This window comes from Bidens hawaiensis, unplaced genomic scaffold, assembly GCF_021521415.1.
Source record: "Bidens hawaiensis isolate Kalapana, Puna unplaced genomic scaffold, B.hawaiensis_p1.1 tig00008253_1, whole genome shotgun sequence".
NCBI classification, from domain to species: domain Eukaryota; kingdom Viridiplantae; phylum Streptophyta; class Magnoliopsida; order Asterales; family Asteraceae; genus Bidens; species Bidens hawaiensis.
In genome coordinates, this window is record NW_027491587.1 from 672029 (window position 1) to 744117 (window position 72089).

The following is a 72089-nucleotide window of genomic DNA, read 5'->3' on the forward strand; positions in this document are numbered from 1 at the left end:
TATGAGTCTATTTGTGCTAATCTATTTCTAACAGTTAAACAATCAAACAGTTCATATCACCATACACTCCTATCCCTAGCAATTAAGCTAGCATTCATATATTATTCTATTTTACACGTGAAATCAATCACATGCTTTTCCTTCACTTAGCTTGCCTAAGCGACACATGGCATCTTCTTTCTTTTCTTACTTAAATCCCATTCTCTGTTCGAGTCTAAACATGTAGGATGCTTAAATCTCTCAAACTTTGCTCTGATACCAACTTGTAAGGCCCCGTTACCGGTGCCTCACATTTGGACGTTGGATTTACTCATCAACATAGTTCAATTCATCAGAGTTAATAAAAACATACGCGGAATACAAAATCTTTCATAAAACATACATTAATCCATAACTTGTCTTAGAATAAACACCATGTCTTTCAAAATATCATAATATTAAACATAAACGTCTTCCGATGCCAGCCTCTTATTCAATGCCACGTGTTCCCCTCAAGCGAACTGTCTCATTCTACTCACCTGCGTGCATACTAAAAGTCAGCTACGCTGAGTGAGTTCTAGTTAATAACATAACATACTTTACATACATACATACATACATACATACATACATACATACATACATACGTACTTTCATTCATACTTTCATAAATCAAATTCTACTTTACTCTATTCTATTCTGCCTCGGATATTATTAGGGTTTGGTCCCTTTTTCTTCCTTGTATATTATTAGAGTCGAGTCCCTTTTCTGCCTCGAGATTAATAAGGGGCACGGTCCCTTTTCTGCCTTGGATATTATTAGGGTCCAGTCCCTTTTCTGCCTCGAAAGTTATCAGGGTCCGGTCCCATTTCTGCCTCGAGATTATTAAAGGGCTCGGTCCCTTTTCTGCCTTGGATATTATAAGGGTCCAGTCCCTTTTCTACCTTTCTATCTCTTACATTCATTCATAAAATGCATGCGTATCATTCAAAGTTCATACATAACATTCATAAACATAATCATAACTTGGCAGTACGTGCAATATCTGAAGATCGTTCACGTACCAACAAGCGATCATTCATACATTATACATAGCATTCATAATCATAACTATAACTTGACAGTACGTGCAATATCGGAAGATCGTTCATGTATCGAGAAGCAATCATTCAAAACGTTCACATATATCCCATAAGGCATACATTTATCACTTAGGTTAAGTGCATTAACAATCATATTGAGTATGCACACAGCCCCAAAAACATAACAAGGAAATGGGGCTAGAAACTCACCTGGATCCTGTTGCGCTCGCCGTTAATCGTAATACCCTTCTTTAATTGAGCACGGCTAACTGTTAAATATAATTTTTTTAATTAACCGTTTACTTGATTTAATTGGTATTATAGTTAACCATTGCATTTTCTAAATTTGGGCTTGCTTAGTTTAGATGGGTTATGGGCATAGGCCAGGCCCAACTGCCCATTAGAGCACATAGGCCCAACTAGGGTCAGGCCCAAATAGAAACTGGGTACTGGCTGAGAACTCTTCGGCAGAGAACTCTTGGCTGAGAACACTGGGTTGGCCGAGAACCTTGGTTGACTGAGATCACCATGGCCGAGAACCACAAGGTTTGACCAAGAACTCGGGTTTTGATCGAGAACCCATTCTGGCCGAAAACTCCTTGCAACCGAGATCTCGGGTTGGCCGAGAACTCCATAAGGTGGCCGAGAACACCCAGTTCAACTCATTTTTCTATCTTAAGATTCTGCCTTGCCCAGATTACTTGTTTCATGGTCCAAACCATGAACATTAACCCTTTATCAACATCAATCATACCCGATTACACCCATTACTATCATGGCTTCAAGATATATCCCGTTTTAGGCATAAAGCTTAGACCTTTATGGGTTTAAAACATTCTAGGCTAGATCTAGGGTTCATCTTTGAGCCGTATACCATCATAAGGCCATTAGGTTCATTTTAATCATCAAGTTTGTATTTTTATGAGGCATCTAGGTCCAATCTACTCTAGGGTTAAGTTTCATGGAAAACGTTAATAAAAATGTAACCTTTAAGCTTAAAACGTACCTTTATAATTCTCTTCGAACGTGTTTAGCTTGGTATGCGATCTAGGACTTGTTAGCTTGCTTGCATGATCGAAGACTCAATATTACAAAGCTTGGTTTTGGGTTCGGATGGTGGCCGGCGGTTAAGGGAGGGGTATTAGGCTTAAGTGTGTGTTTTTAAGGTGTAGAGAGAATAAGATGGATAATATGGATGGAAATGGAAAGATTTAAGGTTTAAGGGGTATTTATACTCCATTAAGCGAATGGACCTAAGGCCCATATTTCCCTTTTAGTCCATGATTAATTCTCTCTAATTAGCCTACTTCTCTTTCCCTCTTTTATTATTTTGTTTATTAATCCAAGCAAACTTTTCGGTTAAAAATAATATAAAATATTATTATTCGAAATTCGGGATGTTACATTAATTTACGTCCTAAACTTGGAATTGATATTAGGAGATCGTTCCTACATCTATTAGGATCACACCGACACGTTTAATTTGGATTATACAATCTGTATGATCTCGTTTACATATTAGCGAAACCCGTCATAGGAAAAATTGGGATTATGCTATAACCGTTCATGATAATTCAATTAAGCTTGCATACACCATCATCAGAAACCTTATGACCAAAGGCCTTGAAGGAATTGGACGATACAACCTATAGATACCCGAAGTGCTAGAGCCGTTTGTTCATTGTCCGATTAAGCCTTTCTTTCGTAACTGTTTCTGGTAATTTGATTATGCTTTATGATCGATATAACATGTTTAACAATAACCCTAACGTAATTACAACAAACGATTTTACATATTTATCAATAGAAAATTCTAGGGTTCTTAATCTATTTGGGTATTTTAGTATCTGCGTATAAATATTTATTTTGCTATGTAAACTAACTGACAAACCAGCGCGCATGGCTGGTGTGTGTGTGTTCAAGTATTGGGAGCCGACCACCACCCGGGTTCGAGTCCCATTATACCCAGTTGGGTTCGAGTCCCATTATACCCAGTTTGGGTTTTATTTATTTTTTTCTCAAATCATAATTTGTAATATCTAATCATTACTAATCAATATTAATAATAAATAAATATTATTTATTGAACCCGACACTTCACTATCGACGTTTCTTGTCATTTAACAACTTTATATATATATATATATTCATGTATTTGTTATTAAATAAAAAAGTGTAATAAATAATATTAATAAACATGTTATATATTTACCACTTGTAATTAATAGATTTTTGTTAAAAATTCAAAATAAATATTAATTTAAAATATTACATATTACATTTATATATTTATTTATCTCCACTATATTTATTTAAACATTATTATTACATTTATCTATTTAAGTGTTTATATATTTGTATTGTATTCATAAATACACAAAAACAATTAAATCTATTGTAACATCACGAAAGTATCGGGTAAAAATACCAAGTTCAAAAGATAAAGGACAAAAAATGACAAGTTTTTTAAACTTAAAAATCAAAAATGTAAAAAATATGTCACCAGGCCTGATCGCGATATGCGACGGCCATAAACCAAACGTCATCGCGTATCGTGATGATGAGGTCTGACAGGGTGACACGTGTCCTGCCACGTGTCACAACGTGGCATAAAGCTCTCCACGTGGCACCGCGTCCGCCACGTGGCAAACCTACCTGTGACTCATGATAGCTACGTCGTGATACGCGACAGCTATGTCTGGGCCCATCGCGTATCGCGACGGGTCCCGAATCCAACCTATAAATATGGGCTTTCACCCATTCATTTTTCACACCATTTTTCACACACACTTTCTCTCTCTAACATCTCTCTAAAATACCTCATTAAACGTGTACCGACCACCTCATTTTCTATGACCATAAAACGCCGACATCTTATCTCGTAATCCGTGCCATAAACCGACGATACCCCAAAGTACTGACAACAATACCTCGAAGTACGTGCCAACCCGAGATGACCTGACGTTCCGCCTCAAAGTACGTGCCGACCCGAGACAACCCGACGACCCGCCTCTAAGTGCGTGCCGACAAGACTTGAAGACCGGCGTACCTCGATTTGCGTGCCAAGGAGGTGTTGATCAAGATTCTCGATATACGTGCCAACGTCGAAGTGTTGCCCGTGGATTTAAAAAATAATAAGCCGAACAAGGTAGGCATAATGCTCAAATAAAATATTAATAAAATAATAAAGGCTTAGTCCCTAGTCAAGGGTGTAGTTAATACCTCGAAAATAATCAAAAGAAAAGCAAAGAAATTATATAAAGAGAAAGATATAAATATAACTAATGGTTATAGATAAAGAGAAATTATTATTTTAATGATCTTAAATAATAATAAAAGAAAAAGAATAAAGAAATAAATAAAAGAATCTTTATTATTAAATAAAGATAAAATTACTATTTAAAATTATTTTAAATAGATGAATATATATATATATATATATATATATATATTGTTTATATTATTAATATAAACTATATGATATATATATAAGTATACATTGTTGGAAAACATGGTATAGAAAAAGAAAATCATATCGGACTAAAGGTCCGTAAGTATGAGAATAAAGGATATATGATTTGAACTATAGGTTCAAACATACTATAAAAGAAAAGGAAAAGATAAAGTAGAAAATACTTATAATTGATAATATTATTTAAGTTACTATTCTTAAGTAATAAGAAAAGAAAAAAATGTGTTTCTTAATGAAGAAGAAATGTAGAGTTTAAGAAAAAGATAAACAACTTAAACTAGAGGTTTATCTTGTAAAAGAAATGAAAATTATATAAGTTAAAAGAAAGAGTTTTAACTTGAAAAAGAAAAGAAATAAATAATATTTTAAACTAAAGGTTTAAAATAAAGAAAATATGTTTTGAACTAAAGGTTCATAAAGAAATTAAAATCGAGATAAAGATTTTACAAAAGAGACTAGAGGTCTTAAGCCGGATTGTATATCCGACTAACAAAAAGTTATACTCGTACTATAGGTGCGAGATAACAAAGAAGAGGGAAAGACCCTCGGACAGTGTACTATAGGTGCGAGATAGCCACGGGAAAAACCCTCGGACAGTGTATTGAAGCCGATCCAAATCAAAAAGGTGAATACGCCCCAAACTTTACAACTTGTTTTCAAACGAGTCAAACGTGTTAAATGAAAAGGTTTACATGAGACTAAGTGTCTCCAAAACATTTATAAAAAAGGGTATAAACACTGGCCTCAGGCTTTCGTGTGCGTTTGTTTGGATCCTTACATATGTGATGGGCACATCACACCTGGTCACAATTACGCTGCCTGCGGGGAGTATGACCTTGTGTATACGCATAGGCACTCAACTAGTCGAACGCTGCGATGTTTGATGGGGGGTCCGAGTGTAGAGACTTGAGTTTATGAATTGTGTTGTTTTAACTTGGTTATTCATAAACCATGATGGGCCGAGACCTACGTAGTCTCGAGGGGTAACCAAGTAAAGAAAATATTTTTAGCGTCAGCGTGTTCACCAGCATATTGCTGACGTGTTTTTTTTAACATTTCAGGAAATTAAAGTATCAAGAATTGGAGCCATTCATGAAGTGGATGTTCGCAAGATAGATATGGCTGATTGTTTTAAATTGTTAAAACAACAAGATTAAACAAAGATTTATAAAACAAATATTTGGGTATTTATTACCCGATAAGCTTTTTCAAACAAAATAAATTATATGTTATTAATAATGGTTTCAAAAGTATATAATTATTTTTAAAAAAAGTCTTCCGCTAAAATAAAATCTGATATATTTACAAAATCGGTACCAACTGTTGGTCACACGTCTAGGCCGTAAGTCGGGGTGTGACATCTATCACAAATTATTAAATTGTTTTATATGAATAAGAGTAATTAATTGTTTAATTTATTACTAAATGCACTAATTATTACTCATATTCGTATGTGAACGTTAAATGAGTTGACCTGCAACACGACCCGAATTTAAATGGGTTGTCACGACACGACACAAATTTGAATCGGTCGGCACAACACAAATATGTATATGAGTTAGGTTAGGGTTGAAGAATCTCAACACGCTAATCCGAAACCCATCAACTCGCCAACCCAACAATATTGACACCCTTGTATTACAACCACTAGACACCCGCCATATTACTAACATGGCTGTTTAACTTTCGTAGAATAAGTGGGACTCAAATGCTTGCTTACTTGTTGTGTGGAGTCAAGCTGAGTTGTATAAATTTTTAGTCAGGTAAGCTCACTCGTTGACCCACCCGATGCACATTTTTGCGTTGGATTGAGTGTATGACTTTTATTATTCACACATCTATTTATGTGTCCCTTTAACACCTGACTTTTCATGCTAAAAACAAAAAGTCATTGTGTGTCTTTTAATCACTAGCCATTATGTAACATTAATTAAAAAACACATCTTATTATGTTATTTATTTATTATTATGTTTTTATTTTATTATATTTTACGCCCACAATAACTACGTGAAATAATGTGATAAAAGTACTTGAAACTTTGATTTTTTTGTTTTTGTTTTTATAAATATTAGATTAGATAATAAAGAATGCTAATGATTAATTAAACAATTTTTGTTGTTAATTTGTTTAGGCTCAAACATTTTGGGCCAAGAATTGCAATGTGTTGAGTTAAAATTTAAACCCAACTGTGTTTTAACCGCTAACAAAGACAAAAGGCTGCCACCGGCAACTGACCTAACCTCAGTATGATCTAATTGGGTTTGGTTTATTATTATACTGATGATGATGATGATGATGATGATGAATATTGAAGAAGAAAAACAATCGGGGTAGCAGCGGCGGCGCAAAGGGTAAACACGACTTGGTCTTTATTTATTTCATCATCAATTTGTTTCTGCAAAATACCAACCGAATAATACTGTAATAAATCTCTAACCCTAACTCTAACTAAGTATTATTATTATTTAATTTGTTGCAGAGTAGTATATTATTAATTAATTAATGGATCAAAAGAAGGCACTGTATCGCGCTAAATTGAAAGCACAAAAACAGCAGGACAAATGTATTGATTCTCCTCTCATAAGGTAATCATTTTACTTGATAGTAATAACATCAGATGTCTTGTAATTTAGTTTTCATGTTTCTTTACTTAGATAACAACACTTATAATAGCCCAAATGACTAATAAATACTTTTGACTTCCACTTAACTTAACTTAACTATGCTTTGTTTATATTAACATAAGAAAGAAATGTTGTTCTTCGTCCACATTTCTCTATTTCTAGGTATAATGAATCTGACCTCCCCGTCTGTAAAGTTTGTGATGTTGTTTTAAATCCGACTCTGCCTGGACTGCACACCAAATTTCTTCAAAGCATCGTCAGGTACCATTTCGAACTACATATATTCATCAAATATAAAAATTACGACGCTTAATTAGTATTCACCTATTGATCCTTAAGTAATAGATGTTGATTTTCCACCAAATGTGTTTGTGTTATCAGCGTTTTCATTTGCATGTGTGTGTGTGTCTACATATATGAATGATTGCTCTATTTTTTATTGCTCTTTTAATTCTCTTCCCTCTTAACTTAATAATAATAAAATTGTTGATTTTGACAGGCGATTAAAAACGTAAAAGAAAATGCCGTTGCAACTACTCCAGTTGACAATGTGAAATCCGCAGATTCTATAGAACATAATAAAGCTAAACCAGAGCATCCTGCTGAGTCATATCAAAGTCAAACCAGACCACCTCAAGCTCAGTCAACATCTGCACTCCCTTCCGACTTCTTTGATAATCCAGGGAAAAAAATAAAACAAAATTGTCTGGCCCCTCGATTTCAGCTGGATCTTAATTAATCATGTCATAACTCACACAGATTAATGTGTTGACAAGAGAGTTAATGACGGGTTGCTATATTTAGAAAGATATCCGTTTGTTAAAGGTGGAATCAATAACAAACATATGGTTGCAAAGAATAATCAAAGGTAGAAAGCACACACAGGATTCACTCAAAAGATTTCCATCTATATAATTTTCATCATACAAAGTGGATAATCGATTTAGGGTTTTAGGAATCCTAGGACAGCCGTCACTTTCAAGAAATATTCTTTCTTATCCGAAAAGTGTAAAGGCTCAAAATCCGTGTCCTCTCTCTCTTGGCGGCATGCCCTAATAATTCTATTTATAGGCCTGCCAACCTAGGACAGCTGTCATTCCTTCTAGAAACCCTAAATACAATTGTACATATTCAAATTACAGATTCAAAATAAACTAAGGGTAAATCAACTCTTCCGGGTAGGCTTTGCATCAATCTTGTCTTTCCGAGTATGCTCGGCCATCCTTCATAACTTGGTAACAGAGAAGTGTGCTCGGGATCAGTTTCCGGGTAGACTTTTTCTTGAAGAGAATTTTACCAAGTAAAATACTCACCGAGTAGACTTCAGTCTTCTTGACTTTGCCAGACTTTGCTCGACAACTCCTTACGAGCAACCTTGTTCTTCAATGATCCATTTCAGCTCTTTGCTATAAAATAACTTATTAGCAAAGTGTACTCGGGAGTACTGTTCCTTGCTTGAGCTGAACCTTGCCCGATATTACTTAGAGATATTCCTTTAGATTATCAAGCATACTTGGATCATACTTATTAATGAATACCTTGCCCGGTCATCCAATCACTTGGCTTCTTGGACTTGGTCAACCAAACCTTACTCGGAAGAGTAAAATACTTGGTTCTGAAGAACAGACTTGCTTGATAAAGTGAACCTTGCCCTGATTTACATAAACTAGTGTACCTTACCCGGCAATGCACTAATTTGCAAACCCTGCTCGGATATCCACTAAAGAAGACTACTTGAAGTAAACCTTGCCCGGTAGGAAAAATATCGTACTCGGCTAAGTAAAGGCTTGCTCGGATGTCTAAGGTGTGCTCGGATCCATTACTTAGCGACATCAGAGGAGGTTGAGAAGATTCCAATATTCCATGTACTTCATTTAGGTCAAATCTTTGACTCAACAATCTCCCCCTTAGGTAAATTTCTTGACTCAACAATCTCCCCCTAGAATGGAACACCTCAGTTGACCCAAAACATTTCTATGGTTACTTACACTTAGCAAAAATACACATCAAATCAAAAATCAATATTACATATCCAAATAACATAAGCAAATTACATAATCAGAAAGTTGTCCGAAGACTTTTCCATGCATTGTAGGCTACTTGCTTTCATTTTACATAACAAAGCCTAATCTAGGAATTCTGTCTTTTCCATGCATTGTAGGCTACTTGCTTTCTGTTGTTTATGACTGGTGCAGCTTTCATTTTAAAGATGTTAAGGGCTCGGTAGTGAGTGTGACTTTCTGGTATCACCAAGTCCCTTATATCCATTAGATCTTCATCATGCAGGCAGTTTAAGTCTTCATCCTTCTTGATAATCCCCAGTATTTTGCCATCAGAGTTCCTCAGCAAATAATGGTCATTACTTTCTTTGGATTCAACTTCTGTAATAACACCATTTCTTTGCACTGTATAATTGGGGCGTGTCATCCTTCACCAAGACTTATACAAGTATTCAGATTTGACAATGGATTCTTGTCTTTGACCTTCATTGAATAATCTCTTTCAGCAATGTCCATTCTTCCTAGCTTTCCAGTCCTCTTTGACCTGTGAAATTGGACTTTTCTCCAGGTTCTCTTTTCTTTTAGGAACTTGAATCCATTCTTAGCTTCTGTTAGCAGAAATTTTGTCAAATTGTTCATCTGCCTTCCAGCAGTCCTGAATCTGTCTCTGTAATCATACAAATTAAGATTAACCATCCGTTCCAGTTGCTCTTGAGTGTACTCATAGAAGTCACTCCTCACAACTAACTCTCTCAATTGCCTACTTTCCATGATTACTCTCAAACATTCACAAATAGAATCATAGTATAGTTCTCTTGGAAGATCCACATTTGATTGTGGTCTTGTTGTTCTTTGTTGTGCTGAACTACTAGATTCACCTCTTCCACCTTCACCTCTTCCACTTCTTGGATATCTTCTTGGATTAGGAGATCTGAAGGGAACAGACTTCTTGGGCTTTTGAGGTCCCAAGTTGAAAACTTTTACATAGATAGCCTCTACCATTTCAGTAGGAAGGTTGGCTAATTCAACAACATCATGTCCTGCTGCTTTAAGTTCTCTTAACATCTTTTCCATTCCAGGAGTTCTTGCCAATCCAGCAGGTACAAACCTACCATCAGCGTAGTATCTTGGGTTCTCTCCTTCTCTTAAAGCCTTTTCCCATTCAGCCTTTTGTATATAAAAGAGGTATTTCAGATCCTCTTTTTCCAAGACATTGAAGTCTACTTCACTCATTCCCCTTTGGTTTATCATTATGTTCCTTAGTATGTTTATCATTTCTTCATTTTCCCATGGAACAAATGTTTCATCCTCAGGTTCATGTTTCACATCTTGAGGAGTAGGGGTTTCAACTGATCTGATTTGTTCTTTTTCCTTCTCTCTCAAGGTCTGAATTCTTCTTTTCTTAGCTTGTGGTTCATCAGTTGGTTCAGCCTGTTTGGTAGAGCTCTCAGTTTGGACCCTTTTCAATTTTTCTTTTCTTTTCAACTTGTTGTATTGGTCCAGCACTGATTCTCTTGATAAATATTCAACAATCTCAGGCTTCATACCTCTTTCCAGCAGGTATCCACACATTTCTCCAAACTTTTTCTTCAAATTTTCCATCTTTTCAAGTTTCTCATTTTCTTTTACACACTTCTCAATCACCTTCTCTCTCTCTCTGTTATACAGATCTTGTAGTTTGTCAAAGTTTAGGTTAGATAGATCTTTTTCTGAATGATTGTGCCTTCTGAGATATTCCCTGAATTTCTGACTTTCCCTATTTTTCTTTTCCATCTTTTCCTTCAGGGCATCTCTCTCTTTGTCAAGTCTCATCTGCGACTGATCATCATCAAGATCAGCCAGTGAATCAAAACTTATGCCATATGTTCTCAGTTTTACAACCAAAGGATTTTTCCTTTTAGCCTCCCTCATACTCAACTCAATGTTTGTCCTTTGTTCCTCAGTCATTGTGACTTGAGGGGACACAACATTAGTAGCTTTCACATTCATTTCCTTTTCATTCTCAGGGTCATCATCATCATCAGAGTCTTCAGACTCATCCTCACCTTCAGTTAGATCATTCATTGCATCAATCTGTGGTTCATCAGAAAGTGGATTCTCAGGGATTGATACATTTGGCACTCCTTGCACATGTTCATCTGGCCTTAAAGTCTGCAAAGGAATTGCCCTTATGGGACTTGCTTCATCATCAGGGGTTTCTACAAAGTAGTTGTTCTTATCATCCCATCTCCCTTTCTTTACAGACTCAGTACCTTCATCTGACATGAATGTTTCTGGTCGATCCCTTTTCCTTGAATACTTCTTTCCATACTTGGGATCATCCACATACTCCCATTCATCAGGATTTTGTCTAATATCATCTTTAATCTGTTGAGCCCATTTCTGTGCAGCCGTTGAGGCCATGGACTCACCAATTTCTTCTTCAGCCATCATATCAGTATTCAAATTTACTGGTTCAGCAGTCTCATTTGACTTTGTTTCTTGTTGACTTTCAGTTTGAAACATGCTGACCACCAAAGCTAGGGAGTTATCAACTTCCTCATCTCTTCTCAACTCAATCAAGGCCTCTATTACTTCTTGATCAGCCACTTCTTCAATGAATTCCCTTGCAAATTTGGCTTGATTGATCAAGTTTTCCTGCTCTGCCAACTCTACAGGGTCCATAGTTTGGGCCAGTATTTCTATGTCCCTTGTTTCTCTCAAAATGTTTACTTGTTCCCTTAGAGCAGCAGCAGCAGTTTCATCATCTTCTCTAAACAATACATCCTTTTTCAGGATATGCCATAACAGGCTCTTCTTCTGTAACTTTGGCTTTTCCCTTTTCCAGCCTTTTCTTTAAATCTTCTTCACTTTCTGTAACTGATGTCTTGGAGCATTCTGCTTGTTCATTTTCTGGTTCAGTGAGCACAATCTCCTCAGTGGCAGTATCTTCATCATTCATTACTTCAGTTTCTAGTTCTGTAAGTATGTCATTAAGACATCAGTAGCAATGTCAGTAGGAATATCAGTAGCCATATCAGTGATAGCCATATTCTCTTCTGTATTTATCTCCTCAATCCTTTCCTCTGTCTCATCCTGCTCTTCAGCATTTATCTTTTCAATTTCATTTACTTTCTCAACAGTCTCTTCATCACTTCTTTCATTAATGTAATCATAGTCTTGTTCTGCACCCTCAGACATATCTCCTTCATACTCATCATCATCAATCCTCCTTTCATCACTGCTTTCCTCTCCATCATCATACATACTCATAATCAGCTTTAAACTGTCTGCAGTCTCAACAACTGCTACAGTCTCTTCAACATTCACATTTGAGACAGTTGGCCTAGATTCATTCTCTCCCTGTTTTGGAGCAGCTGAGGTCTTCTCAACCTCCTGCTCCAGGGTTTGAATTCTCAAATTTGCTTCTACTAGTCTCTTCATCAACATAACATTTTCCTCAGTTACTTCCTCATTCCTTCTTCTCAGTTCAACATTTTCTTTTAATAAGGTCAGAAGGTCACTATCAGTTGGTGGTGTTGTAGGTGGTGATGTGGTGAAATGTTCATAATCAGGTTGGTCTTGGTTTGAAGTGTGGGATTGAAATATGGATGTTGGTGTTTGTGGTGGTGGGGATGTATGTGTAGATGTTTCTGGTTGGCTTAAGGTTAGGATTTGTGGTTGTGTGTGAGTGATCTGGTGTGGTGGAGTTTGTGGTGGTGATGGAATAATTGGTTGTTCAATGTGCTCAAGTTGCTCCCCCTGAATAGGTGCAACAACTTCAATATTCACTTCGTCTCCTCCTTCATCTCCATTACCATCTCCATCATCAGAGTTTCCATCATCATCACTATCATCCTTTCCTCCTTCCTCCTCTGAGCTTAACTCAGGTACTGGCATCACTTGCAAGTCATGGTCCAATAACCATGGCAATATCTCAAATGGAACATTTGAGTTGTATGTATTTGAGACACCTGGATTTTTGATTCTTCTATATGTATCAGGGTCTTGCAGTTGGTGTGTAGTTCCAACAGTGGGTAGATCTTGAAGCTCACTATTGAAGATTATCTGTAGGAATCTTGGATATTGTAAAAATCTTTTTCTTTCAGGTTTCTTCAGATTTCCTACTAATCCTTCAAATATCATCTTAGAGAAATTGAAGGGCATATCATATATAATCCCAACTGTGGCATTTGCCAAGTCGTGACTCATCAAGGTCCACGATCCCTTCCTTGAAGCAAATCCATGTATAAAATGATGAATAAGAAATCTGTATAGCATAGGAAACATGCCCTTCTGAAACTGTCCATCATGAACATTTCCTTGATAACCCATTGTCTCTTCAAATATTTTCATTAGCTGGAGTGTGCTGAAGTTTATTGAGTTGTGATCACCATCATTCAACCGGAGACATCTTCTTATCATTCTCTCCGTAATATGTATCTCTTGTCTAGCCACGGTTGCCTCGATTCTTTTACCATTTATGTCCTCAATCAGTTCAGCAGATCTCCAGAAATCCAAAGAATGATTTCTGTATATGACAGGGCTTTCGGTGAACGCAAAACTGACGTTGGACGGAGCCATCCAAGTTATCATCCTAGCCATCGGCTCATTGTCAGGTGTCACTTGTAGAAGTGCACACATATTATGTTTTGGTTCGATGACATACTTGGGTTCATCGTCTGCCATATCTGAATCACATAAACAAACATATTCAAAGTGAAATTAGTCATAAGTTCAGTACTTTAGATAATTTCAGGTATAAAAAAATGAAGAAGAAAGAAAAGAGAGAAAATCATCAAGAACCTGTTCTTCGACAAATTTATAACCTACACACATAAACAAAGTATTAGTAATCAGATACATAATCAAAGCTCATTATAGTCTAATTGTCGTCGGAAAACACATTAATGTTGCTTACCGAGTCGGAATTAGAAGGTTAATTCAAGTTAGGGTTAGGAATAATAGAATGTGATAAGTCGGTTTGGGTTTCTTTGAGAGTAAGCAGTTTGCAGTGGAAGGAGAGAGATTGAAAAAATAATGTTAAAAATTTTGCCTAACTCCCTCTTATATACCTTTTGAAAGTGGCTTTTAAATGCTCTTTGTCTTTTTGTGAATTATTAGCTGTCATACAGTAACATTATCCATTTGATATTAAAAACAATATTTATCTTTTAAGTTAATAAAACCTTACTCGGAATTATTCTTTTCAAAGTCTACTCGGTATACATCCACTTACAAAGCTTACCCGGTCAAACTTTGCTTGGAAAATTTTCATTTTTTGAATATACAAAGTTTTCCCGAATACTTCTGTTTATAAACCTTGCTTGATCAAGCAAATTAATTTAAAGTTAAGACACAATGAAGAAAGCTTACCTGAAATACTAGATTTCTTGAGAAATTAATCACAAGGCAAATAATCAAGTATAAACATCAAATAAACATCCTTACTAGGAATCAATCAAGACACCCATATAGATTTCTCAATCTCAAATTAAAACTTATCTAGCATAAACCCTAATAAGAATCATAATCAATTTTATCATACTAAATACCATATTCAATCAAGCATACTTGAAAACATAGTGTTCCCGAGCAACCATTCAAGAGAATAGTGTGCCCGAACACCTTTCTAATGCAAAGTATACCCGAATAACCTTCATATAGTACAAAGTGTGCCCGGAAAAGGAATTCTAGCAGACAGTGTACTCGGAAAGTTAAGTTTTGAAATTACCAAGTATATTGAGGGAACAAAAGTGTACCCGAAATATAAAGTGTGCCCGGAAAAGAAAGTTTGCCTGAAAACACTTGTAATTTCAAAGAAATCATAAACACACATATCACAAAGCATGCTCGGAATGAAATTAAAACACATAAACATTTAAGTGTGCTATAGTCTAAAATTTCATAGAGCTTGCCCGAAAATCCTATGTTAGCACTAAGCTTGCTAGGATAAACACATTCAATCATCAGGTATGCCCTTACCCGAGGGATTTCAACATGCCAAACCATACCCGAAAAATGACAAACTTAAATAGTAATATCTAAGCACGCCCGGAAAGATTAACAAACCTTTCCTAACAACATATTCACACAAAACACAAAGCTTACTTGATGTACTTGACTAAGTTAATAAAGTTTGCTTGGAATCACAATCAACATATAACATGCATAGCTTGCCCGAAACAAGAATTTCTTGTTAAAAGCTAGCTATAACAACACATAATTATCTCAAGACTTCAAGCTTGCTCGGGAAATGAGTACAACAGTGTACTCTACCCGGAAAGTGTAAACACTTCAAAGCATGCCCAAAAATCATAAAGTTAGTCAAAAATGACTAAGCTTACTCGGAAAGGTTGAAAAATATCAAACCTTACCCGAAACAACATATTCACACATAATCAACTGTTTTGTACCCGGAAAGGTTTTAAATCATTAAACCATACCCGAAAAACATACTCAAACAGTTTGTTCCCGGGAAGGTTATAAGGCATCAAACCTTACCCGAACTTACATATTCAACCTATTTTAGGCAAAATGCAACACTTTTTGACTTAAACCACTTTGTCAAAATATATTTTTCTTTTCAGATCATAGTTTAAGAGCAAATGGTGCATTTAGAGATCAAATTTCAGATATATTTCTCTTCAAAACAGTTTCTTCCATTTTCTAGAAAAGATCTCAAGAATGGGATCATATTGACTAAGTAGCTTTCTCAATACTTCATTCTCAGCATTATTATGACAACATAGATAGGTTAACAGCAGGTATAAACTTAGCATGAATTTCATCTCTTTGGTGATATGATTTAGGTTCATTTAAAGCTTAATGCATTAATGGTCAACACTGTGCTATGATGCCTCATATCTCTTCTCAAAGCTTATTTGGCTTTCCCCAGATTACCCCAATTTGACTCCAACCTCCTGTATTTGGTCAAAAATTGTTTTTGTATGACAGAACTTATTGTATTTTTGTATTTTTAGTCAAACATATATAGAGGTTGAACGTTGGACTTACAGTTAATAACTTGCCTTTCATTCAAGATGAGACAGATTTTGTCAACATCTTTGTAGTTCTTGTTGTAACCCTCTTGTTTGATAAAATATTTAAAACACTTATCAACTTTTGGTTGATTTATTCATTCTTCCCCTTGTTTTTGATATTTTCTTAAATTTTCTTAAAGCATGTTCTTTGTCATATTTGAAGATGTTTCATTTTTGGTTGACCAAATAACAACAGGCTCGTGTATGATTGGTGTTGGTGCATTTTGTGACCGTCGCTATGCATTTATGTTCAGCAGAAACGATGTACGAAGTTAAAACAACTTCGCCATAGGCGAAGTTGTAACAACTTCACCATAGGCGAAGTTGTAACAACTTCTGCCATAGGCGAAGTTGTAACAACTTCGCCTTAGGCGAAGTTATAACAACTTCGCCTACAGGACCAAGCCCAAGCCCGCGAAGTTGTTTTGTCTATATATATGTGTGTCTTGTTTAGGTTTGTGAATCCAAAAAGTTAGAGTGTTTTGTGATCAGTTTAATTGTCTAGAGAGAAACCGAGAGGGAGAGTCGTGTGGGACGGCCCAAGGTAGAGCTCACCTCGGGTCGGCCGTCATTTGTTTTCGTGTTTGGTATGTAATGTGTTTCGGTTATTATATAAAATATCTGCAGATTTGTTTATCCCATTCGTGTGTTTGTTCGTGTGTTTGTTTGTGTGTAATCGTGTTCTTCGTCTTCTATACCATAAACGAGTCTAGGAGGATTCCGCACTCCTAGACCTCGTGCGGATCTCGTATCGATCAGCTACCCCCGCGAGGGGGACCTACAAGTGGTATCAGAGCCTTAGGCTCTTATGCTATGGTTCGAGATCTACGTTTTGGTGTTTCTGGCACGTTTCTGATGCGTTTTTGGCCGAACAGCCGCCGCAGGCGAAGTTATGGGGTTCAGGCGAAGTTGTCGCTTAAATTTTAAGGTTTAGGCGAAGTTATGGACAGGTGAAGTTATGGACAGGCGAAGTTATGGAGGGGCAAAGTTGACTTTTAGGCGAAGTTGACTTTAGGCGAAGTTAAAAAAAAAAAAAAAAAAAAATTGTTTGGAGTTTTCGTCTGTATGGCCAGGTGTACACGATTATTGTGAGACCTAAGACGTTGTTCCGTCAACGAGTGAAACTTATTATCTCTTGGTCTTACGTGTGAACAAATAATTGTCAACTCTGGATTTGGAGTTGAGGTTGTGAATGGGATATTGATTGAAACTGGATATTGACACATATTTGGGTGTTTGTGGGCAATGAAATAGTTGTTGTTCGAGGTTGATCAACTGAAGAAAGTCAAATTGAACTGAAGGTTTTTGTCATTACTGGATTGCGGTCAGAGCATATTATTTATGTTATTTTCAAGGCGTTCAAGAATTGGATCCTGAAACGTGATGCTTATTTATTAAAGTGAAAATTCTGGAACAAGTTGGATTTAATTGGGAATTAAAGTGTTTATGTTCTTGATCGTTATCCCTGGTGATTGAAGATGCTTCGAATTAATTGATGGTCATGTGTGTTAGATTCTGTCAAGGTGGTTTTGTGATGAAATTGATCACTTGATGTTTAGTAGTTGAAGATTAAACCATATCGTATGCCGACGTGTTGGTGAAGTTGTGGAGGGAGCCCAACTTCACGTGTTGGTGAAGTTAGAAGAACTTCACGTGTTGGTGAAGTCAGAAGGACTCACGTGATTGGTTGAGATGATCAATTAGGCACGGGGATGCATGCATTTCAAAGACCTCAATCTATATAGTTCGAGAAGCTTACACTGAAGGGAAGATCTGATATGGAAGACGCTGGGTGATTGGTAGATTTGTGAAGCTACAAGACAGTTTCAGACACGGCTGGTTGAAGAGCAAACAGAAGATCATCAGTTAAGAGGGAGTCTGTTGGTGCATGTTTTGTAACAGATGATCTTTTGTGTTTGTTAGAATTGAGAGCAACGGTCAAAGGGGAGTCTGTTGGTGCATTTTGTGACCGTCGCTATGCATTTCTGTTCAGCAGAAACGATGTACGAAGTTAGAACAACTTCGCCATAGGCGAAGTTATAACAACTTCGCCATAGGTGAAGTTGTAACAACTTCTGCCATAGGCGAAGTTAGAACAACTTCGCCTTTGGCGAAGTTATAACAACTTCGCCTACAGGACCAAGCCCAAGCCCGCGAAGTTTTTTTGTCTATATATATGTGTGTCTTGTTTAGGTTTGTGAATCCAAAAAGTTAGAGTGTTTTGTGATCAGTTTAATTGTCTAGAAAGAAACCGAGAGGGAGAGTCATGTGGGACGGCCCGAGGTAGAGCTCACCTCGGGTCGGCCGTCATTTGTTTTCGTGTTTGGTATGTAATGTGTTTCGGTTATTATATAAAAGATCTGCAGATGTGTTTATCCCATTCGTGTGTTTGTTCGTGTGTTTGTTTGTGTGTAATCGTGTTCTTCGTTTTCTACACCATAAACGAGTCTAGGAGGATTTCGCAATCCTAGACCTCGTGCGGATCTCGTATCGATCAGCGACGCCCCGCGGGGGGACCTACTACTGGGTAATCACTTTTCTGCCTATCATTCGGAGAGATTTATCTTGAGACATGCAAAGACAACTATGTATCTCCACATAAAGATTAGCATATTCATTATGTTTATATCACCTTAGATTTTACATCATCATGGGAAAGCAACCATACATGTTAGTGACTATACTAAGGTCTTTTTAGCCTATTAATTCCATATGATCAGCTAAGTAGTCAATGTACTATCATTTCCCAATAATCACAGTTTAATATTCAATCACCCCAATATCTCTTCATTGTCCTGTTAATGGCTATCCTGTTTGACCAAAAGTGGTCAACAGGACCAAACATACATGTGAATATATGTCCTTTCAAAGTCAGAGCTATTGACATAGTTTTAAGTGAAGGAGTAAGAAACAAGTTATTATTGCCCTAAATGCATTCAGTTTTCAGGTCAATGGCTATCCTTTGAATCTGTAGAGATTTAAGGAACAAACATACACAAGTGCATGTCCTTCCAACTGGACAAAGGACATAATTTTCAGCAAAAACAACTACTTGAGATTTTTCCAAAAAAAAAATCCTTCTTTTAAGCTTCTTTTAAAGCTTGAACTGAATAATCTTATCATATCTCTACACCATTAATCAACTTGCTCATGTTTTGAACAAAATAAAGTATTTATGCAAAAATTCATTAGAAAATTCATTTTATCATTTTATTTTGACATAAAACTTATTTTGACACAAACAGTTGTAACACAATCAAATTTTAATCAAACATAACATCATCAAGACAAGCAGACAATACTAACATTCAAGGTCTAACCTATCTTAATAACATCACATGATCAGATAATACACATATTCAAGCATTCAAGCAGTGATGTCAAATAAGCTTACTCTAACAAGTAAATCACAACACAGGCACTTATTTTAACATCACACATGCACATCAACAGATAATCATGCAAACCTATCAATCAGATCAAACATGTCAATGTTTGCATACATACACAGTTAAAGCACATAACAGTTAACATATTCAGTAGCATATTCAAATATCATACTTAAGTAACATAATCAAGCATATTCACTAAATATTCAATATGTGTAATCTCTAACAAAATAATCAGTTATCACAGAGAGACACACAACCAGGCACACATCCTTAATCATATTTCATCAGAGTTGATCATTCCCAGGGCTTTCAGAAGAAAGTTGAACCTGGTTCTATCAAGTGGTTTGGTGAATAGGTCAGCCAAATTGTCACTTGTATCAACCCTTTGCATTTCAATCAAACCTTTTTCACTGCAGTCTCTGATGAAATGATGTCTGATTTCAATGTGCTTAGTTTTGGAATGTTGAACTGGATTTTTTAACAGTAAAATATGCAGCAGTAATATCAATAAGAATAGGGGTGTTCAAGAAATTCAAACCATTGTCCAGCATCTGATTTTGAATCCATAGAACTTGTGCACAGCAGGCGGATGCAACAACATATTCAGCTTCTGCAGTAGAGATTGAGACTGTAGTCTGCTTTTTACATTGCCATAACACTAGCCTTTCACCCAAAAATTGACATCCTCCTGAGGTTGACTTTCTACTCTTGTTACAGCAATCATAATCACTGTCTGTATATGCAATCAGATCAAAAGCTTGGTTCTTTGGATACCAAATCCCTAAGTCTGGTCTTCCCTTCAAATATCTGAATATTCTTTTAACAGCATTCATGTGGGAGACTTTTGGACTTGATTGGAATCTTGCACACACACATACAGCAAACATGATATCTGGTCTTGTTGCAGTAAGATACATCAGAGATCCAATTTTGGCTCTATATTCATGTTCATCTATAGGCTCCCCCTTTTCATCTGTAATCATCTTTTCTTTGGTGTCCATTGGAGTTGAAGCAGTCTTGTACTCTTGACAGTTGAACTTGTTCAAAATGTCCTGCACATATTTGTTTTGATGAATGTAAATCCCCTCAACCTTCTGTTGAACTTGCAATCCTAAAAAGTTCATTTCTCCCATACAACTCATGCTTTATTTGGACTTCATTACCCCTTCAAACTCCATACACATTTGTTCATTTGTAGAACCAAAGATGATGTCATCCACATACACTTGTAACAGAAGCAAGTCTGATCCCTTTCTTTTGTAGAAGAGTGTCTTGTCAATGGCTCCTCTTTTGAAACCATTTTCAAGAAGATGATTTGACAGCTCATCATACCATGCTCTAGGAGCCTGATGCAATCCATAAAGGGCTTTGTTTAACTTATACACCCTGTTTGGATACATTGGATCCTCAAAACCTAGAGGTTGAGCAACATACACCTCTTCATCAATCTTTCCGTTTAGAAATGTATACTTAACATCAAGCTGGAACACTTTAATGTTCTTTGAGGCAGCATATGCAAGAAAAATCCTGATAGCTTCAAGTCTTGCAACCGGTGCAAAGACTTCCTCAAAGTCTATTCCTTCTTCTTGAAGACAACTCAGTGCTACAAGTCTAGCTTTATTCTTAATCACCAAACCCCTTTCATCCCTTTTGTTTCTAAAAACCCATTTGGTTCCAATTGCATATCTGTCAAATGGCTTATCAACAAGATCCCACACATGCAGGTCTCTAAATTGTGCCAATTCCTCTTGCATTGCTTCCACCCAATTATTATCTTTTAATGCTTGTGCTATGTTCTTTGGTTCTATTTGGGACAGAAAACAAGAGTAAAGACAAATGTTTGCAATTTCGGAATGACTTCTTGTAACTCTTTCATGCAAATCACCAATGATGTTTTCAGAAGGATGATTCTTTTCTATATAAGGAGTTTGTACAATCATATATGTAGACAAATTTGTGTCAAGATTTGTTTCATTGAACTCTGGTTCTTCAATGATTAAATCAGCTTCTGCATCATGAAACTCTGGTGCTTCATCATTATGTTGTCCTGAAGTAGATGCACCATTGTTTTCTATGTTCAATCTTTGAAATAGTTCTTGAAATCTTGCTGTAGATGCAGCTTCTTCTCCACTTGCTTGGTTGCGTGTGTCACCCTCATTCTGAATTTGATCATCCTGTACATCTTGATTGTCTTGATTGTTCTTAGTATGATCATGTTCAGAATTGTGATTATTTTCTCGATCATGTTGACCATTTTCATATGAGGGATTCTTCACAAAAGTATACTCCTTTTCTTTTCTTGCAACTTTCTTCCATAATTCTTCCAAGTCCAATGATTTCTTCTTTTTCTCTTCAATTTCACTGGTCTTGTAGAAAGATTCATCAAAGTCTTCAGTATAAATCTTGAAAGACCTTATTAACTTCTCATGATCAAATAGCCATGCTGCACCATTAACTGTATTGAATTGATTCTCATTAAAAATGATGCCAGAGATTCTATAACACTCAAGTGATCTTTCACATAAACTCTGTAGGCTTTTGAGTGTGTAGAATATCCAACAAAGAAGCAATCCAGGGATTTTGTTTGAAACTTGTTCAAATAGTCCCTTGTATTTAAAAGAAAACATTTGCATCCAAAGGGCTTGAAAAACTTGATGTAAGGCTTTCTGTTGTGAAATATTTCATAAGGAGTTTTGTTATGCCTTTTGTTCACAAGTACCCTGTTCTGAACATAGCAGACTGTATTTATAGCTTCAGCCCAAAAAGTGACAGGCAGATTTGCATCTGCTAATATGGTTCTTGCAGCTTCAATCAAAATTCTATTTCTTCTTTCTGCAACACCATTTTGTTCAGGAGTTCTAGGAGATGAGAATTGTTGTTATATTCCTTTTGCTTCACAGAATTCTTACATAACTCCATTCTTGAACTCAGTGCCATTGTCACTTCTCATCATCTTGACTGTCTTATTCAACTTGTTCTCAATCATTGTTACAAAACCTTTAATCAACTCTGCAGTCTCATCCTTGGTACATAGGAAATAAACCCAAGTGTATCTTGAATAGTCATCAATGATCACCAGACAATGTCTTTTCTTCCCAATACTTGGTACACTCACAGGACCAAAGAGATCCATGTGAAGTAATTCAAGTACTTGACAATTGAATTGATGAGTTTTGACTTATGAGTAGATTTGTGTTGTCTTCCCTTTTGACATGAATCACAATGATCTTCCAACTTGAATTCTCTTGTAGGTAAGCCTATGACATGCTCACCTTTGACAAGTCTATTCATGTTCTTCAAGTTCACATGACACAGTTTCTTATGCCACAATTTTGACTCATTTTCAGTGGCTTTGAAAACAAAACATGCACTTCCTCTTGAAATAGCTTCTTTCATATTCAATTCATACAAGTTACCATTTCTTGGTGCCATCATCATAATCATTTCAGGTGGAATTACAAACTCAGGTTTTAAAATGAAACAGTGTGAATCATCAAAGCTGACTTTGTAACCCTTATCACACATTTGTGATATACTCAGCAGATTATACTGAAGACCTTCAACATGAAATACATTATCAAATGAGACTTTCCCATTTGTTAAGATTCTTTTTCCAACAATCTTTCCACTATTCTCATCACTCCCAAGAGCTACTGGACCTTCATACTTTTCTTCATAATTGACAAGAGATCTCTTGTCACAAGTCATGTGCCTAGAACAACCACTATCCATATACCATATATCATTTAGAGGAGTGGACTGTTCCTGCAAATACAAAAAAAAAATTTGATTAGTTGAGTGATGAAGTGCAAGCCTTACCAACTTGCAGCCCATCAGATTCAGTTTTAGACACAGCTTGGGAAGTGAGTGTTGTTGGTTCAGGATCTTCATGAGTCAATTCTAAGTTGTCTGAATTATCAGTTTCATAACCACACTCTCTGGGAGTTTTAACTTGTGAGGTTGGATACTGGTATTCAGCTGAGTCAGCGGCATACTCCTTTATCACATAGTCCTTGTTCTCAGAGTAGGCTCTCACATCAGCAACTTGCTCAACCTTACTCTCATTCTTAGGTTTCCAAAGGAAACCATGTGGTTCATATCCATGTTTTAATAGAAACTTCTCATCACCAGTGAGTTCTGTTGGTTTATTTCTAGAATGTGCATCTTTTCTTCTTGTCTTCTCAATGCTTGATGATCCTTGAGAACCATCAGATTTGACTGATTGAGTATCTTGTTTGATTCTCAAAGACTGATAGATCTTTTTGGTCAATTTCTCATGCTTCTTAGGAGATTTACTTCTTTTTGCTAATTCAGCCACTTGCTTCTTTGTTGTTAATTCAGCTTTCTTCTCAATCCTTGTATCCTTTGAAGATTTTTTTTCTTCTCTGTTCATGGTTTCATTTCCACACACCTTTCCTTTTCCCAGATATATATCATACTTCTATTTGTATAGAACAAAGTCTTGGCCATACTTTGTTCCATCTGGTACATGAAATGGTTTGAATTTGAATCTTTCATTACATGAATCTGTGTGGTGACCATATTCATCACACCTTTTGCACCAAACCTTTCCTTTGAATATTTCATATTCTTTTGGTTTCTTGAATCTTTCACTTGGCTTAGGTGACTTGACTCCTAGTGTCTTCTGATTCTTTAAGCTATCATAGTTAATTGAGAATGGCACAAACTCCTCAATCTTAATGTCTTGTCTTTCAAGTTTGCTTTTGACAAAGACAATTTTTTCAATAGTCACAGGTTCTTCATCACTGTTTTCTCTAACCCTTGACTGTCTTTTCTCATACTGTTCCATAACTTCCACTTCTCCAACATCCAACACCTCATGACTAGAAAAGATTGGATAAACTGGGATAAAATTTTATGTATCAACTTTTTCTATCACCATCTTCTTTTTGTTGTTCTGCTTTATCCTACCCAATACAGCCTTGCTTGGTGGTCTGACTGCATTGTAGTTTATCTTCCTCCTTTCACAAATGTCAAAAGAAACATGTTCTATTTTCATTTTATCATTCTATTTCTTCAATCTTGGTGGGACTGGTGGATACTTTGGAAGTTTATCAACAGATTCCGGTTTCTTATATTTTCTTCCTCTTTCAGCAGCTTTGATTTCCTTTTCAGTAATTTGATCACTCAAATCACTCAAGTCATCTTGATCCAATTCAACTGACTCAAAGTCATCCTTAGAGACTTGAACTCCAATTGACTTATCCTCTTTTACCACTTTCTTAATCACAAACTCTCCTTCTTCATTCACTTCTACCTTTTTGTACAAATCAACAAATTCTTCCTTGTCCTGAAAGTCATCTCTGAATTGTTGCAAGTATGCATCTCTTTTCTCTTTGTCAACTTTTGGCATGAAGTTGTTGTTGAATGGAGGTGGAACTGCTTTGTATTTGTCTTGTTCCTTCACCTGTTTCAGTATACCACATATGTTGCCTGTTGAGACCAAATTCTTCAGAAATTCAGTTTCAACCTTCAGTCTTGTGTTTTGCACCTTTTCTTCAACCAACATCTTCTTTAATCCATCAATCTCAGTGATGTATCTGGTTTGAGTACTGTAATTGATCATGCAATCATCTTCAAAGCTTTTAATCTTTTCTTCACTGATCATCTCACTTGCCTCATACTCATTGATGATACTTTGTTTTCTAAAACACTCACTTTCCAGCTTGCCTACTTTTGTTCTCAATTCAATGGTAAGTTCATTTAAATCAACAGTAGGAGCAGAGTGTACTTGAGATGATGATCCTTTTTCTTTCTCAATTATGGCTATGAATGCCACATTTGCTTTCTTTATATCATCTGCAATGTGCTCTTCATGATTGCTCCAATCAAAATTTCCTTCATGCTGTGTAGTCACAGTCACATTTCCTTGATTTCTGATCTGATTTTGATTTGCTGGAACAGTGTTGTTTGGAACATTTTGAGCTGCTTGAAGGTTTTGATTGTTATTCATTTGAAAACCTTGAGTCTGTTGCATACTTTGTTGTTGATTATTCATTTGAGCCTGAAAGTTGTTGAAGTTGGGGTTGTAAGTGTTGTTGGGATTGAAGTTGTTTTGTTGAAGTTGTTCATTTGATTGTTGTTGTTGTTGAATCTTAGCTGATTTTGTTGGTAATGTTGCTGACCTCTTGGTTGATTTTGTTGATATTGTTGTTGACCTCCTGGTTGTTGATTCTGGAATTGATTCATTTGAAAGTTTATTGGTTGATTGCATTCTCTTGCAAAATGACCAGGTTGCTGAAAATTGTAGCAGATTGCTTTTGACTTGCCAAATCCAATCCTGTCATTATGACCAGAAACCAGAGACCTACCAGTTCTGTTATACAGCCTTTTACTTCTCAAACCCAACATGGCAGCTTGCCACTTCAAATCTATGTCTTCCAAGTCATCTGCATCAATTTGCTCTAAATCATCTTGTACCACACTTGTGTGAATTAGGTTCTTTGCAACAAATGCATTATATGACTCAGTAAACATAGACAGCAAAGCCTGTGTTTCATTTCTTTGACCATGTCCTGTGCCAGTATGAGGAACATTTCCACTTGGCATAGAGGCAGAATCAGTGTCATCAATCAGTTGCACATTGAACCTCTGCTGATTTCCTTGATTACTTTTGCTACCTCCAATGAAAGATTTTGGAGTAACAACATTATGTTCAGCTGGTTCTTCAATAATGGAAATTTGCTGTTGATTCTTGGTAGACAGATTTCCCATGGGTGCAATCAATGCATTTGAAACATTGAAGCATGGTCTATCTTCCTTAATCATCTCATTCTCTATCATTTCAAGTTCTGCAGCCTGAAGAAAGCATACTACATCATCCAATTTCAATTCATTGAAATTATGCTTCTGAAGGATGAACTTGCAAGAGTATACCATTCTTTTGGCATTGAGTTGAGTAACTTTGTATTTAAATCAAAGTCAGTCATTACATAATCAGTTGTCCTCAACTCATTCACAATACTTAGAAAACGTTCTAGTATTGATTTCAACCTCTCTCCATCCTTATACTTGAACCTTTCCAACTGTTGCTTCAGTCTTTGCTTCTTTATGTTCTTTAGTTCAGTATTCCCTTCATACATCTCAAGGATGGCATCATACATTTGCTTGGCAGTTGTGTGATGTGCCACCTTGGTCAGAATCTTCCAAGACAAACCTAGCTTAATCATAGCTAAGGCTTTGCCATCCACCTTTCTCATTCTTTCTCTTACAGCAGCAGTTGCAGCTGCATTTGAACCTTCTTCAACAGTAGTTTGTGGACCATTCTTGATGGAGTTCCACATATCAATATCATTGTAGCATGCGGTTGATTCAAAGAGTACTTTCCATTTGATAAAGTTTTCCTGTCCATACAACCTTGGTATCTTGTTAGTAGACACCTCTTGTTCCTCATACCCAGACATTTTGAGAAATCAAAAATCAGTTGTTTGTAAACAAAGAGTTTCAAAATAATCAGATCTGAAAACAGAATGCTCAGATCTGATGTGTCTGAAGTGATTAGAACAAGATTTAGATATAAAGATTAGAACTTCAATTGAAATAAGGAAGAGAAAACACCGGTAGATTGTAGATCTGGAAGAAAAATGAAAAACAGGGCTACTGACGTCACAAATCAATCGAACAGTGGTCTGCTTACGTCATTCTTCTTCAAATCTTCAATCAGCAACAATCTTTCCAAAATAGCAGTAACAAGCTCTGATACCACTTGTCTGGCCCCTCGATTTCAGCTGGATCTTAATTAATCATGTCATAACTCACACAGATTAATGTGTTGACAAGAGAGTTAATGACGGGTTGCTATATTTAGAAAGATATCCGTTTGTTAAAGGCGGAATCAATAACAAACATACGGTTGCAAAGAATAATCAAAGGTAGAAAGCACACACAGGATTCACTCAAAAGATTTCCATCTATATAATTTTCATCATACAAAGTGGATAATCGATTTAGGGTTTTAGGAATCCAAGGACAGTCGTCACTTTCAAGAAATATTCTTTCTTATCCGAAAAGTGTAAAGGCTCAAAATCCGTGTCCTCTCTCTCTTGGCGGCATGCCCTAATCATTCTATTAATAGGCCTGCCAACCTAGGACAGCTGTCATTCCTTCTAGACCCTAAATACAATTGTACATATTTAAATTACATATTCAAAATAAACTAAGTGTAAAGCAAGTCTTCCGGGTAGGCTTTGCATCAATCTTGTCTTTCCGAGTATGCTCGGCCATCTTTCATAACTTGGTAACATAGAAGTGTGCTCGAGATCAGTTTCCGGGTAGACTTTTTCTTGAAGAGTATTTTACCAAGTAAAATACTCACCGAGTAGACTTCAGTCTTCTTGACTTTGCAAGACTTTGCCCGACAACCCCTTACGAGAAACCTTGTTCTTCAATGATCCATTTCAGCTCTTTGCTATAAAATAACTTATAAGCAAAGTGTACTCGGGAGTACTATTCCTTGCTTGAGCTGAACCTTGCCCGATATTACTTAGAGATATTCCTTTAGATTATCAAGCATACTTGGATCATAATTATTAATGAATACCTTGCCCGGTCATCCAATCACTTGGCTTCTTGGACTTGGTCAACCAAACCTTACTCGGAAGAGTAAAATACTTGGTTCGGAAGAACAGACTTGCTTGATAAAGTGAACCTTGCCCGAATTTACATAAACTAGTGTACCTTACCCGGGCAACAAGGAAGTGGGGCTAAAAACTCACCTGAACTCGGTTACGTTTCCCGCTTATTGTTATTCCTTTCTTTAGTTGTGCGCGACTAACTGTATAATCATTACATATATTAAATACGGATCTAGCTCATCTTATCATTTACTTAATTAATATTCAGCGTCTAAGCTGGTTTTACTTCATTGAACCCTTACCGGTTAGTTAATCGTTACTTGTTAACCTTTAAAGGTATCTTTCATCAATTATCAAAGTCCATGGGTTATTATGTAATTATCTCATTCTTTCCAAGTCCAGGGACTGTTATGTCATTTTATCAAACTTCTAGTTCGTTACTTGGTTCTTAACGAATTGGGTTCATAACGAATGACCATTTCGTTACTTTATAACGAATTGACCTCTATAACGAACCGGTCCATGTAACGAATTGGGCCCTATAACAAATTGGACTTCATAGCGAATGACACTTCTGTAACGAATTGAACCTTTTAGTTCGCTATCTCCTTTTAACGAATAGTCATAACGAATTGGGGTTAATTCGTTATCTTTTCCTTAACGAATTAGGACACGAACTAAGGCTAGTTCGTTAAGCTTCCATTAACGAATCGCCTGACGAATTACCTTTAGTTCGTTAACTCCCCATTAAAGAATTAGGGTTAGGTCAGAGAATGTCAGAAACATTCTTCGACATATCAACCTCGTACCCACCGCCTTACTGGCGCCGTCGTCGCCGGAAAACCGTGGCCTCATCCGAAAAACGAGATCTGACTCGCTTTCCACCGTTTTTCACCTTTATTACTACATTTCTTGACTTTAATACTTTATTAAGGTTTTGTATTAACCCATAAACATTTCCTTATCCGTTTTCGGCCAAAACATGACCCGAGTGACCATAAAGCTTGGACCTTTATGTTCCAAAACGTCGAAGGCTAGATCTAGGGTTTCTTTATACGAGTCGTATATGTCCATGAGTTCGGTAAGTCAACTTTAAACATCAAGTTTGCAACTTTATCACATAATAAGGTCTGATTTACTATCCTGCTAAGTTTCATGCATAACTGACTTCGTTTACTCGTTCTTTTCACAAACCGTACACTACTCGTTTTACTCGAAACGAACCAACTAACCCGTTTACTATCAAGTTCATTACTTTATCAATAATCATGCCCCGATCTATCATCCTACCAATTTTCAAGTAAATACGTTCATGAAAATAAGCCTTTTTAACAAAAACGTACCTTTGAGGTTTTTGTTTGAAATCACTCGAGAGGCTCAAAACCATATCAAACGAACTCCGATTTCAGTGATTCAAGCGGCCACGGAACCGTCTTATCCCGATCTACAAACCCATTAGCTCACCTTCGCCGTAAACAACTGAACAGTCGCCGATCTACAGTCGCCGGAACAACTGAACAGTCGCCGGAGTCTTCACTTTTGAGCAGCTATGGTTTTGCTGATAAAAACCGTACTTCCCGTCCTCTGATCGAAGATCTAATCTTTGGAAGTATTCATTTATATACCGTGAACACTCAGTCAAAATTTGAGACCGATCCGACGGCTAGATCTCCAGAATCTTTGTGTCTTTGTGGGTGGTTTTCTCAAAAACGGGAATTGGGTTAAGTGTGTGTTTTGATGGTGTAGGCTATGGTGTAGAGATGTATGAAAATGTAAAGGATTAGAGTTTAAGGGGTATTTATACTCCCTTAAGCCTATGGACCTTAGGCCCATCTTTCCTTTTTGGTCCATAATTAAATACATTTCTATTAACTCAAGTAAACTTTTCCATCTTAAATAAATAATATATTAATTATTTATTCATAGAAATTTTGGGATGTTACAAGTCTACCCTCCTTATAAGAGGTTTCGTCCTCGAAACCTGCTAAGTCCTTGTAAAAGGAATACTTCCTGTATTCACATTCTTTATTGAACCGACTTAGCTTCCTAAATTACCGTTTATCCTTTGTCTCACAATAATCGAGTGATGTTAATTAGTTTTAGCTTTCTAGGTAGCTTGTCCATGAAGTCCTTGATGATGCGTTTCCTTATCCAGACCTTGCTAGTGCATATCACTTCCACAAGCATACTCTTCTTTCTTGTCCTTTAAATAGAAACATTGCACTTACTATCATTACACTGAGCACTGATGACCATTTTGTCCAATTCCAACCTTCAGCAAATATATTGTTTGCAATGCGTTCAAAACGTAAGGAAGCACTCCCAGTTCCTCCTTTTAATGATTATTTCTAGAAATCCTTTGTCCATACCTTAAGGTATGTAAAGCCCCGTTACCGGTGCCCTACTTTGAACGTTGGATTTACTCATAAACACAGTTCATAATATCAGAGTTAATAAAAATAACATTCGCGGAATATTAAAACATTCAACCATCATCTTACAAAAACATACTTTGTTGTCTTAACGGGCATTCAAATTATTTAAAACATAAAACATTGTCTTTTAATTATCATAACATAACACTTCGTTGAGATGCCAGTGTCTTCAATTCCATGCCATGTGCTTCCTCTCAAGCAAGTTGCCTCATTCTACTCACCTGCGTGCATACTAAAAGTCAGCTACGCTGAGTGAGTACTAGTTAATCATTCAACATACAATCTGTTCACATGCTTGCACACGTGCCCAAAGGGGTGTACATTATTCATACTTACTTTTCATACAAAACTATCCGTCCTATTTAAAGAGCCTTCCGCTATATAACCTCACAAATATTATAAGGGTCTGGTCCCTAACATCACAGATATTATAAAGGGTCTCGTTCCCAACATCACAGATATTATTAGGGTCTGGTCCCAACCATCATATATATTATTAGGGTCTGGTCCCTATGTTTCATGCAACGGTACCGTACCTGTTCTTACATACCTTCCTTGACAATACGTGTAATCTCCGAAGAGCGTTCACGTTCTATCAACACAACATACAAACATTATGCATACATCATATATTCATACATACATCATATCTCACATCATACTTATCAATCATATCTTTAACTACCACCTGACGGTACATGCAATATCCGAAGATCGCTCATGCATCGTCAAGTAATCGTCACACTTAAATCATACAAGGCATACACTTACCACTTAAGGTAAGTGTATTAACTATTACATCGAGTATGCCCACAACCCCGAAAACATAACAAGGAAATGGGTCTAGAAACTCACCTCAAGACGGTTGCGTTCACCGTTTACGGTTATCCCCTTCTTTAGTTGTGCACGACTAACTGTATAATAATTATACGTATCAGTAATTATCACTACACATATCGTCTTTCTAGTTTAATTATTACCCTCAACGAACGGGGGTCCGGGGGCAGCGCCCCTGGCAGCGGGGTTCTAGTGGCGGCAGCCCCTAGCAGGGTCCAAGGGGCAGAGCCCCTGGCTGGGGTCGAGCTGCCAGGTCAGCTTGGAAAAATTTTATTTCTATTAACTGTCTTAACACATTTTCCATTATGATTTGAGTCATTAGATAATTTGCTACTTAAAAGTCCAAGGGCTTCTTTGTAATTGAATCATTCTTTTCTAAGTCCAAGGACCATTCTGTCATTCTGTTAACTTCTAATTCGTTACTGGTTCATAGCGAATTGGATTATCCTAGCGAACTGGTTCCTATAACGAACTGAACCCTTAACGAACTGGACTCCTTAACGAACTGGACTCCTTAACGAATCAGTCCATATAGCGAACCAGTCCAAGTAGCGAATTGGACCTTCTAATTCGTTATTTCTTTTAATGAACTAATCATAACGAATCAAGGGTAATTCGTTACCCTTTTCCCTAACGAATCAGAGACGAATCATAGACGAACTAGAGCTAGTTCGTTGTGCTCCCTTATGCGAATCAACTAACGAATCACCTTCAATTCGTTAAGTCCCCATAGAGAACTAGGGTTAGGTCAGGGAATGTCAGAACATACCCTGACATCCTTAACCTCGTATTAAATTTTCCGCCGCCGCCGCCGGAAGGCTGCTGGAAAATCGCGGATTCGCCGGAAAAACGAGTTTTAACTCGTTTTTCACCGTTTTTTCGTCTCGTTCGATCCAGATCTTAGATAGGGTAACCCCTAAGCTCATCATAGGTTCGGTTTATACCCGATTCCACCCGGATCTTGTGACTTAAACGGTTTAACGGTGTCGGCTCGTCGTTTCGTGACTATATCTAACGGGTAAAGCTCATACAAGATCATAGTATCATTACCTTGGATCGGGATCGTTTCCTCCTTGATGATTTCGGATAGAGTGAGAGAGAAACTAGAGAGAGAGCTTAAGTATGTGTTTTGGGGAGGTGTTTGGAATGTGTGAAATGAATAATTAATGGGAATTTATGACTTATATAATTATGGATCATGGGGCTTAAGCCCATGGTCCTTTCCTCTTTCTTTTATAACCCAAGTCCATAACCTATATCCATTTAACCCAACACTAGCCCGACTCATAATAACTTGTATTTTCATTTATTAACCGAAATTAGAAACAAGATGTTACAAGTCTTCCCTCCTTAAAGAGGTTTCGTCCCTGAAACCTAACTATTACATAAACAAATCTGGATAAAATTTGCGCTTCTCTTTGTCCACTTCCCAAGTAGCATCTGATCCTTTGCTGTTCTTCCATATCACTTTCACTAATGGAATAACTTTATGACGGAGCTGCTTTTCCTTGCGGTCAACTATCTTGATTGGTTGCTCAATGTAGTTCAACTGTTCGTCAACCTCAATGTCCATTAATGGCACGTGCGACGTGTCTCAGCTAGACATTTTCTCAGATGAGAAACATGGAAGGTTGAGTGAATCCCTTCTAACTCTTCTGGCAAATCTAACTTGTAAGCCACTTTACCTACTCGATCTAAAATCTTTAACGGCCCAATGTACCTCGGACTCAACTTCCCTCTCTTCCTGAAACGGATAATTCCTTTCCAAGGCGAGACCTTGAGCATCACATTGTCACCAACGTTAAACTCAATCGGTCGTCGCCCCTTATCCGCATACGACTTCTGTCTGTCTTGATCAGCTTTCATTCTCGCTTTGATCTGATCGAACTTTGAAGAGGTTTCTTGCACAACCTCTAGGCTTCCCATCTCCTTCTGACCAATCTCTCCCCAACATACTGGAGTTCTACGACGTCTTCCATATAACATTTCGAATGGTGGCATACCAATATTTGAATGGTAACTGTTGTTATAGGAGAACTCTGCTAGATGCAGATGATCATCCTAACTTCCTCTAAAATCTAGAATGCAAGCACGTAGTATATCCTCAAGGGTTTGGATCGTCCTTTTAGACTGTCCATCGGTTTGAGGATGATACGCCGTACTGATTTTCAATCTTGTTCCCATAGCTTCATGGAACTTCTTCCAAAACTTCGAAGTAAAACGAGTATCTCTATCAGACACAATCGAAAGCGATACTCCATGCTTGGATACAACCTCTTTAATGAACAAGCTTGCTAAAGTTTCTGACGAGATAGCCTCTCGTATAGGCAGAAAGTGAGCACTCTTGGTCAAACGGTCTACAATCACCCAGATGGTATCATGATGCTTAGCTGTACAGGGTAGCTTAGTTATGAAATCCATGGTGATGTGTTCCCATTTCTACTCTGGTATCTCCAAAGGTTGCATCCTTCCGTAAGGCTTCTGGTGCTCTTCCTTGACTTGTAACAAGTTAAGCATTTTTCTTAGATAATCCACTACATCGTTCTTCATTCCTGGCCACCAGTAGTCTCTCTTCAAATCCTGGTACATCTTTGTAGTTCCTGGATGAATCGAATACCTTGACTTATGAGCTTCATCTAATATTCGACCCCTGAGATCTCCATGGCGTGGAATCCACATACGGTCAAACCTAGTCTTAACACTATGAGTGTTTTCCATCAGCTCGTCTTGCTGACCGTAAATCCTTTCTTTCTTCACTAATCCTTCATCTACAAGCACTTCCGACTGCACCTTGACGTTTTCTTCAAAAAGACTTGAATTCATAATCAACTGGTATGACTTTATTGTTGCGATGACTTCCTCGTTCTTATGGCTTAGCGCATCAGCGACCACGTTAGCTTTACCAGGGTAGTACTTAATATCACAGTCGTAATCCTTTATCAACTCCAACCACCTTCTCTGTCTCATGTTCAATTCTTTCTGCTCGAAGAAGTACTTTAAACTCTTATGATCTGTGTAAATGGTACACTTAGTACCATACAGATAGTGTCTCCATATCTTGAGAGCATGCACTACTGCTGCTAGTTCCAAATCATGCGTCGGATAAGTACTCTCATGGACTTTCAACTATCTAGACGCGTAAGCTATCACCTTTCCTCGTTGCATCAACACGCAACCTAACCCACGATGCGAAGCATCAGTACAAACAACCAAATCCTCGTCACCATCGGGTAAAGCAAGGATTGGAGCTTACGTGAGTCTCTTCTTTAACTTCTGAAAAGCCTCCTCTTGAAACTTACCCCAACTGAATACTATTGACTTTCGGGCTATCACCTTTCCTCGTTACGGCTATCTTGGAGAAACCTTCGATGAATCTCCTATAGTAGCCAGCTAACCCTAAGAAGCTTCGTATATCAGTCGGATTCTGTGGAATCTTCCAATTTGTTATCGCCTCAATCTTAGCTGGGTCCACGGTAATCCCTTCTGGATTAATCACGTGACCTAGAAATTGCACTTCTCGCAACCAAAACGCGCACTTTGAAAACTTGGCATACAACTTCTCTCTCTTTATAGTCTCCAATACTTCTCTCAAATGCTCGGCATGATCAGACTCGCTTTTTGAATAAATCAATATATCATCAATAAATACGATTACCGATTTATCCAACATAGGCCGACACACCCTATTCATCATGTCCCTGAATGCTGCGGGAGTAATCGTCAGACCGAATGACATCACGAGGAACTCGTAGTGTCCATAACGCGTCCGAAACGCTGTTTTAGGGATGTCTGTCTCTTTCACCTTCAGCTGATGATAGCCTGATCTGAGATATATTCGTGAGAACCAACTTGAACCTTGCAGTTGGTCAAACAGATCGTCAATCCTTGGCAAAGGATATCTATTCTTTATCGTAAGCTTGTTCAACTCGCGATAGTCAATGCACATTCTCATACTTCCATCCTTCTTCTTCACGAACAACACTGGCGCGCCACAAGGGGATACACTTGGCCTTATAAATCCTTTGTCGAGGAGTTCCTGCAGTTGGGACATCAATTCCTTCATCTCAGACGGCGATAGACGGTAAGGTGCTTTCGCGACGGGCTGGGCTCCTGGTATTAAATCTATCTGGAATTCTATCTCTTGCTCCGGTGGCAACCCCGGAAGATCCTCAGGGAATACTTCTGGATAGTCGCACACGATAGAGACATCTTTCATTTCTTTCGTCTCGGTCATAGCATTGACAACATACGTCAGGTAGGCACCGCACCCTCGCCTTAATAACCCTTCGGCTTTTAACATCAAAATGACGTTAAACCCTGAACTTTCTTTATCACCATAAACCGTCACCGCACTACCATCTAAAGACCTTAGCTTTATTATTATACTCTTACATACTATCTGAGCTTGGTATTCAGATAACCAATCCATTCCCAAGACTACATCGAACCCTCCCAAGGTCATAACATTCAAGGTAACAGGGAACTCATGTCCCTCTAACTCTATCTTACAATCCTTAACCATTTTCATTATTTTCACCGAGGTGTCACTAGCGGTTTCTACTAGGAAGGTTTCGGACACTCGGCAACATTTCATTTTAGCTAGTTTACTAAATGTCGTAGCTACAAAACTTCTATTCGCACTCGAATCAAATAATACTAAAGCAGAAATACCGTTTACTAAGAACGTACCGTCACAACATCAGGAATTTGCCTAGGTTGTTCCTGGGTCAGCATGTAGGCTCTAGTTCTCGGCCTCGCTTGATCCGCATCTTTCTTCCCACTACCTCCAGCATCACCATCAGTGCACTCCCTTGCCATATGGCCTGTCTTTCCACATTTGTAACATGCTGGCTTCGCACTGCACTCATTGGCATAATGCCCTACCTTTCCACACTTGTAACATGCATTAGACCCCATCCTGCATTCTCCACCATGAGTCTTTACACATTTGGGACAAACATCAGAACTTCTACCCCACTTGCACTCACCACCATGCATCTTTCCGCAGGTCTTACACGACCTCTTTTCCCAAACTCTTGGCTGCTTGTTCTTGGGGTTCCATAACTGAGTACCAGGTCGTTTGGCATGAGCGACCCACTTCTTCTCTTTCTTCTCTTCCATAACCGCCTCATCTGTCAAGTCCTCATAAACCGTTTCCGCGAGCCCCACGGCAGAATCAAAAGTACCTGGTCTACCAGCCTTGACCAAGACGCGGACATTATGTGGCAGTACCCTAAGGTAGCATTTTATCCACTTGGCCTCGGTGTTCACCATATCGGGCACCAACCTTGACAGACGGTTGAATTCAGTGAGGTATTCGCGGTGTGTCATCTTACCCGCCTTCAGACTCAAGAACTTCATCTCGACCTTCTCTACCTCTGCATCAGCACAGAATCGTTTCATCACTAACTCCTTCAGATCGTCCAACCTCAAGGATTTGATCTCTTCTCGACTCTTCCTCTGCTCAACTAACTCCCACCAGTACCTCGCCTCATCACCGAAATATTGGGTAGCATACCCCACAGCTTGGTCGGGACGGTATTTGCTAATTCAGATAATTTTGTCCATCGCGGTTATCCATTGGAGAGTAGCGATTACGTCTTCCAAGCCAGTTAGCTTTGGTGGATCACAGCCTTTGAACGACTTATAGTTGCATCCACCACGTCCCTTTTCCTGTCATCAACCTTTACCGATTTAACCACGCTGGATTCTTCCCTCTCCCCTTCATCATCCTTCCTACCTTCACCTTCCGCCCTCTCAGCGGTTCCTTCTCGGCCTCCAGCCGGCTTGTCGGGATTCATGTTCTTCACAGCAGCTGCTACCGCCTGAGCAATGGAAGTTTGAATTGCAGGATCCAATTGAACTCCCTCGTTGTTACTCGGATTTCGACCAGCTGCACTTCCTTCGCCTTCATTGTTAGTAGCTGCCTCTAATGACGGTTCTCGGACAACACGTGGCCTACCACGACGTCCTGTACGCCCTCCTTTTCCAACAGCTTTCTTAGCTCCAGCCATTCGTATTCTATAAGGAAACACAAACGTCATAACTTAAGGAACCATTTAGTACAAGGATAGTAAGACTAACATGTAATAACAGTGGCTAGCTATGATTAGCTGATCACGTTACTTTCCGTGTCCTATACACTTCCTTCATGAGTCTATTTGTGCTGGTTCTACTTGTAACAGTTAGACAGTCAAGCAGTTCACATCTTCGTATACTCATATCCCTAGTAGTTAAGCTAGCATTCATACATTATTTTACTTTACCTGTGAAGTTGATCACATACTTTACCGTCACTTAGCTTGCTTGAGTGACACATGGCATTATCGTACTAGCATCTTCTTTCCTTTCTTACTTTTAATCCCATTCTCTGTTCGAGTCTAAGCATGTAGGATGCTTAAATCTCTCGAACTTTGCTCTGATACCAACTTGTAAAGCCTTGTTACCGGTGCCCTACTTTGGACGTTGGATTTACTCATAAACACAGTTCATAATATCAGAGTTAATAAAAAAAACATTCGCGGAATATTAAAACATTTAACCATCATCTTACAAAACCATACTTCGTTGTCTTAACGGGCATTCAAATTAATTAAAACATAAAACATTTTCTTTTAATTATCATAACATAACACTTCGTTGAGATGCCAGTGTCTTCAATTCCATGACATGTACTTCCTCTCAAGCAAGTTGCCTCATTATACTCACCTGCGTGCATACTAAAAGTCAGCTACGCTAGTGAGTTCTAGTTAATCATACAACATACAATCTGTTCACATGCTTGCACACGTGCCCGAAGGGGTATACATTATTCATACTTACTTTTCATACAAAACTATCCGTCCTATTTAAAGACCCTTCCGCTCTATAACCTCACAGATATTATAAGGGTCTGGTCCCTAACATCACAGATATTATAAAGGATCTGGTCCCCAACATCACATATATTATTAGGGTCTGGTCCCTACCATCACAGATATTATTAGGGTCTGGTCCCTACCATCATATATATTATTAGGGTATGGTCCCTTTGTTTCATGCAACTATACCGTACCTGTTCTTACATACCTTCCTTGACAATACGTGCAATCTCCGAAGAGCGTTCACGTACCATCAACATAACATACATACATTATTCATACATCATTTATTCATACATACATCATATCTCACATCATACTTATCAATCATATCTTTAACTACCACCTGACGGTACATGCAATATCCGAAGATCGTTCATGCATCGTCAAGTAATCATCACACTTAAATCATACAAGGCATACACTTACCACTTAAGGTAAGTGTATTAACTATCACATCGAGTATGCACACAGCCCCGAAAACATAACAAGGAAATGGGTCTAGAAACTCACCTCAAGACGGTTGCGTTCACCATATACGGTTATACCCTTCTTTAGCTGTGCACGACTAACTGTATAATAATTATACGCATCAGTAATTATCACTACACATATCGTCTTTCTAGTTTAATTATTACCCTCAACGAACGGGGTACGGGGGCAGCGCCCCTGGCAGCGGGGTTCTAGTGGCGGCAGCCCCTAGCAGGGTCCAAGGGGCAGAGCCCCTGGCTGGGGTCGCTTGGAAAAATTTTATTTCTATTAACTGTCTTATCACATTTTCCATTATGATTTTGAGTCATTAGATAATTTGCTACTTAAAAGTCCAAGGGCTTCTTTGTAATTAAATCATTCTTTTCTAAGTCCAGGGACCATTCTGTCATTCTGTTAAACTTCTAATTCATTACTGGTTCATAGCGAATTGGATTATCATAGTGAACTGGTTCCTATAACGAATTGAACCCTTAACGAACTGGACTCCTTAACGAATCAGTCCATATAGCGAACCAGTCCAAGTAGCGAATTGGACCTTCTAATTCGTTATTTCTTTTAACGAACTAATCATAACGAATCAAGGGTAATTCGTTACCCTTTTCCCTTAACGAATCAGAGATAAATCATAGACGAACTAGAGCTAGTTCGTTGTGCTCCCTTATGCGAATCAACTAACAAATCACCTTCAATTCGGTAAGTCCCCATAGCGAACTAGGGTTAGGTCAGGGAATGTCAGAACATTCCCTGACATTCTTAACCTCGTATTAACTTTTCTGCCGCTGCCGGAAGGCTGCCGGAAAACCGCGTATTCGTCGTAAAAACGAGTTTTAACTCGTTTTTCACCGTTTTTCGTCCCGTTCGATCCAGATCTGAGCTAGGGTAACCCCTAAGCTCATCATAGGTTCATTTTATACCCGATTCCACCCGGATCTCGTGACTTAAACGGTTTAACAGTGTCGGCTCGTCGTTTCGTGACTATATCTAACGGGTAAAGCTCATACAAGATCATAGTAACATTACCTTGTATTGGGATCGTTTCCACCTTGATGATTTCGGCTAGAGTGAGAGAGAAACTAGAGAGAGAACTTAAGTGTGTGTTTTGGGAGGTGTATGGAATGTGTGAAATGAATAATTAATGGGAATTTATGTCTTATATAATTATGGATCATGGGCTTAAGCCCATGGTCATTTCCTCTTTCTTTCATAGCCCAAGTCCATAACCTATATCCATTTAACCCAACACTAGCCCGACTCATAATAACTTGTATTTTCTTTTATTAACCGAAATTAGAAAACGGGATGTTACAAGGTAGAACACTTCTTGCAATCCTTGAGTACATTCATTGCATAACTTGTTGGAGAACTCCTTAAGTTACCACTTAAGCCTTCTTTCATTCTCAGCTCTGTATCAAAACGTAGGGTTCATGAGTTAGAGCTGTCTAAGGTAGCTTGATCATGAAATCCATGGTGATACATCTTCCTTTTCTTGACTAATCTAGTCTCACCTTGTCCGATGAATCTATTGTTATTAGCTGCTGCATATTAGGCCGTCTTATATATCAAAACCAATCGTCTTATCCGGCTTCCTTTCTGAGCATGTCTTTCCATCTTTTGTTCCTGGTTTCTAGCATCCTCTTGCGGTGTGACTTTCGGCTCCACATTCGTAACATTTGTGGTTTTTCTTATTAGTGTAAGCAAAGTATCCTGTCTATCCACAGCTGTCACATACCCTGGACTCATCTTCATTTGAATTCTACTTAAACGTTTCACTTTCATTAGTATGTACCTTCATTGTAATCGGCATCTTTCCTTTTTGATTCTTCGATGTAAACCGAGTATCTAGACTTATAACCTTTATCTAGGATTTGGCCACGAAGATATCCATGACGTGAAATCCTCAGCCGACCAAATCTGATTTTCACATCATAAGTATTATCTTTCAACTCTATGTATAACTAGAGAATTAATTTCCTTTTTGTTTTTATCTTGCTCTCATCCTTTATAACTTTTAACTGTGTCTCATGGATCTCGCTAATGCAATCCGAAGTACTAACTAATTTATACTACTTAAATGTCATGGTATCTTCTCCACATTCTGGCCGTCAGCAACCATATTAGCCTCAACAGGATAATACTTGATTTCACAATCATAATCCTTTATCAGCCTCACTCATCTTCTTGCATCGTATTCCGTTCCTTCTGCTTCTTATGACATGTGTCAATGGCACACCTTGGAAACCTATCATACAGTTACTCTTTCTTCAACATCTCCAACACTTCTCTCGAGTGTTTATCATGGTCGAACCTATTCCTTGAATATTTCAAGATTATCATCAACAAATGCGATGTCAGATTTGTCCACGTTCGGATGACACACCCTATTCATTATAACCATATACGTTGATTGAGCATTCGTCTATCCATGATATCATGAGAAACTCATAGTATTCATATCGTGTCTGATATTTTTTCTCAGGGATGTCTACCTCTTTCACTTTCAACAGATCATAGCCTACTCTAAGGTCTATTTGCTAGGGACCAACTCGCACCTTGCATTTGATCAAACAAATTATCCATTTGTGGCAACGAATATCTATTCTTCACAGTAAGCTTGTTCAACTTGTAGAAATCTATACACGTTCTCATACTTCCGTCTTTTAGATCCTTCATGAACATTTCTGGTACACCACGTAGGGAAACACTCGGCATAGAACACATTTTTCGAGGAGTTCTTGTAGTTGGGACATTAACTCTTTCATCTTGGACGACTCCAGGCAATAATGTGCTCTCGCGACGGGTCGTGCTGCTAATATTAAATCTATTTGGAATACTACCTCTCGTTCAAGTCGTAACCTCGGCAGGTCCTCTAAGAACACTTATGGATAGTTACACACTATAGGAATATCTTTCACTTCTTTCACCTCCGTAGCTTTGACAACATACGCCAGGTAAGCACTGCACCCTCGTCTTAACAAACCTTCAGCTTTTATCATCGGAGTGACTTTAAGCCCTGAACTTTCCTTAATACTATAAATAGTCACTGTATTGCCATCCAAAGGCATAAACCTTATCAACTTTATCTTACAAGTTATATGAGCCTTAGGCTCAAACAGCAAATCCATTCCCAAACGACATCGAACTCTTTTAAGTTTGAACATAAAGAGTAGCAAGGCACTCACGTCCCTCTAGTTCTACCTTACAATTCTTAACCAGTCTCATACTTTAACGAAAGTATTGCAATTGGTCTCTTCCATAAAGTCTCAGGTACACAACTACATTCTTCTTAGTATCTTCTTTCATATTCGCTACACTGTGTAGTCTCGTCCTTGCATTCCTTTTCAACCCTCGACATTCACCAGTCCTTCTCAATCATCTCTACTTTCTCGTCATTCGCTTTGTTATTCACGATCCCAGCAAGTTCCTTTATGGAGTTAACTATTAAGACATACTACCTGTCTTGACTCATTCTAGTTGGCTTATCTCTGTTTCTTTCATGTTACATCCATTTGGACTTCACAGTTTGGGCTACCTTTGATGCTTCAGCGAACATTGTTGGCATTGTAGTGCGAAACATTTGAGCAACTCCCTTGGTGTATATGATTACAAGCTCCAAGCGGCATCCTTTTTCATTACTTCCTAAAGTCGAAGTCCTACTGTTTTCGTATATCGCTTTGTCACACCTTCTTCAACAGGTGTTTGGTTGGCACAAGTCCTACCACAACGTCCAGTACGATCTCCTCACGCTCGTCCCTTTGTAAGTAATCTATCTTATCTCTAAGGAAACACAAACGCTATCACTCTAGGAATTATTTAGCACATGATTTGTAAGGTAAGTAGTTAATGACAGTGGCCAAGTGTAATTAACTATTTGCATTACTCCTCAGTTCTACATACTTCCCTTTATGATTTCACTTGTGCTAGTTTCTACTTTTAAACAGTTAATCAATGAAACAATCAATTAATCGTATCCCTACATAGACATATTCTTTCTTTAACAATTAAGCTAACATCCTTACACATTATTTAACCATATACTTTACCTTTACTAAGCTTGTTTGAGTGACACATGACTATCTTGAACTGGCATCTTCTTTCTTTTCTTACTTGAATCCCATTCTCTGTCCGAGTTTAAGCATGTAGGATGCTTAAATCTCTCGAACTTGCTCTTATACCAACTTGTAAGGCCCCGTTCCTGGTAGCCCTACTTTAACGTTGAATTTACACATAAACACAGTTCTACAAATTAGAGTTCATTAAAATCTTTTGCGGAAACGTTAACTTTAATCATTCGATACAAATCATTAATCTTTTCTTTAACATCATAACATAAAATGTTATATTTAAAACATCGTTTCTTTCATCCATATGCCAGCCGTTCAATCCATGCCATGTTCCCTCCTCAATCTAGCTCATTAAACATATTCACCTGCGTGCATACTAAAAGTCAGCTACGCTGTGTGAGTTCTAGTTAATCGCACATCATAAAATACATACACTTACCACCAATTATGCATCCGAAGATACATAATAATTACTATACTGATTTACTATCATTATATAATGTCGTACATACTTTCATACTTTATTATTTTCATACTATATATTTACTGGCCTATCTATCCTCGGATATTATTTGGGTCCGGTCATCCTCCATCCTCGGATATTATTAGGGTCCGGTCACCCTCCATACTCGGATATTATTAAGGTCCGGTCACCCTCCATCCTCGGATATTATTAGGGTCCGGTCACCCTCCATCCTTGGATATTTTTAGGGTCCGGTTACCCTCCATTTCGTGCCACTGTACCATACCTGTCTTTACATACTATCCTTGACGATACATGCAATATCCGAAGACCGTTCACGTATTGTCAACATATCTTACTTACATCATTCATACATCATAAATATATATCATACGTCATTCATACATCATATATACCAATCATATCTTTAACTACTACCATGTGATATCCAAAGATCGTTCACGCACCGTCAAGAAAACATCATGCATAAATCATACGACGCATACACTTACCACTTAAGGTAAATGTATTAACTATCACATCGAGTATGCACACAGCCCCGAAAACATAACAAGGAAGTGGGGCTAGAAACTCACCTAAACTCGGTTACGTTCCCCGCTTATGGTTATTCCTTTCTTTAGTTGTGCGCGACTAACTGTATAATCATTACATATATTTAATACGGATCTAGCTCATCTTATCATTTACTTAATTAATATTCAGCGTCTAAGCCGGTTTTACTTCATTGAACCCTTACCGGTTAGTTAATCGTTACTTGCTAACCTTTAAAGGTATCTTTCATCAATTATCAAAGTCCATGGGTTATTATGTATTATCTCATTCTTTCCAAGTCCAGGGACTATTCTGTCATTTTATTAAACTTCTAGTTCGTTACTTGGTTCATAACGAATTTGGTTCATAACGAATGACCATTTCGTTACTTTATAACGAATTGACCTCTATAACGAACCGGTCCATGTAATGAATTGGACCCTATAACGAATTGGACTTCATAGCGAATGACACTTTTGTAACGAATTGAACCTTTTAGTTCGCTATCTCCTTTTAACGAATAGTCATAATGAATTGGGGTTAATTCGATATCTTTTCCTTAACGAATTAGAACACGAACTAAGGCTAGTTCGTTAAGCTTCCATTAACGAATCGCCTGACGAATTACCTCTAGCTCGTTAACTCCCCGTTAACGAATTAGGGTTAGGTCAGAGAATGTCAGAAACATTCTCCGACATATCAACCTCGTACCCGCCGCCTTACCGGCGCTAGAAAACCGTGGCCTCACCGGAAAAACGAGATCTGACTCGTTTTCCACCGTTTTTCACCTTTATTACTACATTTCTTGACTTTAATACTTTATTAAGGTTTGGTATTAACCCATAAACATTTCCTTAACCGTTTTCGGCCAAAACATGACACGAGTGACCATAAAGCTTGGACCTTTATGGTCCAAAACGTCCAAGGCTAGATCTAGGGTTTCTTTATACGAGCCGTATATGTCCATGAGTTCTTTAAGTCCATTTTAAACATCAAGTTTGCAACTTTATCACATAATAAGGTCCGAGTAACTATCCTACTAAGTTTCATGCAAAACCGACTTCGTTTAGTCGTTCTTTTCACAAACCGTACACTACTCGTTTTACCCGAAACAAACCAACTAACCCGTTTACTATCAAGTTCATTACTTTATCAATAATCATGCTCCGATCTATCATCCTTCCAATTTTCAAGTAAATCCGTTCATGAAGAGTAAGCATTTTTAAAAAAACGTATCTTTGAGGTTTTTGTTTGAAATCAATCGAGTGGCTCAAAACCATATCAAACGAACTCCGATTTGAGTGATTCAAGCGGCCACGGAACCGTCTTGTCCCGATATACAAACCCATCAGCTCACCTTCGCTGGAAACGGCCGATACAGTCGCCGGAACAGCTGAACAGTCTCTGAAATCTTCACTTTTGAGCTGCTATGGTTTTGCTGATAAAAACCATACTTCCCGTCCTCCGATCGAAGATCTAATCGTTGGGAGTATTCATTTATATACCTTGAACACTCAGTTAAAATTTGAGACCGATCCGACGGCTAGATCTCCTAGAATCTTTGTGTCTTTGTGGGTGGTTTTCTCAAAAACGGGAATTAGGTTAAGTGTGTATTTTGATGGTGTATGCTATGGTGTAGAGATGTATGAAAATGGAAAGGATTAGGGTTTTAAGGGGTATTTATATTCCGATCTTTCCTTTTTGGTCCATAATTAATTACATGTAATTAGCCTACTTATCCTTCCATCTTTATTATTTTACTATTTTTCTTTTAACTCAAGTAAACTTTTCCATCTTAAATAAATAATATATTAATTATTTATTCTTAGAAATTTTGGGATGTTACAATCTCTCAAAAAATACCTCGATAAACGTGTACCGACCACCTCGTTTTCTGTGACCATAAAACCCCGACATCTTATCTCGTAATCTGTGCCATAAGCCGACGATACCCCAAAGTACCGACGACAATATCTCAAAGTACGTGTCGACCCGAGAAGACCCGACGTTCCGCCTCAAAGTACGTGCCGACCCGAGACGACCTTCCGTTCCGCCTCGAAGTACGTGCCGACCCGACGACCCACCTCGAAGTGCGTGCTGAGAAGACTTGAAGACCGGCGTGCCTCGATTTGTGTGCCAAGAAGGTGTTGATCAAGATTCTTGATATACGTGCCAACTTCGAAGTGCTTCCCGTGAGTTTAGAAAATAATAGGCCGAACAAGGTAGGCATAATGCCCAAATAAAATATTAATAAAATAATAAAGGCTTAGACCCTAATTAAGGGTATAGTTAATACCTCGAAAATAATCAAAAGAAAGCAATGAAATTATTTAAAGAGAAATATATAAATATAGAATTGGTTATAGATAAAGCGAAATTATTATTTTAATGATCTTAAATAATAATAAAAGAAAAAGAATAAAGAAATAAATGAAAGAATCTTTATTATTAAATAAAGATAAAAATACTAATTAAAATTATTTTAAATAGATGAATATATATATATTGTTTATATTATTGATATAAACTATATGATATATATAAGTATACATTGTTGGAAAACATGGATTTTAGAAAGAGAAAAACATATCGGACTAAAGGTCCGAGTATGAGAATAAAGGATATATGATTTTAACTATCGGTTCAAACATACTCTAAAAGAAAAGGAAAAGATAAATTAGAAAATAGTTATAATTGATAATATTATTTAAGTCATTATTCTTAAGTAATAAGAAAATAAAAGAATATGTTTCTTAATGAAGAAGAAACATAGAGTTTAAGAAAAAGAAAAACAAGTTAAACTAGAGGTTTATCTTGTAAAAGAAAAGAAAAGTAAATAAGTTAAAAAGAAAGAGTTTTAACTTGAAAAAGAAAAGAAAAAAATAATATTTTAAACTAAAGGTTTAAAATAAAGTAAAGATGTTTTGAACTAAAGGTTCATAAAGAAATTAAAATCGAGGTAAAGATTTTACAAAAGAGACTAGAGGTCTTAATCCGGATTGTATATCCGACTAACAAAAAGTTATACTCGTACTATAGGTGCGAGATAACAAAGAAGATGGAAAGACCCTCGGACAGTCTATTGAAGCTGATCCAAAAGAAAAGGTTGTGCTAGTCCTATAGGTGCGAGATAGCCACGGGAAAAACCCTCAGACGGTGTATTGAAGCCGATCCAAATCAAAAAGGTGAATACGCCCCAAACTTTACAACTTGTTTTCAAACGAGTCAAACGTGTTAAATGAAAAGGTTTACATAAGACTAAATGTCTCTAAAACAATTATAAACAAGGGTATAAGCATTGGCCTCAGGCTATCGTGTACGTTTGTCTGGATCCTTACATATGTGATTGGCACATCACACCTGGTCACAATTACGCTGCCTGCGGGGAGTATGACCTTGTGTATATGCATAGGCACTCAACTAGTCGAACGCTGCGGTGTTTGCTGGGGGTCCGAGTGTAGAGACTTGAGTTTATGAATTGTGTTGTTTTAACTTGGTTATTCCTAAACCACGATCGGCCGAGACCTACGTAGTCTCGAGGGGTAACCAAGTAAAGAAAATATTTTTAGCGTCAGCGTGTTCACCAGCATATTGCTGACGTATTTTTTTTAACATTTCAGGAAATTAAAGTATCAAGAATTGGAGCCATTTATGAAGTGGATGTTCGTAAGGTAGAGATGGCTGATTGTTTTAAATTATTAAAACAACAAGATTAAACAAAGATTTATAAAACAAATATTTGGGTATTTATTACTCGATAAGCTTTTTCAAACAAAAGAAATTATATGTTATTAATATGGTTTCAAAAGTATATAATTATTTTTAAAAAAAGTCTTCCGCTAAAATAAGCTCTGATATATTTACAATCGGTGCCAACTGTTGGTCACACGTCTAGGCCGTAAGTCGGGGTGTGACAGGTTGGTATTAGAGCCATCGATCTTAGCGAATTAGGTATTCAGTTATACCTAGGCTTTGATCAAGTAATAGATATAAATTTTTTATTTTTTTTATAAGTTTAGGAAAGTTTAAATACTTAAATTAACAATATCAAAATTTAATATATATATATATATATAAATAGGGTAAGGATCCAAAGAGAACCCTTTGCAAATGAGAACTTTGAGAACCATTATGGACCACTAAAAACACTTTTAAAAAAAATATTTTAAAAAATCATAAAACAAAAAATTATAAAAATTTTAAAAAAGTAAAAAAACCAAACTTCTTATATTTCATTCCGGTTTCAATAAATAAAATAAAAAAATACAAAAAAACGTCATATTATACACATATGTATAATTTTATATAATATTTAGTTACGTAATATACACATATTACAGTAACATTTATCTTAAATTATACACATGTATACAAAAAAACATGTAAATATACATATATGTATATATTATACATATGTGTATATAATTTAGCTAAACCGAGTTAGCTAAATTGAGAACTATGAGAACCTTTTATGAAACCGGGATGATAAAAATAGAATTTTGGTTTTTATACTTTTTTGATTTTTTTTTTTATTTTATGATTTTTTTTATTTTTGGGTTTTTTTGTCGTCCAACATGGTTCTCATAGTTCTCAATTTCAAAAAGGTCCTCTCATGATCCTGATCCTATATATATATATTTATATATATATATATATAAAGAGTTAGGGATAAGATATAACAAGTACGGATAAGAAAAGAACATTTTTTTAAGCTATAATGTGGAAACAGTCGACTATGGTCTGACTAAAAGAACAAGGCAACTTCCGACAGAAAAAAAAAAGAAGAAAAATATGAATTTAGCTTTATCCCTAAATTTACTATATGAATGCTAACAGGGATCACAACAAACAAAAACAAAGGAAAAATACTTGAATCACGATCAGGTAAATTAGTAGATATAAAGAAATAAAGATCCTCATACATAATGAATGGGTGAATATGGATTATAAATGAAATAAGACGATACATTCGTCCAATTGGTAGAAATAAACCATTTCATAGTAGAAAAACTTGCGTAGTACAAGATATGCTTTGATTAAACATATCCATGAATTGTAGTAGAAAGAAGAAAATATAAAAAGAAACTTTTCCAAAGAAGTAAGAGGAACGTTAAAAATAAAAATATGAAGACCCACATTCATGATGAATAAGTAAAAAGGAATTATAAAGAATAATAAACACTTGATTCATCCAATTGGTAGCAATAGGATTTCTAAAACCAATTCGTAATAGAAAATCTTGCATAATACAAGATAGGCTTTGATATTTAATCTATCTATGGATTTTTGTAGTATGTCAAAAGAAGAAAATATAAAAGGAAACTCTTTCAAAGAAGTAAGAAATGAGAGAAACAAAGAAATAAATAACCATTTTAGAAACAAGGTTCGGGAAATGATTAATGAAGCTATGGCTCCGGTAATGGAGATGCTTAATGACTCTAGACAACTAGAATCAAGAAAAAGGACTCAAAGCGAGCCTAATTCTTCAAAAGAAAGTTGTAACCAATTTAGTCATAAGAAAGAATTAAGGAAAAAGAATAATAAGAAACTTAAGCTTCAATCGGAAAATGTTTTTTTAAGAGTTACAAAGCCTATGAGCCCAAGAAGTTTAGTGGAAATGAAGATACCATATCTACCTTGAGATGGCTTAAGGAACAAGAGTCAATCTTAAGCAATATTGCTTGCACAAGCGAACAAGCCATTTGGTTTTCTTCACAAATATTCATAGATAAAGCTTTAAATTGGTGGAGTATGTTAATTCAAGTTAGAGGAAATGAAGTAATGTACAATTTAAGTTGGGAAGAATTTAAAGATCTGATTCTACAGAAATTTTGCCCAATCAACAAAATAAAACAAGATCAAATCCTGTCATGGGACCAGAAGGTTGTTAATAACAATCTCAAGAAATACAATGTTAAATACTTGGAATATTGTCAGGAAACTCCGCCAATTAGATAAAGTGGAGTACGACAAAATGATGAAGTACATATTTGGGCTACCAAAAGAGACAAGAAGTGTAGTAAAATTACATGTACCACAAACAACCTCCGAAGCTATGATGGTAGCCAAATGTGTAATAAAAACAGGAGGAAAAAGATATTAATAGAACAAAAGAAGTGTATAAAGGCAAGGAAGAAAAAGGATCGCCTAAATTCACAAGACCCATACGTAAAAACTGTGGAAAAAAGGCCTTTAGGAAAATGTAAGAAGCTAATCAATATAGTCATGTGTATCTTCTGTAAGAGAAAACGGCATTCAGAGAATGACTGTAGAAGGAAAACGGCTACGTGTTTCACATGTGAAGAAAAAGGACATTACAAGAGCGAATGTACAGAAAATAAAGCAAGTAAGAGCAAAGATAAAGAGAAGAACGTTGAAACACTCATGATGAATGCATGAAGAAATGTCAAGACAATCAAGAATAGAAGAAGACAAGAGTATGCCAAATGATCCAAAGGCATTAGAAATATCTATTAGTCAAGTTAACTCTTGTAACCCGTTTACAAACTCGTTTTTTAACGAGAGATTTTGTAATGATGAATGGGTATTTAAGTCCCTAAATATATAAAGAAAATATTAGCATATAGATCGTGTCTTTACACAAAAAATGCTATTATTTATTCAAGTTTAGAAAATTTTTAATATAACATCAATCATAAATAGAAAAACGAAGATAAGAATTGATTAGATTGACATAACAAAATCAATCCATAAAGAAGATAGAAACTAAGAAAGAATCGAAGGATGATGGATGGAAGGAAATTATCAAAAGCATGACGGATAGATGAAGATTTCTGCAAAAGAGATTCGATAAATTGAATTCGAGAAATATTTAGTTAATATTTAGAATACTGAAGGTAAGGTAAATAATTAAACACAATCGGCCACTATGTTTAGCGATTACAATTACTTACGACATTCTAAAATATAAACTTACTATATCATCCAAGGATATAGAACAAACTAAAGAGATATTACTTACGACATTCTAAAATATAAACTTACTATATCATCCAAGGATATAGAACAAACTAAAGAGATATACTACACTAGGAAGCATTAGTAAAAAGTCAAACAAGATAACTATAAAAGAAGACTATCTAACCATTATCAAATTACAGAAAATGTATGTACAAAGAGGATTGCATAATTACATAAAGAGTGAATGTAAAACAAGATGGTATAGCATTTGAATATCTACTTAGGATAGTAGAATCAAAGAATGCTAAAGAGAAAACCATCAAATCTGAAGATTTTTATCACCCATAAATAAGAAGAATGAGAAGACCAAAAGAACTAAGAACATTGGAGCTTTAGAAGTTTAAAACCCTAAACAAAGCAAAAGCAAGAAACCTCAAGAGTAAGTAATCAACGAAAATCAAACCTCTGAAGAAGAATGTTATAGCACAATCAATTTGTTAAAGTCAAAGGAGACAATGGTATCCTTAGACTCAGAAACCAAAAGTGGGTATCGATAGTTGTGAAGCTACGCGAAACAATAATGAACAAAGCCCATAAGTATAGGATACACTCTAAAAGTGATAAAACATACCACAAAACTTAAATCGAATTAGTGATAGAAGAATATGAACAAAGCTATCACTTCGTACGTAATGAAATATCTAATCCATTTACAAGTTGAAACCGAGCACAAGAAACCTATGAACTACTTTAAACAACCCGAATTTCCCATGTAGAAATGGGTAATGATATCCATGAACTATATTACAAAGCTTTCCAAGACTACCTGCTAACACGATGCAAGATGGGTTATTGTTGATAGACTAACAAAGTTTAAGTAGTTCAAACTACTAATAATTTGAACTCGATTGATGGAATTATGTGAACAACATCGTGTCCCTACACGGTGTGTCACTATTCATAATCTCCAATCAAACCAGTCGAATTACATTTATGGGATACTTCCCAACAAACGTTAGGAACTCGATTAAACTTTAGCATTGCCTATCATCCCCAAAAAGATGGGAAAAGTGAAAAGAACAATCCAAACGTACGATGTTATGCTCCGCGCAAGTATAAAAGATTTAAGAGGAAGTTGGATAATTATTTTCCCCTAGTAAGAGTTCTTAAGTAATAATTACCATACAAACATTCAAGCCACGTCATGTAAGATGAGATACGTACAAAAAAAAACAAACCAAACATCCATGTGTTGGTCTAAATATATGGGATAACCAATGGTTTGGACCCGAAGTAGTCCACGAAACGACGAATAAATTATTACAAATCTATGAACGACTCAAGGTGGCGTGAGATCGCCAAAAGAGTTATACATCCATCATAAGCCATTAGAATATAATATATATGCGATAGGGTGTTAATTAAAATTTCGCCGTAGAAAGACGTCATTCGCTTCAATAAGAAAAGAAAACTTAGTCCATGATTGTAGGACTATTTAAAAATATTCGAGCGTATCAGTACTGTCACATACCATCTATGACTACCAAAGAAAACGAAAGGGATATACGATGTATTCCATGCCTTGAATCGACATAAATATCTAACCGATGAATCTTTATTGATGCCCTTAAAAGATATTGAAATAAACGGAAATCTTAAGTTCATAAAACAACCCATGCAAATCGAAAATCCCAAAAATAAAGAAAAAGAAACGAACATTGAAATAAGTTAAAGTAAAAGGGGACTCACGACAAGGCACCGAATATACTTGAAAACTTGAATCCAAAATAAAGAAAAAGTACCCTCACTTATCCTAAGAAGCGAATCTCGCGGACGAGATTCATTTCAAGGTGGGGAGGATGTAACATCACGAAAGTATCGGGTCAAAAATACCAAGTTCAAAAGATAAAGGACCAAAAATGACAAGTTTTTAAACTTAAAAATCAAAAATGAAAAGAATCTGTAACCAGGCCTGATCGTGATACTCGACAACCATAGACCAAACATCATCGTGTATCGCGATGACAAGGCCGGTCTGACAGGGTGACACGTGTCCTGCCACGTGTCATCATGTGACATAAAGCCATGACAATGTGACACCTGTCCTTCCACGTGTCACAACGTGACATAAAGCTCGCCACGTGGCACCGCGTCCGCCATGTGGCAAACCTAAATGTGACTCATGATAATTACGTCGCGATACGCGACGGCTATGTCTGGGTCCGTCGCGTATCACGACGGGTCCCGAATCCAGCCTATAAATATGGGTTTTCACCCATTCATTTTTCACACACTTTCTCTCTCTAACATCTCTCTAAAAATACCTCGATAAACGTGTACTGACCACCTCGTTTCCGTGACCATAAAACCCCGACATCTTATCTCGTAATCCGTGCCATAAACCAACGATACCCCAAAGTACGGACGATAATATCTCGAACTACGTGTCGAACCGAGACGACCCGACATTCCGCCTCGGAGTACGTGCTGACCCGAGACGACCCAACGCCCCACCTCGAAGTGCGTGCCGACAAGACTTGAAGACCGGTGTGCCTCGATTTGCGTGCCAATGAGGTGTTATCAAGATTCTCGATATACGTGCCAACGTCGACGTGCTGCCCGTGAGTTTAGAAAATAACAAGCCGAACAAGGTAGGCATAATGCTCAAATAAAATATTATTAAAATAATAAAGGCTTGCACCCTAGTCAAGGAAAAAAAATTATATAAAGTGAAAGATATAAATATAACTATTGGTTATAGATTAAGCGAAATTATTATTTTAATGATCTTAAATAATAATAAAAGAGAAAGAATAAATAAATAAATGAAAGAATCTTTATTATTAAATAACGGTAAAAATACTATTTAAAATTATTTTAAATAGATGAATATATATATATATATATATATTGTTTATATTATTAATATAAACTATATGATATATTTAAGTATACATTGTTGGAAAACATGGATTTTAGAAAAAGAAAAACATATCGGACTAAAGGTCCGAGTATGAGAATAAAGGATATATGATTTGAACTATAGGTTCAAACATACTATAAAAGAAAAGGAAAAGATAAAGTTGAAAATAGTTATAATTGATAATATTATTTAAGTTATTATTCTTAAGTAATAAGAAAAAAAAAAGAATACGTTTCGTAATGAAGAAGAAACGTAGAGTTCAAGAAAAAGATAAACAAGTTAAATTAGAGGTTTATCTTGTAAAAGAAAAGAAAAGTAAATAAGTTAAAAGAAAGAGTTTTAACTTGAAAAAGAAAAGAAAGAAATAATATTTTAAACTAAAGGTTTAAAATAAAGAAAAGATGTTTTGAACTAAAGGTTCATAAAGAAATTAAAATCGAGGTAAAGATTTTACAAAAGAGACTAGAGATTTTAAGACGGATTGTATATCCGATTAACAAAAAGTTATACTCGTACTATAGGTGCGAGATAACAAAGAAGAGGGAACGACCCTCGGACAGTGTATTGAAGCTGATCCAAAAGAAAATGTTTTACTCGTACTATAGGTGCGAGATAGCCACGGGAAAAACCCTCAGACGGGGTATTGAAGCCGATCGAAATCAAAAAGGTGAATACGCCCCAAACTTTACAACTTGTTTTCAAACCAGTCAAACGTGTTAAATGAAAAGGTTTACATGAGACTAAGTGTCTCTAAAACATTTATAAAAATAGGTATAAACACTGGCCTCAGGCTATTGTGTACGTTTGTCTGGATCCTTACATATGTGATGGGCACATCACACCTGGTCACAATTACGCTGCGTGAGGGGGGTATGACCTTGTGTATACGCATAGGCACTTAACTAATCGATGGGCCGAGACCTACGTAGTCTCGAGGGGTAACCAAGTAAAGAAAATATTTTTAGCGTCAGCGTGTTCACCAGCATATCCCTGACGTATTTTTTTTTAACATTTCAGGAAATTAAAGTATCAAGAATTGGAGCCATTCATGAAGTGGATGTTCGTAAGGTAGAGATGGCTGATTGTTTTAAATTATTAAAACAACAAGATTAATCAAAGATTTATAAAACAAATATTTGGGTATTTATTACCCGATAAGCTTTTTCAAACAAAAGAAATTATTTGTTATTGATAACGGTTTCAAAAGTATATAATTATTTTTAAAAAAAGTCTTCCGCTAAAATAAACTATGATATATTTAAAAAATCGGTACCAACTGTTGGTCACACGTCTAGGCCGTAAGTCGGGGTGTGACATCTATCACAAATTATTAAAATATTTTATATGAATAAGAGTTATTAATTGTTTAATTTATTACTAAATGCACTAATTATTACTCATATTCGTATGTGAACGTTAAATGAGTTGACCTGCAACACGACCCGAATTTAAATGGGTTGTCACGACACGACACAAATTTGAATGGGTCGGCACAACACAAATATGTATATGAGTTAGGTTAGGGTTGAAGAATCTCAACACGCTAATCCGAAACCCATCAACTCACCAACCCAACAATATTGACACCCTTGTATTACAACCACTAGACACCCGTCATATTACTAACATGGCTGTTTAAATTTCGTTGAATAAGTGGGACTCAAAATCGACTTGCTTACTTATTGTGTGGAGTCAAGATGAGTTGTATAAATTTTTAGTCAGGTAAGCTCACTCGTTGACCCACCCGATGCACATTTTTGCGTTGGATTGAGTGTATGACTTTTATTATTCACACATCTATTTTTGTGTCCATTTAACACCTGACTTTTCATGCTAAAAACACAAAGTCATTGTGTGTCTTTTAATCACTAGCCATTATGTAACATTAATTAAAAAACACATCTATTATTATGTTATTTATTTATTATTTTGTTTTTATTTTATTATATTTTACGCACACAATAACTACATGAAATAATGTGATAAAAGTACTTGAAACTTTGATTTTTTTGTTTTTGTTTTTATAAATTAGTTAACATAGATAATAAAGAATGCTAAGGATTAATTAAACAATTTTTGTTGTTAATGTGTTTAGGCTCAAACATTTGGCCAAGATTTGCAATGTGTTGAGTTAAAATTCAAACCCAACTATGTATTAACCATTAACAAAGGAAAAAGGCTGCCACCAGCAACTGACCTAACCTTAGTATGATCTAATTGGGTTTGATTTATTACTATATTGATGATGATGATGAAGATTGAAGAAGAAAAACGATGATGAAGATTGAAGAAGAAAAACAATCTAAGTAGCAGTGGCGGCGCAAAGGGTAAACACGACTTGGTCTTTATTTATTTCATCATCAATTTTTTTCCTGCAAAATACCAACCGAATAATACTGTAATAAATCTCTAACCCTAACTCTAACTAAGTATTATTATTATTCAATTTGTTGCAGAGTAGTATATTAGTAATTAATTAATGGATCAGAAGAAGGCACTGTATCGCGCTAAATTGAAAGCACAAAAACAGCAGGACAAACGTATCGATTCTCCTCCCATAAGGTAATCATTTTCCTTAATAATAATAATATCAGATGTCTTGTAATTTAGTTTTCATATTTATTTACTTAGATAACAACACTTATAATAGCCCAAATGACTAATAGATACTTCTGACTTCCACTTAACTTAACTATGCTTTGTTTATATTAACATAAGAAAGAAATGCTGCTCTTTTTCTTGGTATAATGAATCTGACCTCCCCGCCTGTAAAGTTTGTGATGTTGTTCTCAAATCCGACTCTGCCTAGACTGCACACCAAATTTCTGCAAAGCATCGTCAGGTACCATTTGGAACTACATATATTCATCAAATATACAAATTATGATGCTTAATTAGTATTCACCTATTGATCCTTAAGTAATAGATGTTGATTTGCCACCAAATGTGTTTGTGTTATCAGCGTTTTCGTATTCACCTATTGATCCTTAAGTAATAGATGTTGATTTGCCACCAAATGTGTTTGTGTTATCAGCGTTTTCGTATTCACCTATTTGATTTGCCATCAAATATACAAATTATGATGCTTAATTAGTATTCATCTATGATGCTTAATTAGTATTAACCTATTGATCCTTAAGTAATAGAGCATCCTGCTGAGTCATATCAAAGTCAAACCAGACCATCTCAAGCTCACTCCACATCTGCACTCCCTTCTGACTTCTTTGATAATCCAGGGAAAAAAATAAAACAAAATGGTAAAATCACATCACATTATCTTCATAATTTTACAAGTATTTAAGTGGACTGGTAAGGTGTGATATTTGGGGGTGGGCATGGGTCGGTTTCGGTTTTTAGTTTTCTAGGGGTGAACAATGGGCGTGGGTTGGTTTCAACTTTTTTGGTTTTCAAAGAGGGTTTGATTCGGTTGCGCTTTTAATATTTGGCCTTTAAATTTCGCTTCGAAAAAATGGCCTAAATTAAAGTTGGGCCTAAAACTTTGGGCCCAAATCTTTTTGTTTGTTTAATTATTAATTGATTATTAGACATTTGGACGTAAAAATTACTTGAAGTTAGCTTTTTCAATTTGCTTCGGGTTTGTCGATTTTAGGCTCAAACTGAACCAAAAATAGAAATTTCAGCTTTTTGATTATTGAAAATTATTTGGTTTTGGTTTTTTCTGTTTTTGGTTTTAAAAAATGGATTCAATTCGGTTTTACCATTTGGGCATGGAAATTTTGGGCTGAAAAAATGGCCTAAAATGATGAATTTGGGCCGAAATCTTTTTGTTATTTAATGATTAATTGATTATTACGCATTTCGATCTACATTTCTTGGAAAACACCATTGTTAATTTCTTCAAATTACATAAAATTGTTTTTTATTTTTTCATTTTGGTTCGGAAATTTTGGGCTGAAAAAATGGCCTAAAATGATGAATTTGGGCCGAAATCTTTTTGTTATTTAATGATTAATTGATTATTACGCATTTCGATCAACATTTCTTGGAAAACACCATTGTTAATTTCTTCAAATTACATAAAATTGTTTTTTATTTTTTCCATTTTGGTTCGGTTCCAGTCTGGTTGGTTTTTAGTTGATGTAAAACCAAAACCAAATCGTTTGGTTTTTAAAATAGCATAAAACAGAACTGTCGAGTTTTTATTAGGTTCAGTTATTTTAGAGGGATACATGATCTATCTTTTGTTTTTAACTTGTCTCAACTCTTAGTCCCTGTTGTCGATTGTGCTCGTAGCGCCTGCTATAGTGAATAGCTTAGCTTATAGGTGATTCCCACTAAATGGGTTGTAGCGACCTCATAGCGCTAAATAATGGTTTCAGTTATTTATTTATATATTTTTTAAATTATTTTTTCGCTATTTTGGTGGTATTTAATAATTATAATTGCAATGGGTATTTATTGTTAATAATTGCTATTTTGGTGGTATTTATCGATTGTACTTGTTGTTTTGGTGGTATTTGTTGCTACTTTTTTTCCCTAATACCTTATCGCTAAACATCAATTAGCCTCCGCCATTTCATCGGTATCGCTACGTAGCGTATGGGTAGCTTGTTGCTAGTAACTAATATTTACAACTATGGTCTCAGCTGAGTACTATCATTAATTAGTTATATCTTTATATATAGCAAAAGAAACTGTTATTTTTTGTAACTAGCCATTGAATATAGGGAGAATTTGATATATACCTTTATAAACTTAGTGAAATATCATTATACCTAACTCAAACTTAAAAAATCATGTATGCCTGTTTTTAGTGAGTATTTAATTTATGGCCATTTTACCCTGATCAAGTATATGATTTTTTTAACCTGATTTAGTTTTCAGTTTTACTTGTGCTGTCATTGGTTGAAATTCTTTTAAAGAAAGAGAGAAGGTCAAAAGCTACTTGTTTAAAATGAAATGATTAAAACATATTATTTAAAAACATTTTTTATGAGTAAATATAAATTTTAAGGGTTAAAACAGGTAAATAAGAAAATATAAAGTTTTAGTAAGTTATGATATTTCACAAGTTCGCAGGGGTGTTCATGGATTCTCCCATTACAATGTTCACATATTTGTTCTCTTAAAAACGAATATGAAGGTTGGTAAAGAGTAACTGATGACAAACATTCTCTGTTTTGGATAAAAGTATACAGTGGGCCATTTGTGTAATTTCTATGCTAATTGTATACATCATTTCTACAGAATACTGAAACTGAGTGTTGTTCGTTGGCTAGAAACTAGTAATTCCAAGCTAATTGACAACGCTAAAAAGAAAACACCGGGTTCTGTGCAAGCTCAAGCTTCATATCCGTTTGATAGCGATTATAACAAAACAATTGAAGTCTCGAATGGCATGGTTTCTGAGACAGTGGGTGCTGAGACTCAAACACATGCTCTTCCTGAAGGCTTCTTTGATGGTAAAGATGCTGATCTTCGTGCATGTGGGATCGCTCCTGCTAAGCTGGATATCAAGTAAGTCCTCAGATTGTATTGGTTTTATGATTATTTGTTTTTCTATTAGTATGTTTCCAACTCAAGCAATTGGCTTATCAAAACAAGGGTTCAAAATCACTTTTAAGTTGTTTAGAATTTTCTGATCAAGTTTATGATCTTTTGGTAGAAATATAATCTCTAGGCCTGTAAATGAACCGAACGTTCAGTGAGCCGTTTGTGAAGGGTTCAAGGGAAATTTGTTTGTTTGATAAGTGAACATTTTTTTGTTTTATTAATTAATTGAATGGATGAACATGTACACATGTTTTGTTTGTTCATTCACGTTCGTTTATGTTCATTCATGTATGTTCGTGCTCATTACTTTCATTCATATATGCTTATGTTCGTTACGCTAATTCATATGTGTTTGTCTTTGTTACGTTCGTTCATGTTTGTTCGTGGTTGTTATGTTATATATGTTCGTTTATGTTTGTTCATTTATATCCATTTGTTTATGTTCTTTTAAATACTAATAGAAACCTTCAAGTATATAAAGTATATACACACATACACACACAAACACATATATAGGGGAGAGATAATTTGAGAACTTGTTGAGTTTTAAGAACTTTAAGAGCTTCATTCTTAACCACACATTTAATTAAATAGGTTAGATTATGTGGTTGAGATTAAATCTGATTAAAAATTTAAGTAGGAGAGAGAATAAATATGTACAGTGATTACACTAATTTAAACGTCCGTTACACCTATGTAAAAAGTCGTCTTGGTGCGTAAAAATGTTGTAATTTTTCTACGTTCATGTAACCTACATATATTACATATATGTATAAAAGATTCAAAAGGAAAAAAAATTGGTACGTTGAGTTCTTTCGAGTTCTTAAAACTCAAAGTGGTTCTCAAAAGAATTAAACTCTCTCTATATATATATTCTTTTCAAAACTTTAAGGGGGCGTTTGGTTCGTAGAATGTTTTCAAAAGGGATTGGAACTGGAATTGGAATTTGAATGGAATCCATTGTAATTTTATGTGATGTTTGGTTGATAACTTAAATTAAGGAATTGGAATGCTAATAATGTAAATTACTATATTAGCCTTATCGTCAAATCTCACATATCCTCCCTGCTATCACCATTCCTAGAAATTAAACCTTAAGACTTTTTCCCCTGTTAGATATAGATTTTAGATCGATATTTTTGGGATAAAGTCAGAATATTCATTTAATATACACATTACGGTAAAGCTTTGGTAAAGAAAAAAAACACGGTTTCAATATTTTTTTTTTATTTTGGTTGGCTGGAACTATTGTTGAAGCCACAAAGTTGCTAAACCAAGGTTATGTTAGTAAACTTCAAACATTCCAATGGAATACATTCCAGTGGAATGTTTTAAATTCCATGGGTAAGTGTATGGAATGTTGAAATCCAGAGAATGGTGGAGTTTGTGGCTTCTCCCCCCCTAACGCCACTGCTTAAGCCCGACAATGGAGTTAGGCCTATTGCTGTTGGCGCGATTTGGAGAAGGCTTGTATGTTGGAATACCATATGCCCGAGACACATAATTAGGTTAATGTGACTAATTGTGTTTGATCCAAGTCGGGTCATACCCAATAACGAGTTAGACACACACCAATTATGTATTTGTTAAGATAAGATCTATGAGACAAATACAGAACACGATACATTCAGAAAATCGGGTTTCTGAATACTTACTTGAAAGTGTTAAATAAATTAATTGGTTAATTTATTTATTCAAATAATTATTATTAGAATGATTATTTAACTATGTGTTCTTTTATAAAATGGTTTATAAAAGATGGGGTGTTTATATATTTTATAAAGTATAAAATAAATAAAAAAAATAAATAAATAAATAAATAAATAAATATATTTGGGGCCGGTTTTGGGTGGGCCCCACACCCCATGATTTTGGTCAATATCTTGTCATGGATTTGGTATGGGTTACTTGATCAAAAACACCTAACACCATGTCTTGATTTGATGGAATGATGATATAAAGATCAAGATCAAAAAAGACTTTCAAGTAACAAAAACCAAAACAACTCTTTCTTTTCTTTCTTCTTGTTTTCGGCCAAGACAAAAGGAAGAGGCTCGGGTCTCGGTTTTTGGTGTTCAAGCTCCCTAACATAGCTCGGTGTGCGTTGGAGGCTCGGGGTATATTCCGTTTGAGGATTTTCCTTTGAAAGTCTAGCATCAACATCATCATCTTCTTCAACCATCAACTACATCTCTTAAAGGTTTAAGAATGTAAGTTTTACAAGCTTTGATAGTTTAGTTTTTCCGTATTACTTGATCCTTGCCTCGGGTTTCTAACATATAGATTATTGGTAATCTTATGACATGAATAAACTAGGTTGTTCATGAACACATATCATATAAACTTGTAATATATATATATATATATACATATGGATAGATATGTTTAATTTGTAAATATCACGCTTCCGCCTTAATTGTGACTAGTTAAATGGTTAACTTAGTATAAATTATCCATAGAAACCCAACAAATGGCATCAAGAGCCGGGATACGGGAAACTAAGCTTCGGGTTTTCGGTTTTATATTTTTCCCCTTGAAAGATTTTATACAAAAATAAACATGCATGATTTTTTTGTATTTAATCTTGTTATTATTTTTGGCTTTGTTCATAATATAAAAAAAAAAAAAATATAAAACCGAGTTCATGGGCCGAAGCCCAATTCGGATGTGATTGGGCCGAAGCCCACTTCATTAGGTTAATGGGTTAACCGAGAAGAAAAATAAAGGAGGGAAGAAAGTTAAATGGGCCGAAGCCCATTTTGGTTAAATGGGCCGAAGCCCATTAGACTTTTCATTGGGCCGAAGCCCATGTGTTTTGCACATGTGGGCCGAAGCCCATAATCAAGTTATTGGGTCAAGCCCAAATGGGTTGGGCTAGGCCCGATAAGGTCAAGGGGTTTTGGAACGGGTTCCTAAGACATAACGGGTTATGTTTGTTAAAACTAGACCGAGCCGTTGACCAAATGGATGTTTGTTGTGATTGTTATTAATTATTCAAAGTTTCGGTTTGTAATAATTAATTAGGGGCAATTTTGTAATTATTTATTCATATGGGTATGTAATAAATAGTTTATTTGTAATATCTTTATTTTATAGAAAAAAAAATGTATTAGGACATTTGTTATGTAAATTTAAAGAAGATTGCAAAATTGGAAGTTTGGGCCTTATTGGGCCGGGTATGGTGATAATGGGTCTCACAAGCCCATTAAAGGGATTCAAGCCCAAATGGACCTAAGCCCACCTAATGAGCCCAAATGGAAGCTTATGGAAGCTTAGGCCCAAGTTCAAGCCCAATGGATCACAACGGGGTTGAAGAAGATGCTCGAAGCATTTGGATGCGGGATCGAGTGGGAGCTACAACATCCATGTGTCATGTGTCCCTTAGGATTGGACCTAAGACACACACTTGTTTCGGCTAACAAGTGTGGTCTAACTTAGTGGCTCGTGTCTAGTATAATTGTGTATGCTTGTTAATTGATTGTTATGAATATGTGGTTGCTAGATATTAGGATATCAACTTCTTCACATAGAATTAATTAACAAAGCATAAAACGGGTTCTAATAATTATCGGTAATTACGTGACACATAGTTTAATAAAATGGATTTATTAACTAGCCGTCTCACGCCCATAATAAAATGGTTTTATTATAAATTAGAATTTTGAAAATGGTTTCAAAATAATCATGTTACTAAATGCATGTTAGAACATGATTTAAAGTTTTATAACTAGAATTATTAAAACTAAAAATCCCTTTTAAAATTAAGGATAACAAGTTAAACACCATCCTTTTGTATTAACGCTTAACATATTAGTAAGCTCTTAGTGGGAAAAAGGTCACCTAACCGCGTAGAGTAAATTAATATGTTGAGGTAATATTGGCATATAAATGGAAAAAAGGTCACCTAACCGTTTGTATGTTAATATTACAAGTTGATACAAGTAGGACGACTTAAATTAGAACCATGTGAAGAGGGTCACCCAAGCATGGGGTCTAATAGGTGTTGATGGGATAAACATGCCGATACGAAATATGATTTCGAACCGGTCCCATAAACTCTAGAAGTTGCAAAAGGGTTTGCGATTGTTATGAATAACTACCTTGATAAACCGACAATGGGAAAAAGGTCACCTAACCGGAGTCGTGTTTATCGTTGGATTCTAGATTTTAATTATTAATTATATTTGGTATATATAAAAGGGTATTAATAATTAAAATATGTAAAACACTAAAATGAACTTAATTAAAATTCTGCAGATGGCCGCACACGTCGACGACAACATAATCCCTAACGTCCAAAACGTATCTCTCCGATCTATTCTCGCTAAAGACCGTCTTAACCACAATAACTTTTCGGATTGGTTCCGAAATTTAAGGATTGTTCTAAAACAAGAAAAATTATATCATGTTTTGGAAACACCTATCCCCAATGAACCGGAAGAGGGAAGTGAGGTCGAATATATGAATTGGGTCCAACACACGGAAGATTCCATTCAAGTGTCATGCCTCATGTTGGCTACTATGGTTCCCGAAATCCAAAAGGATTTCGAAAACCATAATGCGTACGACATGATTACTCAACTTAAGGAAATGTTCCTTAAGCAATCGAGGGTTGAAAGGTTCGAAACGGTTCGAGCCTTGCATGCATGTAGAATGGATGATAATCAACCAGTTTCAACTTATGTACTTAAGATGAAAAGTTACATTGATCGCCTCGCCAAGCTCAATTGTCCCATCTCAAAAGAGTTAGCAACGGATTTGATCCTTAACTCTTTGTCGAAAAGGTTCGACACTTTCGTGTTAAATTATAACATGAACGGGTGGGACAAAAACATTGGAGAACTTCACTCAATGCTTAAAACAGCCGAGGCGAGCATGGGTAAAAGGGTTTTACCCGTGTTTGCGATCAATGAAGGTAGATCCAAGAATCGATCTCAACCCAATCCTAAGGCTAAGGTAGCAAAAAGAAAGGGTCCTCCTATGCATCTTAAAGGTAAGGGCAAATCACCGGTTATGGCAAAGAAACAAAAGGTTGTGGAACCGAGGGGTCATAAGGATGATCCTTGTTTTGGTTGTGGTGAGACCGGACATTGGAAACGCAATTGCCCGGTCTACCTAAAGGAGCTAAGAGACAAGAGGAATGCGGGGCATGCCTCGGGTAATGTCTTTATGATTAATATTGAGCTAAATCTTATTTCTTCTAACACATGGGTATTGGATACCGGATGTGGAACTCATATTTGCAATTGGTTGCAGGGGTTCAAAAGGAATGAAGACTTAAAGAAGGGCGAAGTGAGTCTTTTCATGGGCAACGGTGCAAGGGTGCACGTGGTCGCTAGAGGAGACTTCACTTTATCGCTTCCAAGTGGTTTGGAAGTTGTTTTGAGAAATGTTTTGTATGCTCCTAGTTTGACTAGGAACATTATTTCTGTGCACCTTCTTAGACAATGTAACTTTGACTTTAAATTTGTAAAATCAGAAATGCATGTATCATCTAATGGTATCTTTTATTTTAAAGCTATACCAAACAACGGTATTTATGAATTGGTTCATGATAATACCTTAAATAGCTCATTATATCAAACTTCCACTAAAAGACTCAAAAAGGATTTGAGTGATTCCTACATTTGGCATTGTCGTCTTGGACACATAAACAAGAATCGTGTAAATACTCTCCAAAAGAATGGTCTTTTGAAAACAAATGAGTTAGGTTCGTTTGATGAGTGTGAATCTTGTATTCAAGGCAAGATGACCAAAGAACCTTTTAAAGGTACAAATGAAAGGGCTAAGGACTTGTTAGGTATCATACATACGGATGTATGCGGACCTCTCAAGCCCACTAGTAGGAATAGTGAAAGGTACTTCATTACCTTTACTGACGATTTTAGTCGATATGGGTATGTGTATCTAATGAAACACAAACATGAAGCCTTTGAAATGTTCAAGGAATTTCAAAATGAAGTACAAAATCAGCTCGACCGAACAATCAAGGTACTCCGCTCCGATAGAGGAGGCGAATACCTAAGTGATGCTTTTCAAAGTCATCTTAGAGATTGTGGAATTATTTCACAGCTCACTCCTCCTGGTACTCCTCAACATAACGGAGTATCCGAGAGGAGGAATCGAACACTGTTGGACATGGTTCGATCAATGATGGCACGAAGCTCACTACCACCATCATTTTGGGGATATGCGCTACTTACAGCGGCTCGCATTTTGAATATGGCCCCGACCAAAAAGGTGGATCGAATACCCTATGAAATGTGGCATGGAAAGGTTCCATCCTTTTCATATTTAAGGGTATGGGGATGCATAGTTTATGTTAAACGTGACACCCCAAATAAGCTTGAGGCTCGATCCATCAGGTGTATCTTCATAGGATACCCAAAGGATGATATAGGATATATATTCTATGATCCTAGTGAACAAAAGGTGTTTGTTTCACGCAAAGGATACTTCTTAGAAACTAAGTTCCTTATGGAAGGACCTAGTGAAAAGAGAGTGGAACTTGAAGAGGTTCAAGAATCACTGGATGATACACAGTTGGTCGATACTAGTTTTCAACACGAGGATGTTGAAAGTGATCAAATGGTTGATCATACACACGTTGCTCGCAGATCTAGTAGGATTAGTCAACCTCCCGAGAGATATGGATTTCTCGTGGATGATTGCTACTTGGTCGATTCGGATGAACCGATCTCCTACAAAGATGCTATGTCACAACCTGATTGTGACAAGTGGCTTGAAGCCATGAGCGCCGAGATGCAATCCATGCACGATAACCAAGTTTGGGAATTGGTTGATCGTCCACTTAACTCCAAACTGGTTGGATGTAAGTGGGTCTTCAAGAAGAAGACCGATATGCATGGAAATTTAGATACTTACAAAGCACGACTTGTAGCAAAAGGTTTCACGCAAACTCAAGGGATTGATTATGATGAAACCTTCTCGCCGGTCGCGATGCTTAAGTCGATCAGGATATTATTTGCCATTGCAGCTCATTTTGATTATGAGATATGGCAGATGGATGTCAAGACCGCTTTTCTTAATGGATATCTTGAGGAAGATGTCCATATGGTTCAGCCTGAAGGTTTTGTCGATCCATCTAATCCTGACAAAGTATGTAAGTTAAGGAAATCAATCTACGGGTTGAAACAAGCATCACGGATGTGGAATCATCGTTTCAATGAAGAAATCAAAGCGTTTGGTTTCGTCCAAAACGGTGATGAGGCGTGTGTGTATAAATGGGCTAGTGGGAGTATAGTCATGTTCCTTATTTTGTATGTCGATGATATACTTTTATTTGGAAATGATATACCAAGTATGGAAAGCGTTAAAGCGTGGTTAAGTAGTCGTTTCTCAATTAAGGATCTTGGAGAAGCGACATATATCTTGGGAATAAAGGTCTATAGGGATAGACAAAGGAAATTGATCGGACTCAATCAAAGTGCATACATTGATAAAATCCTGAAAAGGTTCAGGATGGAAAACTCTAAGAAAGGTTTGGTACCTATTCCTAGAGGAACCGTGTTAAGCTCATCCCAAAGTCCTAGCTCTAAGGAAGAGCAGGATAGGATGAAGCATGTTCCTTATGCTTCGGCAATAGGATCTATTATGTATGCAATGATGTGCACTAGACCGGACGTCTCGTATACTTTAAGCATAACGAGTAGATACCAGCACAACCCAGGTGACAGTCATTGGATGGCTGTCAAGAATATATTAAAATACCTTAGAAGGACTAAGGATATGTTTTTAATATATGGGTCTGGTGAGGAGGAACTCGTCGTAAAGGGTTACGTGGATGCGAGTTTCCAAACTGACCGAGATGATTCTCGGTCACAGTCGGGATATGTCTTCATTTTGAATGGAGGCGCTGTTTCTTGGAAGAGTTCGAAGCAGGATGTTGTCGCGTTATCCACTACAGAATCTGAGTACATCGCCGCTTCAATGGCAGCCCAAGAGGCTGCATGGATGAAAAAGTTCATCATGGATCTAGGGATTATCTCTACCATTCAGGAGCCCCTAGAGATATTCTGTGACAATGAAGGTGCTATTGCACAGATCAAGGAGCCTCGTGCTCATCAGAAAACGAGGCACATTGAGCGCAGATTCAACTACATAAGGGATGAAGTTGAAAAGAGAAAGATATGTATTCATAAAGTTCATACCGATCAAAATATTGCGGACCCACTCACGAAGCTCCTCGATAGGCCAAAGCATGAGGGTCATGTTTGTGCATTAGGACTTCGGTATTCTAGTGAGTGGATTTAATCTGTATTTAGTGTTTGTATAAGAACGAATGTAATGGGTATCTCATGAAAAATTAATTATGTTTTAATTATTCAATGAGTTATGTTCTATATTTGCATGTTTAATCCATGAATGACTCATGTTGTTCTAAACGTCCGTAGTCGATCATACTTGTGGGAACAAGTATGAAGGTAAGACTATTATGAACCCGGATTGGTTGATATTCATGTGATGAATATAGGGCATAGGTTTGCCACCAAGGTTCATAGATATTTGTGGGATACAAATATTGGACATGATCCGCTCTCAAGGATCACTGCATGGAGTTAGTGCAACTGATCATAAGTAATCCTTGAGTAAAGGCGAGTATCATTGTGTCCTTTGACCTGAGATGCATATCGGATCTGGTTTTTCATCAAGTCTGATATCTTGACTCTCTTCTTTGTTATTTCAGTAACACGATGACGTATAAGAAAGAGCTCAGATATCATATGAGATGTCAACGAGGATGTATGCAGTCAAGATGGAATTTGTTCCTCTTATGTGTTGAGAGTTTAGATGTCTAAGGCCTGTTAAGTTAAATCATTGAGAGAATGATCACTCTGTGTCTCTTCGATTTGACAGGACATCTAGTAACAAAGGGATATAATGATAAGACTTACGTATATCATATCAAGTATGGACTTGAAGGGGATGATGTTATTGAATGGCACTTAGTCAAACACACTAGGGGTGGTGACCTGTTGTTAGGCGGTATTCACCATTAGCATTAACTTCTTATGAGTCACGTGCAAGTGGGAGATTGTTGGAATACCATATGCCCGAGACACATAATTAGGTTAATGTGACTAATTGTGTTTGATCCAAGTCGGGTCATACCCAATAACGAGTTAGACACACACCAATTATGTATTTGTTAAGATAAGATCTATGAGACAAATACAGAACACGATACATTCAGAAAATCGGGTTTCTGAATACTTACTTGAAAGTGTTAAATAAATTAATTGGTTAATTTATTTATTCAAATAATTATTATTAGAATGATTATTTAACTATGTGTTCTTTTATAAAATGGTTTATAAAAGATGGGGTGTTTATATATTTTATAAAGTATAAAATAAATAAAAAAAAAATAAATAAATAAATAAATAAATATATTTGGGGCCGGTTTTGGATGGGCCCCACACCCCATGATTTTGGTCAATATCTTGTCATGGATTTGGTATGGGTTACTTGATCAAAAACACCTAACACCATGTCTTGATTTGATGGAATGATGATATAAAGATCAAGATCAAAAAAGACTTTCAAGTAACAAAAACCAAAACAACTCTTTCTTTTCTTTCTTCTTGTTTTCGGCCAAGACAAAAGGAAGAGGCTCGGGTCTCGGTTTTTGGTGTTCAAGCTCCCTAACATAGCTCGGTGTGTGTTGGAGGCTCGGGGTATATTCCGTTTGAGGATTTTCCTTTGAAAGTCTAGCATCAACATCATCATCTTCTTCAACCATCAACTACATCTCTTAAAGGTTTAAGAATGTAAGTTTTACAAGCTTTGATAGTTTAGTTTTTCCGTATTACTTGATCCTTGCCTCGGGTTTCTAACATATAGATTATTGGTAATCTTATGACATGAATAAACTAGGTTGTTCATGAACACATATCATATAAACTTGTAATATATATATATATATACATATGGATAGATATGTTTAATTTGTAAATATCACGCTTCCGCCTTAATTGTGACTAGTTAAATGGTTAACTTAGTATAAATTATCCATAGAAACCCAACATTGTATCCAAAGTGGCTATGAGGAGTGTTGGGAAAGAGATGGCAAAATACCTTGGTAATTTTCAATTCGGGGTGGGGATCCCTAGTGGAGCGGAGGCGGTGCTTCATATCGCGAATGGATTTCTTAATATGTTCCACTCGGATGGGTCGTTGGCTTCGATTACAGTAGAATTTTCTAATGCCTTCAACCTGGTGGATAGGACCACACTCCTGCAGGAAGTTCGTGCCAGATGTCCATCTATTTCCCTATGGGTTAATTTTCTTTACGGGCAGCCGGCTAGGCTTTATGTGGGGAATGATTGTATCCAGTCAACTACTGGAGTTCAACAGGGCGATCCTTTAGAACCCTCTCTTTGCATTAGCTTTACACCCCCTCATTCATCAAGTACGAGATGGTTGCAAGTTACCTTTCCATGCATGGTACTTAGATGATGGTACGATTATAGGAGACGCCCACGAAGTGGCTAAAGACCTGGAAATTATTAGGTCCAAGGGGCCAAGTCTGGGGCTTGAGCTTAATATTAAAAAGACCGAAGTATATTGGCCGTCGTGCAATGAGATAAAGGCAATAGTAGGTTTATTTCCTATCGAGATTGGGAGACCGGAGTTAGGGGTAAAACTCCTCGGAGGTGCGGTTATCCGAGACGCTGGGTTTATCAGTAGTTTGGCCAGTACCAGAGCTTCAAGAGCTGTGGAACTAATGAGATGTCTTACTCGCCTGCGTGACCCTCAATGTGAGCTTCTCATGCTTCGCTCATGTATGGGGGTGGCTAAGTTGTTGTTCTGACTCCGAACATGTCAGCCTATGTTTGCTAAGGAAGTTGTCTCTGTTTTTGACAAAGGGCTTCGAGCGGCGATTAAGGATATTGTGGTATGTGGGGTCCGTTTTTTGGGGATTTTCAATGGAGACTAGCCTCCTTCCCAATCCATTTCGGTGGTTTAGGGTTATATTCAGGTGAGGATGTTTCCACCTATGCATTCGTAGCCTCGAGAGCACAATCTTGGAAGTTACAAGACCACATTTTGCGTGATTGTGGTGTTGATGGGTTAGATTCCGATTTTGGGTGTGCGATGGATAATATGCACAACTCTATTCCCGATCTTGATCTTGGAGGGTTCGCTAATAAGGACACCGCCCCCTCTAAAGCCCAAAATGCTTTGGCGAGTGCCCTTTATAGTAAAACCGTCCAAAGTTTGGGAGAAAAGTTTGGCATGTCCTCTCGTCAGAGAGCGGTATTAGAATGTCTTCAGGATCCTCATGCTCAAGCCTTTTTGACTGTCAACCCCATCGAAGGGTTAGGGCAGCACATGTCGGCAGTGGAGTACCGAGCCATTCTTAAATATCGTTTAATGATCCCCCTATTCCTAGTTGATGTGCCATTCCCTGCCTGTCGTAAGGCATGTTTAGATAATTTTGGTGAACATGCGGTTCATTTCAAAGAACTCCCGAGGTTTAAATATAGACATGATCTGGTCAGGGATGTCCTTTGTGATGTGTTAAAACGGGCGGGAATCTCGGCAAGAAAAGAGGCTCCTGTGAATTTGTTGTCGGATCCGCGTGAATGAAGGTCTACTCTCCGCCCAGCGAACATTCTTTTGTTTGGATGGGTTGGGTGGAAGCATGCTTGTGTGGACCTTACTGGGGTGTCCCCTCTTGTCACACCCCGACCAAAGGCGGCTGAACATGCCGGGGTGCAACGTGATTGGACAAATACACAAGACCCTATTTAAAGTGACAATATTTATTCAACTCATTTTATTTCAACGAATCAATAAACACATCTCGTCCACACAAACAAGTTGAATACAAGTAGCAATTATATTGTTCGTTTTACTAATATCCTAATAGTCTTGGTAACGTTTTCGTCAAGTCCTCGAGTCAACAAAAGTCAAACCTGTAACATTTCATAAAATAAAGTTTGTCAACACAAAGGTTGTGAGCAATTCATAAGTTTGAGCATATAAGTACATAGTAATAAAAAGCCACAAAACTTGTATACGAAACAATAAATAAAATCCATAATTTGGATAAAATCGCTAATATACTTACGTTAGCGACACCTGCCATAAGAGAATACCAGATGGTTCAGGATTTAATAGAATATCGTTAATTGCATTACATTAACGACACCGTGCAATAAGAGAATACCAGATAGATCACGGATTTATAGACTTCCCTCATGACTGAAAGCGATAAACACATAGACATATAGCATAGAACACCAAATCAAGCAAGTATTTAAGTAATGTATACAATCACGTTTGTGGGTTTAAAATTCAAGTAAATAAATCATTTAGTTTGATAAGTATGAAATGTCACCCCAAAACAAAAGATGGAAAAAGGGGTATGAAAGTACTCACCTCGATTGATGAACCGAGAAATAAATTGATAAATAAATGAAGCTCGAACGGTAAACGAACAGATCCGACTTGAAACGGTAAACACCTTAGCTAAAATAAATAATGTAATATACATTAATGAACTTGAAACCACAATATAACTAAATTAGAAACATTGAATGAGAAGGTTCGGTTGTTAATCGGGTTACCGGTTAATTTGTTAATGATTAGGGACTCATACTAAATTGATAATTAAAATAAAACAATATTATTTTATTGGGCTTTTAAATAACTAAGCCAATATCAAAATAGAAACAAGACGAGCTTAATTTAAGAGTTCAGTTTTATAAAAATGAATAGATAATAAAGTTTATAATAATATTATTAATAATAAGATAGAAATGATATTAATTCTAAAAAAGATGTGTTATATATATATATATAGATATATAAGATAATAATAACAATAATTATTATT

The 72089-nt window shown here is 36.6% G+C and overlaps 1 pseudogene across 1 annotated transcript; it reads left to right on the top strand.

Moving 5' to 3' along the window:
* The first annotated feature begins 7036 nt into the window (after positions 1-7036).
* LOC143637363 (protein ABA AND ROS SENSITIVE 1-like) lies at positions 7037-59463 on the top strand (annotated as a pseudogene). Its single transcript, XR_013154416.1, has 4 exons — positions 7037-7119; positions 7321-7419; positions 7658-7862; positions 58951-59463. The product of XR_013154416.1 is annotated as a protein ABA AND ROS SENSITIVE 1-like (transcript).
* Positions 59464-72089: the final 12626 nt, after the last annotated feature.